Raw genomic sequence first — 72,089 nt, forward strand, 5'->3', positions numbered from 1 at the left:
TCCAGTGGCCAAGTGAACAAGGGACTCACGTCTGAGTATACCCTGCCACACTTAGGGCGAACAAAGCGATACAAAAGGGGATGATGGACGGAGCGCTTGAACAAATCAAACACTCACCCCCAGTCAACTGATCTGGGTTTAATCCATCACCATTCTTTAGTTCACTCAGCCACCCCAGTTCAGACATGGCTATATGCAAATCAGTCTGACCCTGTGCCTTATGGGAACAGTCCAGCCCGAACTGCCAAGCCATAAGTTGCACCAGGCACACATTTGGCTTTATAGATCTTAATTAACTCCACTGGAGGTCTGGTGCCTAGTTTCTTTGAGAAATTCTTGAGGGCAGCACTGCCTGCGACCAAGAATCACTCGGAGTGAACAATATACCCAGGTACGAAAATTGCTTAGTGGATTCAAGCTTCTGGCCTACTATAAAAATGGCCTTCTTGGGTTTATGGTACCTGCCGCAATGCATGGTAAAAGTTTTAGATGTATTGACTCTTAAACCCAACTCCTTCATGTAGAGGAAAAAACTGAGTCCCACTTGAGTACGTGACATCAGCACAGCATCGTCAGCGTACAAATGCGCCGGGATTGGGCGGCCGGCAACATATGGGGGATCTAAGCTATTATTGCACAGATCTTTTTCCAGTCCATTAATGTACAAATTAAAAAGGAAGGGGGCCAGGACACAGCCCTGTCTGACACTGCTCCTGATTGGAATTTTATCAGTGCGTTCACCCTTCAGGCCATAGCGAACCCGGGCTGATGCGTCGCTATAAAAACGTTTAAGATAATAAATAATATTTTCATCAACCCCAAGTTGTCCCATTCATATCCAGAATTTGGAATGAATTACAGAATCAAATGCGGCCGAGAGGTCCACAAAGGCCAGGAACAAGTTCCCTTTTTTGGCCCTTGTGTACTTCCCGATCAGCATTAGGAGATTTATGCCTTGTTCCACTGTATCCAAACCAGAACGGAAGCCTTCCTGTAGGTCAGATAAAATAAAGTTTTCTCTGGCCCAAACCAAAAGCCGATCCAGAATTATCCGACCCACTATTTTTGTAAAAGAATTTAAAAGGGAGATGGGTCTATAACTACCCGGGACATGTCTATTCCCCTTTTTGTAAATGGGCACTAATATCACTTTAGGCATTCACCCTCCTTGGCTACAAAGTCTCACACAGGATTGCTGGTCCCATCAAATTTGATTCAAACTTCTCAGATGGTCTCTCACCGAATCCTCACTTATGAAAGTATGGTCTTAAAGGAGTCGCTCAAGACATGCTCAACCAAGAAATATGTGAGACACAATGTGACGGTGGCAGAATGTATGGCACTCAATGACCTCAAGAATAACCTTTCAATTTTGATCAAATCCACCGATAAGGGCAGGGCGATTTTGGTCCAAGATATGGATTCCTACAAAAGAGAATTCTATTCCCAATTGAATGACGGGGTCAGCTATGCGAGATTGAATCACAACCCGACAAAGAAGATAAGCTCCCTGATCCTTTGTACCACTGAAAGGGGCAAGAAAGCTCGCTTTCTATCGTATTTAGAATTTCAATATTTGAACTAAAAACAGCCTTGGTTGTCTACTGTGTACACCTTACCTAAGGTTCATAAAAATTTGGAACAAACACTGGGCCGGCCCATTATATCCGACTGCTGCTACATACTTGAGCCTGTCTGCAAGTATGTGGAATTTTTTCTTAAACCATTAGTGGAAAAAAACGTTTTGTTCTGTAGTGGTGAGCCTCAGCAAGGCCTAACAGTGCAAGGTATTCGCCCTTCTCTGCCCAGAGTCCTCAGAGCAATAGGAAGAAGTTATATAGCACCCTTCGGTAATGTATGAAGTAGCACACTGAATGGAAGGAGCTTGGTCCTTTTATACCCACACAGGGGCTCAAATGAAGGTGTTACAACTACAGATTGCTGTCTCCTGCCACGACAGCCCATAGGGACGCCCGGGGTACCGACTGACAGAGCGGTGCCCCGTTTTACCTGCGCCGCAGCCAGGTGAGGTGGGACTTTTCTCTCCTGCCAAATTGTCAGGAGAAGGATGTTGTCACTATATCTCAGGTGATATTTTATCTTTTTCATAAATTTTTCACAAGCAGTAGCGTTAATGGTCCTGAGGAAGCAGCTAGATACCAGCTGGATCTAATTAGTCTGCAGAAACATGTCGACCTTTCATCTTTATTAGTGGTTATTTGTTTAGACCAATACGCACTTTTTTACTTTGGGATTGAAGAGAAGCCCATTAAAATCCTTTTCTCTTCTCGACCTAATTTTATCGTTATTCACATTCACATAACTTCACTTTGCATTTCATGTTTAGAGCACTGCTTGCAGTCACCCTATGATATACTACTTGATTTCCATTCACTGGGTACCACATGTAGGACTAGGCTTTAACAACTGCCAGTCCGCAGTGGGTCTCACAATCTACCTTCAATGGTGAAGGATCCAAGATGATGAAGGGCGGATCCGAGTGGTGACTGATGGGAATCTTTTCACATAGAAGAGCGACCCTATGCGTGACTTCTACAACACATCATTAGTTTAACTTCATCTTCCTGTGATCACCACATTATAATTAATCTTGGTATGCTGTGAATTATGCAATGCTGCCTGTTCCTTCTCGGTTTGTTTCTTTGCTGAGGCATGCTAGACACATGACATGTTGCTTCCATGAAGAAAAAACCCAATATGTACCCTCTTCATCTTCAAAGTCAACGTTTGTCTGGCGCAGCCCACTAGTCTCAGCTGTTGTGCTGCCCTGCTGTCAGTCTCTACATACTCATGTATATTTTGCTCTTAAGTGTCCTCTGCCAATGCACATTTTCCTTAAATGCATTATCCCCAATTGAAAGCTAGAGATGTCTCATTGTGTTTTATCCCAGAGAATGAGCATCACCCATATTCCCATGCCCAGGTATGCATGAAATCCTGCTCACCCACACCTGTAGCCCTTCCCACCCTTCTAATTCAGAGACTCAGCATGAACACTGTCCTGTGTTTTTCCTTTCCTCACCACCGTTGTAGGAAAGGCTCCTTTCTGCATGGCTGCCCCCCACTTTTTGCCTAAATGTTGATGTATTTTGACCAAGTGTGCCATGGGTTCCTGCCAACCAGGTACCCAAGGCCCATGTTCTTTGCCTAAACTAAGATGTTGCAAAACCCAATTGGCCACTCTGTGGCCACATGTAAGTCCTTTGTAAAAGGTACCATGGTTACCAAGGGCGCTGTGACCAGGAAAGGTCCCTTAAGGACAGGAGCACTATTTGTGCCACCCTTAAAGGTCCTGCACCTTTACACACACACTGCCATTGCAGGCTGCATATGTTGGTGCAGAACAAAGTGAAGAGTCAACATGACACAAATCTGTGTGTGCCAGGCCTACAAATCACTGCTCTGGCTTAGGTAAGCCACCTCTCTATCTGGGTGCACTATGCCAGTGGTGAGGGACCAGGTGCATGAGCCCTGGACTCTTACACTGACTTAGTCAATTCTTATACATTGTAAGTGCAGTACTGCCATAAGAGTATACGTTATAGGAGTTACGAACTCCACAGCACCATAATGGCTTTACTGAAAACTGGGGAGTTTGGTACCAAACCTCTCAGCACATTAAACCCACACTAATGCCAGTGCAGGATTTAACAAAAAATGTACTCGGAGGGTCTTCTTAGGGAGCTCCCCTCAAAACGACTTACCTCTAGTGTCCTAGCTGAGTGGCTGCTCACCAGCTGACACAGCCAAACATGTTTCAGGACCCCTGCATTGAGAGCCTGCCACTCTCAGGGTCCTAAAACAAAGCAAATCCTGGGATGAGGTGCTAAGTCTCCTCCCCAGGATGGGCAGGGACCCCAAAGGGGAAGCTTCAAAGGCTTGCTGCCTATGTGACTTACCCTCAGCCCTTTACTGCTTGCAGCAATTGCTCCCCGCCAGTTCTGATTCCTAGTTTGGGCAGAAAAATCGATGGAAAACCAAGTTAAGGGGCAGAGTTATGCCTACCTTTTCCAATCCCACCCCTCAGGTGGGGGAGGCGAGGTGAAGAACACTTTTCAGTCCCTGCTGTCTTGAAAATGGGTGGACCAAGCCAACCACAGTGAGCCTTATGCCCCATCCCACTGACGGTGGCATAATAAGGGGTGTACACACTCCAAGGTAGGGACCTTTGGTCCTGACTGCTACCTACCTGCAACGCCCCCAAATGTAGTATTTAGGGGCACCCCCGAACCTTGCCTCCTCAGCCCAGCATCAAAAGGAAGAAAGAAGAAGGACTGAACAGCTGCAATGAAAGAGGAAGAGGAAGACACCAACTAACTTGACCCCAGCTCTACTGGCCTGTCCCGACCTCTGACTTCTCCAGCAGAACCTCTGGAATCCTGCAGCCAGCAGCCCTCAAAAACCAAGAGAACCTGCACTGCCTTTGCAAACTCAAATAATTTTTCTCTGGTGAGCAAAACCAACCAACTCTGACTCTGGCTGACTCTGTGAGTCCCCACCACTCAGCTCCCGGTTCCCTGAGCCTGAGTGGTCCAAGAACCTAAGGAGGTCTCCACGTCCATCCTAGCCTGGATTCCAGTGACCCCTGAACATCCACAAGCTTCTAACTCAAGCCTGCAGCCATTATCTGGGAGGTCCTTTTCAACCCCGAAGATGACACCTCAACCAACTCTCTAACCAAAGTGGTCCAAAAAGATCAATCGGACCTACTCCGACTGAGAATGTTTAGGGTCACCAGATGCCAACTCCCAAAGACCCCACTCTCCTAGTCAGCTGTTGACTGACTCCCAGGAATCCTCAACTGAAAATGCAGCATAGACGAAGACCGACGGTCTTCACTGAGAAACCTTGGGAACCCCGACAACTGCATCCTACACCTGGCAGCCTCTGTGCCACTGGTGATGTAGTTCCTGCGTTGGCCATTGGGCCTGACAGTGCTGACCTCGACCCCAGTAGCATTGTGTTCAACTAACCTGGTGGCCTGCTTGTCTGCAGTCCCAAACCCATGACCTTAATTAGCCCGTTGGGGAATGTACGGTTCCTTCACTCCGCACCCGGTCACTTTCGTGCCGCTGCTGGTGCGATTCGAGTGCCCATCTGACCGAGCCTCACTCCCGGACACGTAACCTCATTTCTGTTTGTGAGTAATACTGCAAACTGTAATATTACTGCAAAACTGTAATTATACTGCAAAACGTATTACCTTCTGTTCCTTTCTCTTAGGAAATGTACCAACTTGGATATACTTCGCTGTTTAAGAAATGTAACAATAAAGTCAATTTGACTATTTGCCAAAGTTTACAAACCCGTAACAAAACCAAGTTAATGACAAATGTGTATTGCCTTGGAAAGTACGATTCTGCCTATGATTTGGTTCTAGTAATAAAATAGAAAGAAAATAATAGTTTTTATACAAGCAAATCGGTCTGAGTTCAGTCTTCGAGTGTGTTACATCATTTCTTGCCTGAGTGCGTACAGTAAATGTTTAGCACTATCCTCTCATAAAGCCTTACTGCTCACCCAGACTACCACAAATAGAGAGTAAGGTATTTACTTTTACCTCTACCTGCCTTTAGGATTCGACTGGACTCTGCTCACACTATACCTGCTTTGGTATCGTATATCGGGAGCCAGCTTCTGACAGCCGTGGTCTGGTGAAATATTTGACTTAGGTAGTTATTTTAAGCTTGATTACTCAACCTGGCATGCACAGACACTGCAGGGGGTGCAATAGGGAATTGTCAAGGACATCATGATAGTGTACCAAAGGGGGTGCATTTGGCCTCTGATACGAGACAAAATATCATAAGCGTAAAGGCAAATACATTTAAAATGCTAAAAAGTTAATACGTGCAGGGACACATGTATCTTGTGGACATTATGAAACCCGGGTATGTAATTGTATATTTGTAGGGCAGATAACATCATCATGGCACAGTGCTTGTCAAGTTTATCCCTGGTCCTTGAAGTGGCAGACACCTATTAGCATTATCAAAAAGAAGACTACAAGTGTTCTATACAAACCAGGACACTGGTTAGTCAGTCTGTTACGTAAAAGGTGACACTCAAGCCTTTAGGAAAGCTTAGTCCGGTAGACAAAGTCTAGCATAAAGGTAATGTGAACAGTAAGACTTGGAACAGCATAACGCAGTCATCAAAGTTACAACAAGGATATGATATTCAGCCATATTTTTTATTTTTTTTGTTAAAAAATGACAATTTAATATTTAATATAAACAACTATGTGACCAGTAAAACATAGCTTCCAAACATGGATTAAAAATTTCAATAAGCAACAATCCACCACAAATGACATGCAGGCAGCAACCTTTGGCATCCACATGGCGTTCACTATATACTTCTCATGGACACTAATCCTTCTGTAAGGTTGAAAGAACTGTACTATGGTAATAATGTTCTCTTTCACCCTAGCACGGTCGTAATAAATATGTGAATGTAGGTTTATTAGTGCTCTTGCTTTCAATAAGGCCTTTTATTAGGATACAGTTGTCTTCACTGACATGGGAGTCGTGAAAAGTTATTATAGTTAAGTTGCACAAAATTTGGCAATTACTTGATGGGTATAGCTTATTTTCCTCATATGGAATATTTTGTAGGTCGGTGAAAGGAAGCGATGTTGTATAGGGATGATCTAAAAATATCATTTTCGATTTTACGTCACAAAATAATTTTATTCTCCAACATTTGCAGGAACACGGCTTTGTACTTAACGTATGCCCTTTGTTAGTGTGGGTCTATAAAATGTGCAGTAAAAAAATGCTGGGTGAGCTTTGAAGGTTAATTCCTTTGCATCTTAAATATTTGAGTTTGGTAATAGTTTGAGAACAACGATTGAAGAATCAATTTTAAATTGGAAAGCAGTTATGATGGGCTGTGCAATCTGTTCTTCCTGTCAGATTTGCAGTTCTCTAATGGGTTCAGAATAGTTTGAGCATCACTGCAATCTGATTAGCTTTCACAAACTGAACATTTTCTCTGTTCATTATCTCAAGATGAAAGCTCGTTGTAAACTGACCGTGACATTAAAAAAATTCATAGAGAGGCGAATGACTAAAAGGGGGGCACGCCTCTCAACGTCGGGGTATCAGCGACATCCCTTTTTGGAACAATAGGATATGTTTGTTAATCTTGAACCAGATGTAAAGCTAGCAGTGACAACGCGTAACACATCAAATGATAACTGAATTCCATGGGTTAGTGTTTCTGTTTTATGGCCTGAGGCTGATCTCTGACCTTGGACTTCCGCACGTCAAAGGCTTTGCACAGCAGACTTTGGGGATAGGAGAACCTTTCAGAGGGTGGGGGCAAAGGTCTTGTCATGCAGGCTTCGCCTTGAAGCCAGTGACGCTACACATGACAAACGTTGTGTGTTGTGCTACCCTGGTGAGTGGGGTTGAGTTTATGGGCATAGTTAAAGTCTTCAATTAAAAATATGCTCACAACTGAAATCCATGTGAAATAGGTTTTATGAGCACAGGAACTAAACACATAACAATGACAAAGGCCATGTCATTCATCCAAACCCCTTTAAATGACCTACATTCATGCACAGCTAGCTATACATCCACGAGGTGTTTATTCTGTTCGGGGCTGCAGGCCTTGCAGTACATTAAATGTCTGCCACATATCGGGAAAGGCCACATAGAGTATGCTTTAGTTATATGGGGACGGGACACAGTTCTTGGCCAAAAGCAACATCCTAGGCTATTGTGCTTGACCAAACGTTATGCTCAGTGGGCTGTGGGCCCAAGGGAGTAGCTGCATGGTGTGGCCAGGGCCATACCATGTAACAACACTCTCCTATGCATAACTGAGTTGTGTATGCAATTGATTGCAAGTGTTTCAAGTGTGCCCACAAAGACCAATGAACTTTCACCTTTTCCTAAAGGCCCGTTAACCCACATTGCATAATGTAACCGGAGAGCATTGCTTCTCAAGCCTTACATGGTAAGGTTTAGTTGTTACCATATTCTGCTTCTTAATGCAGTTTATATACTGATATCATTTCTTTTTAATATGTATGAGATAAAAAACATATTGCCCTCTCACACTACTCGTGTATACATGCTCCTACACATCATGAAAAGCAATTCCTTGTTCCACAATTTGTTCACCCAGTGTGACCTATTTTAAAATAATTTGGTATTCTGTTAATGAGCAAAAAAAATCTTTTCATCAAATGTAGCCAATCTGAAGGACATTTTATCTGTGTCCCTGTGCCATCCTGTGCATGTTCAAAGGCTGTGAACAGCCAGGTCCGGGATAGTGCGACTAGACACATATTCAGTCTGAAGGCAATGCCGTGGCTTTTAAAGACAATCAAAGGGAGTGAACAGCTGCTCTGCAGCCCATGAAAAAAGAGGGCATGGCCACAGCCAGGCACTATGACTAAAGCTAATTTCAAATGGTCTAAGGAAACAAATAGGGTCTCATTACGATATCGGCGAGAAAGCAATCCAACCGACTCCTTGTCGTAATCAGTTCCGACCTACTCGCGTTTAGCGAGTCTGACCGACCGATTACGATGGTTCTGAACACATTTCGGGAAGTTTTCCACTGACTTCAATGGGAGCATGTTTTCTGACCGACAACATAGGCTCCCATTGAAAAAAAAGGGTGCTTGCGGAAAACCTTGCACACTGTCGCAGGCACCCCATGGCACCTGCCACACTGTGCATGGTTTCAATGGGAGACCCTTGGATATCTCCATGGGCCACAACCAGAGGCCTCAGGGTGAAGGGGGGCCTGCAATTGGCCCCCAAAGTCAGTTTCCTACAGCCATTACGTGTCGACAGAAAGATTCTGAAAGGCTTTTCGAATCCGACAATGTAATACGTCGGTCAGAAATGCAGTTCGTAGAGCTGCACGATTTGGCTTCGACTGACTCGGAGTCTCTGAATGCCAGTCTGAACTGATTCGGAATGACTGAACGGTTACCTTTCCTTCATTATTGGTCGGTTGGAAATGTTTCAGAGTAGGTCTGAAACATAGGTTCTGATATGGTTTAGGAGAATCTGACTGCCGTTCAGAGCTTTTCCTACTGACATCGTAATGGGGCCCAAAGTATGCTTCACTCTAATTAGCACAAACCTCGTCACATGGACTCTGAAGTGAGCCACTGCAGTCTTTTCCATGCAGAGGCTCTGCTGACAGGTCAAAGGCTGGTCCAACCACTCCTGAGTGACCGTTCACACAGACTCCTTTCAAACTCATATGCCTGTGGACCCCACTACTGCACCAAAGAAGGGAATTCTGGCAGTCTGAAAGCTGTCCAAGGCATAGCAATGACCAGAAAGCAAATGTAAGCCTATATGAAAAGGTGTGATTGTTCGAGGGGGGTGGAAGCCCCACTCAGGCAACAATCACAAACCTTGTCCGGGTGAACCTTGAAACTCATTAAATTAACCTGTGCTTAAGAGTCTGCTAGCTTGGCACGAAAGCGTTCAGGCTCAACTTACAAGCAATGTGTAATGTATTTCTGCATCATCCAAACAGTATTAAAGTGAAAACAAAACACAAGAAAAAATGTACAATAATTCAGAAAAATAGAGAAAAGTGTGATCAATAAAAATGACACTGGAACCACAAAAATCCAATCGGTAGAGCCAGAGATATACAGTTTTAAAATTGTAGGCAAGTATAGCATCTAAAAGCACAAAGAACCCCTCATTGTCATCTGCTTGCGCTAGATCAGGGGAAAGTTACAAGGTGAGGCCGACTACAATGGAGAGCAAGCTGGATACAGGGGCCAGTTTAGTCCTGCTAAAAAAGTTATCTTCACAAAGTCCAGTGTGAAGAGTTTAAAACTTCTGGTCTTCTTCTTTTCTTGAAGAGGAGTGCACTCTATTACCATCCAAGTGTCCATAACCTGAGGAGGCATTTCTTAGGAACGAGGGACTCACTCTAGCAGAGCCCAGCAGGGCTCAAGCTGGTCCAGTCGCAGATCCAGGCAGGTCCAATGTAGCAGGCCAGCTGTGAAGTTGCAGGGAGGCCTCTGGAGCTTGTTGTCTCCCTGATGCTCCGAAGAGATCAGCCAATAGAAACGTGGAGTCAGTCAGGTAACATGGGATGAAGGGTGTGGGTCCAGTCTTCCTTCACAGAGATCAGGGCAAGCCTCAAGCAACAGCAAAGTCCTCTGGGGAGCAAGGCGGGTCGCAAGCAGCAGGATAGTCCTCAACGGAACAAGGCAGTCATTCCTCTTATAATGTTTACAGGTCTAGGTGTGTCCTGTAGAGGAGTTTCAGGAGGTCCAATATTTATACCCACTGCCAGCCTTTGAAGTGGGGTGATATGCTGGCTACTACTACATCTTATTCTGAGACGTTTTTCTCTTCCCCTGCTAAGGCTCCAACTAGTCTGGGATAACAAAAGACAAGTGTCAGGTTAATTCTGTGTCTATGCTTGAGGCAGCCCTTTGAAAGGTAAGTGGGGCATGCAACATCTCCGTCCTATTCATTCCAGCAGGATGGTCCATCCTGCCAACACCTTATCCCCCTTTCGTCTCACTGTCTGGGACAAATACACAAAGTCCATCAGATAATCTATTAACAATAATGTGGCCAAGGACACAGGCAACAGGCACCAAATAATAAGGACAAGAAAATGTCAACTACCATTTTAGAAGATTTTAAATTACAAATAATTTGAAATCAAACTTGACATTCCTATCAGCTATAAACTAGTTCAATGTTCTCCAATGGGACAAATAGACCTTACAGGAGTGAAAAATAAATGTAGGGGTTTTCACTACCAGGACCTAAAAAACTCAAAACACATGCCCTACTTTTACAATTCAATGCAACCTACCCTGTGGGCTTTTTAGGGCCTACCTTAGGAGTGACTTGTATGTTTTAAAAAGGAAGGTTAAGGCCTGACAAAAGCTTGAATTTACTGGCCAAATTGCCAGTTTAACACTACACTACAGGCTGCAGTGAGACTCCAGAGACATGTATCAAAGGGCTACGTGGGTTGTACGAGTGCTGCAGGCCCACTAGTATCATTGATTTTACAAGCCCCTGGACATGCACTACCCTAAACTAGGGAGTCATAATTAAATTACATATGCCAATCAGGTGTAAGCCAACTGTACCATGTTTTTAAGAGAGATCACTATCATTTTAGCACTGGTGAGCAGTGGAAATGTGCACAGAGTCATAATGCCAACAAAAACGAAATTCATAAAACAGGACAGGTGAAGGCAAAATGTTTGGGATAGGACCACACCAACGATCACGGATCAAACGATGCCCCACACATTGAATCAATAATGTGTGGTGGCTACTGAAGGGCTCAGCATGGGAATGAGTCTGCCACCAGTCCTGACATAGTTAAACACAAACAGACATATCTGCTGGTACAATATAAAACAAGGAAAAAAATGCACAAAATATCACAATAAATTACTTAAATCCAATAAATTATTAACAAATAACTTAGGCAAAGACCACGATGGGGCTTGTAACCGCATTTTAATTGAATTAGATGCAACTTGGAATTACGAAGTGAGTGCAAATCATGTGTGTTTTTCCCTTTATTTTGTACCAGGTGGAACCTACTGTAAAATACAAATGTAAATAGCTCACCAGCACTGTTTGTTGACCACAAATAGTGAAATTACAAGTGGTATTGGCATGGTATTCCTCATTTGAAGATATGCACCTTTTGCATCACTTTTGAGCCCGCTCTGCTCTAATGCAAATCATTGGAGGAACAACGTGTGCACCTGCATTTTGCGGCACCATACTGACCACTACTTCTGTCAAGGATAAGCAGGGACTATCTACCAGTGAATGAGTTATACTGGTTCTGCTGTCCGTAGATTACTGTTTGTTGCAGTTTTATGTTGCTGTTGTAATAAATATTTAAGTAAGGGAGAATGCTAATATAATCCTCCAGGCTTTCCATGAAACTGGGTTGAGCTGGAATAATTGCATCAGAAAGATAAATTTTTCACTGTGATTTTAAAACTATGACAAAGTTCAACAACACCAAGGCTTGTGTACAATATCCCTGTCTAGTGCAGCTATATGATCTGATGCGTCAAAAACCTGCATACATAAGCATATTGCATTTATATGCCTGCTTATGTTTCCAATAAGTAATAGAAAAAGATTTACACACTAGTCCATCAATAATGCACACCCTGAGTTCTTTTCTGTTCCCTTTTCACAGGATTTAGGATTAACCGGCCTTAAATCATGCTTTTAAAATCTAGGAAACTTACAAAGCTGCAAAGCTTTAAGCCATCCGACAAAAGTCCACTTGACTGCCAAACAAAATGCATATATGATTTAGAGAACATGTGAGCTTATTGAAGATGAGAAAGTACTTTTACTGCGTATATACCTGATAGGCTGAAGTTGTACATAGAGGGGCAATAAGTACATAAAGTAGTACTCCTGTATGTCTAATTTACAAACTTTTAAATGCCTCCTGCGAATTGATCCCAAAATATCTAAAATGTGAATGAAATAAGAACATTCAGGGGATATTCATATACAATTAGTACACATAAAAAGGAACACAGATTCGTCTACCTATGATTCCTTTGTGGATGAGCCCTAAAATGTCTAATGCCTTCTTAGTCTTAATAGTCCAAGTGCAAAAACGGAACAGCCCTCGCATTGGAATACCACTGCCCCAGCACTGAAAGCTCCGCCCTGGATTTCTGTACGCTGTAGAGTTTATTGAAATGCCTTATTTGTTGCATTTCTCTTCCCTACATGGTTTTAGATCTACTTCTATTGAATAAGACTCATTTTCCTTAACCTAGAACTCCCCATCAATTTAGAGGCTCATTATTTCTGTGCAACCTTTGCAAATAAGGGCTCTCATCTGCCATTTTCATTATCAAGGTGCCTTCTGCAGGGCCTAGTATGTGATTGATTCTACATCAATAAATTTCATTGTTGGAAGGTGGTCTATTTGTAGGTGCAGTTAGGTACCTACAGCTAGTAATAAACACCACAATTACACAAATAATCCAGGCAAATCTCATTAAATTAGTTTTTGCTCAACCCTTTCTAGCTTGGCTGATGAGCAGTCAGGCTTAACTTAGGAGAAAGGTGCTTAAAGCATTTAATGACACCAAAACAGTAAATAAGTAATGAACACAACACAATAAAAACCAACACTGATTTATAAAAATAGAGAATATTTGTATAGCTGAAAATGGCACCCAGGTGCCAAAAACACAATGTTGGGGGCCAGCGATATGATTTGTAAAGATTGAATGCAAAAATGTGCTTTCTAGTGCCTAGGAGTGAAAAGGGACTACCATGGCTATCTGGTCGGGCTGGACCAGGACCACATCAAAGTTTAAGGCTGATGGTGAGGGCCTGCTGCATCACAATGCCTCTGTAAATCCTAGAGTTATGTTTACAAAGTGTAGTCCAAAAGTTCCCACACTTTCAGAATTTCTTCTGAAAGGTCCTTTGAGAGTTTTGAAGGGCCCACAACACCAGCCGAGAGTCCAGAAACTCAGATTTGCATCGTGGTGTTTAGGGACTACAATTCCCATAATGAACCTGGTCAATCCAAGTAAAGTCCATGTGAAGCTGGTCGGCAGGGCCTGTTCCTTGGTAGTTGATGCAGGGACTTTTTCCAGCACTTTCCTCCTTTTGGATTTCAGGAAGTCTACTTCTTGACCTTTAAAGACAGGCATCCTCTTTTGCGAAGCCTTGACAGTGCAGGAGGTGCTGTCCTTCTAGGTGCAGCCCTTCTAAGTGCAGTCCTTGTATGATGCTGAGTGGCCATTGCAAACCCTGCAACCTGTGCTCTTGCCCTCATGCCCTGGACCTTACTGCTGGTCTGATAGCCATTTATGATTGGGACCTCTATCTCAGGCCTTACTGACTGCCGGTGACCTTCTTGGATTTTGGAGGCCCAATACTTTACAGCCTGAACCATTTTACAGCCTCAGCCTGTTTACTCTGGGTGGACATCTTGGATTGGGAGACGCCTCATGTTCCAATGTACTACTTGGTCTGGATGCTGTTCAATACCCACTATTCCTGACACTGCAATGCTCCTGGCTGTTCCACCTCTTGATATGTCACCGACTGGTGCCCACTACTTCTGGTGTGGCATGCATACTCCTTGTCTTCTCTCCTACACTATGAGTGCACAGTCTACTGTGTGTTATCATGTCCGCTGACAGGTGACCTGCATCCGATGCTGCTGCATTCTGAAGCCACTGCCCCATCTGATATGGCTAAAAAGCACAAGATAGGGGCATGTTGGACTGACTGGATTCAGAAATTTGAAGACTCCATCGAGGCTTTCGATGAGTCTGATAACACCAAGGTAATTCACTATCTCAATACCCTTACAGGGGATGGCATCAAAGAGGCCCCAAAGAACAAGCTGAGACCTATCACATGCTCAAAGACAAACTCACCAAAATGTTTGATCCTACCACCATTGTGGACTATGCACAGCACATGTTTGTCAAGGCTAAACAACAGCCAACAGAGGCGATGAATTACTTTGTCAAGCAACTGAAAACCCTCATTAAACGCTGCCATTCTCTAATGAACAGGCCATGTACCTTAGCTGGCTACTGTCAAAACCGAAGCCTTCCAAAGGTGAAACCCTTGTGATGCGTCTCATTGAACAAAACAAGTGAAGCATAGCAAGGTTTAGAATCATCCTTCAGGCAAGACCAGTGCATTCTTAGTCAGAGATGAACTAGCAGTCACTTGTAAAGGACCGGTCTCTAAAAAGGGCATTGAAACTGATCCCCTAAGACACTCCGCAAATAAGTTGGTGACCTTGTCCATGAAGGACACCGAGGGATAGTTGTCATCAAGAGGGCACTGCAAAGTAGACTGTGGTTCCCTGGACTAGACATCATGGTGGAAACGTAACTTTGGAAATCCCACCAATGCATCTGCCTAGTGCCAGTCACACATCCCCTCCCACACACCGAAAGGTGTGTGGGAGAGTGTAGCAGTCAACTTCTTTGGCCCGCTGGAATATGGTAAATACCTCCTAGTAGTGATTGACGAATGCTCCATTTTTCCACTGGTCAAGATGGTCTCCACCACCAGTGTAGTCAAGGTCCTCAAAGTTCTGAATGACATCATTGAAACCTGGGGTTCTCCCATGGTTTTAAAGTCTAACAATGGGCTGCCATTCACCAGCGGTGAATTCAAAAGTTCCCTAAAATGCCTTGATATTAAACACCAACGTTCTTTTGCCCATACCCAATGCAATTGTGTAACGGTTCATTGGAACCCTCAAACGACCTGTGCAAAGAGGCACAAAAGAGGGACATGAGCTGGAAGATGCTCTCTGGAAGGTTCTGCAGGCATTCCAGCCAGCCCATCTCTCAACAAAGGGAAAACATATAGCCATACTCATGCTTGGGCATTCTATGCCACAGTGGAAATTAGAGTGATATGTGAGCTCGAATGTGAACAGGGCCACGGATCATGAGGAGAAGAAGAAAATGAAAGTTCATGCTGACAGAGAGGCCCTCTTTGAACCAGGTTACTGGGTGGTAGCCTAGTAAAAGCAACAGAAGAAAGCAGACACCCCTTTCAACACCCCATTCTGCACACACAATGATTAAAGGATTCATGGTCCCAGCTTCTTGCCCTGGAAAGTTCGTAACCTGAAATTCATCACATCTCTGGTCCACCTAGCACAGACAAAACCCTGATGACCTCTCAACTACGGCATGGAGACCCGATGTGCCAACTCCCATTCCAAGTGATCAGACGCCTTCAGTGTGACCACCTCATCTGTCAGAGGGTGTTTAGACATCGCACACTTATTGAAGACATCTGCTTTTTATTTATTTTTATTTTATTGCCTCATTAGCCTTTTCTCCACCCATTTCTAACCAAACGATACCGCCCATGGGCTTTTATCTCATATGCCAGCTTTTAAGGCAACGAAACATGCAATGCCACTCCGAACTCAACTTTTATACGTACCGGCCCTTGTGTATAAGTTTGTAAATAGGCACCACTGCCCCGTCGCTTCAGCCTCCTAACCGTAAAGGAAGAGGAAACCACCAGCGAGATAGGCCAAGACCTTAATCATTGGATTATTATTTAATAAATCGCCTTATCCTACCCGAGACTCCCTCCCTCACCCAAAATGTGTCAGAAATAGTGTCCAAAATGTACGTTTCTTTTTTGTCTGATCCATTGTATTCATTTTAGCAGTATATCTCATAGCTCGTAACCAGTCCAAAATCACTGGTGATAAGGGGGACACCCAAAGTTTACAAAGCTCCCTCCGAGCCAAAAGAATCCCATAAAACAACAGTTTAGTTCTATCATCAATAACTTTACTCTGCAAATTATACCTTCCAGTTATAATTAGTTCAGGGCTTACCTTAATACTTTGATCAACAGCCTGTGATAGACAGCTACTGATGGCCTCCCAGAACTCCCTGATATTCGGACACTCCACAAACATATGCATGTCATCCTCGTTAGGGCTCCTACATTTAGGGCACTCCACCAGCCCATCGGGCTTAAACTTCTAAAGTCTGTGAGGAGATCAATATGCCCTGTGGAGTGTAAAGAGATGGTTTCACCTTAAATTTGCAGATTTGACTATTTTATATAGCATAGCCATAGTTACTTGCCATTGAGTATCTGTTGCGACGTCCGGCAAGCAATCACCCCACAGAGCCCCTGGAAGTAGAAACCGGCCATCTTCCATGAAGTTGAAGTTGAAGTTGAAATTATGTGTAAAGCGCACTGTGGCCAAGCGGCTTCCTGGCGCTGGAAGATTGACAGTAACAGATGGAAGGAGCACCAGGGAATTACTGAGTTGAAAAGGCTTGGGCAAACAGGTGGGTTTTGAGCACCTTACGGAAGTGCAGATAAACGGTGATGGACCTGATGGTAAGTGGGAGACTATTCCAGAAGCGGGGGGCAAGAGTAGAGAACCTGGTGCCACCTGCTCTGGACTTGCGGAAACGGGGAACACTGAGGAGTGCCTGGCTAGAGGAGCGGAGATTGCGGCAGGGGAGATAATGGGGGATCATAGAATTAATGAAAATAGGAGCAGTACGGGCGCGGGCCATAAAGACTATACATCCCATCTTGAAGAGAGTTCTCTGCAGGATGGGAAGCCAATGGAGGGACTTGAGAAGGGGGGGGATGTGGTGAAACTTAGGAAGACGATGGATAAGGCGAGCGGCCTGATTCTGGATGGTCTGAAGGCGCCGCAGCTCGTAGGCAGGAAGGCCCACGTACAAGCAGTTCCCGTAGTCCAACCGTGAAAGAATCATAGCCAAAACAATTATTTTAAGGGCGTCAAGGGAAAAAAACTACAAATCTTGCGAATAATCCTAAGGGACAAAAAGCAGGATGAAACAACAGAGCTAACCTGGGGACGCATGGAGAGGTCCTGCTGATTTTGATACCCAGGGTTCTAACTGACACGGAGGGAACCGGAGGGAGGCCAAAGGTGGAAGGCCAAAAGGCAGGAGTCCAAGGGCTGGTGGCACCGCCAGTCAGGACTAACTCCGTTTTGTCCGGGTTAAGCTTGAGGTGGTTTTGATTCATCCAATCAGAAATAAAAATAAGTGTGGTTTGAAATTTAAGAAGAGAATCAGGAGCGGGAGAGAGATTGAAAATAAGCTGAAGGTCGTCAGCGTAATTGTACACGGAGACCTCCATATTAAGCAGAGAAATAATAAGGGGATAGATATAGAGATTGAAAAGAAGAGGTGAAAGGGAGGAACCTTGGGGAACCCCGCAAGACACCGAACGGGCAGGGGCAGAGAAGCCGGAGAGACGGACGGCCTGCATCCTGCCTTGGAGGAATGAGGAGAGCCAGGAAAGAGCGGTGCCCTGGATGCCCGCTGCCCTGACACGGTCGAGAAGGATGGAATGGTCGACCGTGTCAAAAGCAGCGGACAAGTCAAGGAGCACCAAGGCTTGAGGAGAATTGGAACCCGCCTTGCTCTTCAGCTCATCTAGGACGGAGAGGACCACAGAATCGGTCGAGTGGACCGGGCGAAAGCCCGCTTGATGAGAGGCCAAAAGATGGTTGTCCTCAATATAGGCCGACAGGCATGAATTAATGTGGCTTTCCAGGATCTTGCTTAGGTAAGGGAGCAGGGAGATGGGCCTAAAATTAGGAGGGAGAGTAGGGTCAGAGCCAGGTTTTTTTAAAAATAGGAATGACTATGGCCGATTTAAAGAGGGAAGGAACTATGCCCTGAGAGATGGATGCATTAAGAAGGGATAGGGGGGGATCGGGGCAACCAGAAAATAGCTCCCTTAAAATGCGAGCCGGTCCATAGTCAACAGGGGAGCCTGACTTGAGCTTTTTGAGCAGGGGAATGAAGGATTCCTTCGAGATGGGAGAAAAATGGTTGTGGGCGGAGGACAGAGGGGGGAGGGAAAGTGAGGGAAGGATAGAGGATGGCGGGGGAATGTTCCGTTTGATATTAGCAATATTCTCGAGGAAGAAATCGTTCAAAGAAAGGCAAATGGCTTGGGGGGGGACAGGGTTAGGACCAATACCATAAAGCTACTTCCTTTTTGTAGACTTGGGTTGAGTACATATTTTCTTCTAATTCATTCTGCAGTCCAACAATGTTTTCCACTTTACAGGCCCAGCTGTGGATTTGCAAATATTTTAATTTTGAAAAGCCCCAACCCCAAATAGCCTCACCTTGACTCCACCCAATCAACTTTCCATCTAGAAAGAGGTCACCCCATAACTCTAGACCCGGTGATCTCAAACGGGTAGCCAATACATCCTTAGTCCATAGGGGTGCCCCCGGGCTATCCCATATCGGGGCCCTATGCCGATAATAGGGAATTTTTAGTACTCTCCTTATCCTGTACCAAAGTTCCGCTACATCATGTAATACCTTAAGCCTCACTTTTTTAAAATACATTGGATCAGAAAATTTAAACAAGAAGCCACTTTCATTATATTTACAAGACTTCAGCATTGCCGCAAACAATAACCCTATAGTTGTAGTCGTCGGAAAGTTCAACAAAGTTCTAAAGTTTTTTAACTGAAAAGCCCAAAAATACAACTGAAAATCCGGGGCCGCCAATCCCCCTTTAAGCAGTTTTCGCCTTATCTTGTTCCAGGAAAGACGGGATCCTTTCGAGGTCCATATAAATGAGCAGAACTCAATCTGCAGCCTTTTAAACCATTCTTTTTTAAATACTAGAGGGATAGTTTCAAACAAAAAAGTCAGATTTGGCAGAACCACCATCTTCACCAAATTTGTGCGGCCATACAAATTAAGCGGTAAATGTCCCCAGCCCCGCATCATAACTCCTATTTCTCTTTTTATCCTTAAAAGGTTTGTTTCCGCTAGGTCAACAAGATTCTGTGTAAAATCCTCACCCCCAGATACCTCATTTCAGGTTTGCAATTTAAAGGACATGCATCAAGATTCCATACCATGATCTCAATTTTGTCTTCATTGATCTCATATCCTTAGACAAGGCCAAACTCTTTAGATATCTCTAACAGACCTTGCATTGTTTGTTGCAGATTAGGTGTATAAATAATTATGTCGTCCGCATATAATCCGATTTTTTTGGACCACCCTTCTAACACAAAAGGAGGAATATTTTCAGTGTTCCTGATCCTACAGACCAGGGGCTCTATATAAAGATCGAACAATAAAAGGGATAATGGGCATCCCTGCCGTGTACCCCGCATCACTTTAATGGACTGAGTTAAGATCCCATTAAACAATACCCTAGAAGTAGGGGAGTTGTACAATGCTAGCAATGAATTAGTGAAGTGCGGGCCTAACTCTAAATGGCTCAAAAGGGCCTTTAAAAAAAAACAATTTACCTGATCAAAAGCCTTGGCGGAATCAAGCGCTATAGCCGCCAAGGGAAGTTTGTAGTCCGTGGCCATGTCTATTGCACCTATCAAAGAAAAAGTAAGTTCCTTTAGGAACCTACCCTTGATAAAACCCCTTTGATCTTCATGAACTAGTTTAGGAATAACCAGACTCAACCTATCAGCCATTATTTTTGCAAAAGGTTTATAGTCGCAATTTAGTAGCGAGATAGGTCTATAGGAATTTAGGTATCTTGGCGATTTCCCTGGTTTTGGAATCAAAACGATGGTCGCCTCATTCCATGAGTCCGGCAAAGCCGCATCACCCCGAAAAATGCTGTTAAATAGTTGTAGAATTATGGGCGCAATCTTTCCACTCAAAACTTTATAAACCTCAACCGGTGCCTTCCCTCTCTTTCCTGACTTAATGGCCTTTTCCACTTCAGTTAAAGATATTTCCCCATTTAAGACCTGTTTAAACTCAGTTGGAAGTTGATCTACCAGCTATAACCATCCCCTTATTGCTGAAATTTCTGGGTTTAAATCTTCCTTATAAACTTTTGAGAAATAGCCAAAAAAAGCGTCTGCTATTCCTTTACTCTCTGTAATAACAATGTTAGGCTCTGCTAGCTTCACTTCCTTAATGAAGTTACGGGCCTGATCTTTCTTTGCCTTCCATGCTAGAAGTTTCCCGCAACCCTCCTCATAGCAAAAGTGTGCCAACTGACTAGCTTCCCATTTTTCTCTAATTCTGTGGGTAAGGACTGCCATTAATTCCGATTTCAACTCCTCCAAATCATACAAGACCTGGGGGCATATTATCAAGGGATTTATCTCCGCTTTTTTGGCTTTAAAAGCCAAGAAAGCGGAGATAAAATTATCTCCCTATTACCTAGCTGTCGCTAACACCAGTTAGCGACAGCTAGTAGGAGATAGCGACCATCTTGGGCCCCGCTTTGCATGTCAGAGAAATTTATCACTAATGACATGCAAAGTGGGCGTGCCAAGATGTTAGCGACTGGAAACAGTCGCTAACATCGCTATCTCCTATTACCAACTTTTGGAGATATTCACGCTAAGCGCGAATATCTCCAAAAGCTAACACCTGCCCTGAGCAGTTCTTAGTCATGTTATCCAAACGGAGGTGGATAACATGGCTAAGAGCATTTGCTCGGTAATGCATGAATATCGCTGACTTTTCAGCAATATTCATGCATTTCGGCCGATTTTTATCGCTTAGGAGATAAACCTTGATAATATCAAGGCTCCTAAGCGATAAAAATCATCACTACATGGCGATAAAATTATAGCCGCTAAGCCAACATAGCGTTAGTTATCGCTAGTTGTTGGTAATATGCCCCCTGGTCTTCTATTGTGGATTCACCAGAATTAATATTAGCCTCCAACAATCAAATCTTTCCTTCCAATTCAGTAACTTTGTTATGATAGGATCTTCGCTTTTTCGCCCCCTGAGCTCCCAATCAAAAAAGCTTTACAGGTCTCCCAAACTATCTCGATCCTTGCCGTGCCAATATTTTTGTCCAAGAAAACCTCTAGCGCTTCACGAATTACTTGTAATCATTCTTGATCTGAAAGGACTGTGTGGTCTAGCCTCCAAATTGAGTCTGCTTTGCTCGATTTTACCTTCATATTTAGTGAAATGGCCGAATGATCTGAAATGTGAACACCCACATGCCCTACCGTCATCAGAAAATCCTTTAATCTAGAATCCACCAAAACATAATCAATTCGGGATCTATGCTTATATTTCTTATTATAATATGTGTATCCTAATTGTTGACCTTGCTTAATCCTCCAAATATCACACAACCCAAACTGAGTCATCAATAGCCTTACTCTATTGGACATTTTGGGGTTCATAAGTCCTCGCGAATTTACTGAACGATCTAGAATTTATAGTCCAATCCTGCGTTAAAATCCCCGGCCATAATTTTTTTCCCGGTAAGTCCTAACAGTTCCCTAGCCAGAATATCCAAAGGTCCTTCATCATCCAAATTTGGACCATAATACTCAACTATAATTAGTAGCTCACCTGCCACTTTTGCATTCAAGATCACTCATCTACCTTTTGGGTCTGCCATCGTGAATTCCACACATAAATGTACCCCCTGCCTAACCAAAACAGCAACCCCTTTTGTAACCAAAGTTTGCGGGGTGTAAAACGAATGGGCGAACCACCTTTGGCCCAACAAAATCTCCTTGCACTCAATTGCGGTTAAATGTGTTTCTTGTAAAATAATAATGTGAGCCCTCTAAGTACTTTAATATTGCCCGTCTCCTGGATCTTACACGCAACCCGTTGACATTCCATGACAGTAATTTCAATTCGCTTATATTAGCCCCACTCATACAAATCTCTACAAAACTTAACACAAATCTTGGTGGAAACTAAACTTCTGAGGAATTTTTTTAACTAATATTTCCCCCACCCAAGCCCTCCCCCCCTGCCTTCCCCCTACCCCCCTTCTACTGCTACAGCCCCCTCCCGTGGAAAACCCATCCAGCCTCCCTATGGCCTCAGCCCTGTGAGTGCCTATCATGGTGGTGCAGCTAAGTAAATACATTTCACTAGTTAACATACTATATACAGGCATCATACTAGTGGAAAAAAAAAAAAAATGAGTGCTATTTTTCCCCTTTTTTTTCTTTTTTTTCTTTGCTTTTTCCTTTTTATATGTATTCTCCCTTCTAACCCATAAGTCTCTTCTTACTATTTCTTACACACCTGCCTGACGTCCCATCTCCTGACATTGTTCAATAAATATGTCTACTTCCTCAATCACTCGAAAATGATGCATCTTGTTTCGCCACATTACTTTCAAAAACGCTGGAAATTTGAGCTGAACCGTGGCCCCCAAAGCTCTGAGATGCTCTATACGTTTTCCTAACTCCCATTGTCTGTTAGCTGTAACAGGTGACAAGTCCGACCTTACTTCAATTTTTACCCCGTCAACTAAGATACTCTTCTTCTTCAGAGCGATTGATAGAATTTTCACCTTCAAATTAAATGTCAAAAAGTTTACTGGAATCTTTCTTGGCTTGGTGCGATTCGAATTCAACCTAAAGGGATCCCGGTGCGCCCTCTGAATGTTTGCTAGGATCACCTCCTCGTCCTCATCTAACTCCAATTCACTCTTTAGGAGATGGACCACATATTTTCTAATATCTGACCCTTCCTTCCCTTCTGGCAGTTTCAGAATTTTTAGATTATTCCCTCTTTGCATATTCTCAAGTCTCTCCATTCTGTCTTCCTGCGCCCTCTCTCTGAATTTGATTTCCTCAATCTCTCTAAAATTGTCCGCAACAGGCTCTCGGAGCTCCTTTGCCTCGGCCTCTAATACTTCAGTGCGAGAACTTAATTAATTAAATTTGGCCTCCAAAATGCTACATGAAGCACGGATACTCTCTTGATTTAATTTGGATACTTCAAACCCCTTATGCATGTCCAGATCCAGCTTTTTTAATAATGCTAATATTGGCATATCTGGATTTCCTAAATCTTCCTTAATGAACTCCAAGGGATTTCCCTCGGCACCCCCAGCCCCAGCACCCACATCCACCTCCTCTGACCCACCTATCGCCCCTCCTACTGCCTTGGGGTAAACCAGATTAATTGCACCCTGGTCTGACGATACAGGCTCATTCTCCGGCTCAACTGGGTCCATTTCTAATGCAAGGGCTTGATACCGATTAGGACTCAAGTGACAGGGCCAATCCGATGTACTCTCAGCTGTCAGAGCCACCCCACTTCCCTCGCCCTCCGAGATTTTACTCTCGCTGGATTTCACAAAATTGGGCTTTAATATCAAAGTCTTAGGGATGGTCTTAAAAAATGAATTAAGGGACGGAGTGGTTTTAAGTTTACGCTCCAAAATGCAAGGCTTTTTACTGTTCTGGTTAGGGCAGTTCTTGTTTTTGGTGCTTTTTTCAAATTTATCTCCTGCTAATTTTTATTTTTATTTTTAAACTTAGAGGGAGGGGAGACTTCCTCTGGCACCCTGTCAGTCACCACTGCTACCCTTCCAGTGCTCCTCAGAGTGTAGCCAGAAGCCCCCGAACTAGCAACTTCACTCGATGGTTTTGGTTCCGCTGAGCCCACACAAACAACAGTACCTTCGCTACTTTTAGCCTCCAGCAGATTCCCTCTCCCGGGGGCTACGTCTACTTCTCTTCCGAGCCCCCCAGTACCTTTGTAACCGAGTCTTGCTGCTGCTCGGCATCCTCTCCCTAACTCGTGCGCCGCTCTCCCCCAACAGCCTGAATTCCTTTTGCCTACCGCTACTGCAGCCTTTGCTCCTACCGCCGCGAGCTCCACCCCCGGCTCCAATTCCACTACTGCCTCGCTCCGAGGTCTATCCGAGATTTCAGCCGCCATGCGGTACCGGAGCACACAGCCGCAGAATCCGTGCTTCCACACTGCCTCAAATCTTCTGTATCGTTGTTATATGCCGTAGAAAACAGAACCTGCTCCAGCCGCGATATTCAATACTGGAGCCTCGTACAACCGGAGGGGGGAAAAAACACCAATTAGCACTGCCTGCACGCTACTGACACCACCACTTCCACCAGCACCCGCAGCCCGCTACTAGCCGGCCCCCATGTTTTCCCCTCCGAAGACATCTGCTTTTGTAAGAATGTTGTGCCATGTTTAACTAGGGGGAGGTGTAGAGTCAGGCTCTCTAGGATCCTGACTGTACCTTCTGCCAGCTGTGTCATAATCGCCTTAGCCAGAGGCGGGAGATATAAAAGGGACAGACATCAAATGGAAAGTAGTACATGCAGCAGAGAGATCAGTGGAGGTGTAGCATGTGGCTAGCTTGCACTAAAAGGCTATAATAATAATAAAGAAGGTTTGCCACACTCCTCGTGTTGTCCATTTCTTTTCCCTCAGATGGCAGTATTTCTGGTCACCATGAAGGATTTAGATTTTTTGGAATGAATCTATGTGTTCACAGTCTTGAGCATCGGCTTCCCCAGTAGCTTTATAAAGTAGGTGAAGCTACTGTACAGAAAGTCCACTGCTAAGATTCAGATGAACAGTTAATTTCTAAAATGACACTCATTAGAGCTTCTCATTCTTCACACTTATATATGCGCTGGCGGCATTACCCAAAGCATAAACAATCAGACAGCTGCACACCGATAGAGACCTGCATTTTATCTATCTATCAACCAGAGTCTGTAAAGAGAGGCTACACACCTGTGATGGTCTGAAGGTGCTGGGAGGGGGCGGCTGCTGATCTATCTGCACTGAGGTGCCTGGTTTTGAGGCCCTTCCTGAATTGGATCTGCGACTGGGCTTATCTAAGGTGGGTTGGAAGGGTGTTCCAGGTCTTGGCAGGGAGGCAGGAGAAGGATCTTCCTCTGGTCCTTGACTTGTAGATCCAGGGGACGGTGGACATAGCCATCTGGGCAGAGCGAAGGTGTTTGGTGTGGACAAGGAATGAGAGGCACTGGTTCCGGTATTCTGGTCCTGCGTCGTGGATGGCTTTGTAGGTGTGTGTCGAGAGATTGAAGGTTATCCTTTTGTTGAGTGGAAACCAGTGGAGTTCTCTGAGGTGTTCCAAGCTGTGGCAGCAGCAAGGGATGTCGAGAAACAGTTTGGCTGTGGCATTTTGAACACACTGAAGTTTTCTGAGGAGTTTCTGGGTAATGCTGGCATAGAGTGCATTTCCGTAGTCGAGTCTGTTGCTGATGCGTGTGTGAGTGACTGTTTTTCTGGATTCTCTGCGGATCAATCTGAATGTCTTTGGAAGCAAGCAGAGCATGGGGAAGCATGATGAGGTGAAGGCATTGATTTCATGGTTCATTGTGATAGAGGAGTCCAATATGATGCCAAGGTATCATGCGTGGTTGTTCTGTGACAGTGGCAGGGGTCTCAGAGTGGAGGACCACCAGGAATCTTTCCATGCTGACGGTGAGGGTCCTAGGATGAGGACTTTGGTCTTGTCTGAATTCAATTTGAGACAGCTGCTCTTCATCCAGATGGCGATCGCCTTACATTCCTCTATGAAAGTTGTTTCTAGTGGTTCTTAGTTCATTGGTGACAGAGAGGATCAGTTGGGTGTCATCAGCATAGGTGACGATGTTGAGTCTGTAGTTTCTGATGACGGTTTGCAAAGGGAGTCATGCAGATGTTGACAAGGGTGCTTAGAAAGGAACCCTGGAAAACTGTGCAGCTGATCTCTGGTGGTTCCTAGAGGAACGGAGGTAGTCTTACTCACTGTGTTCATCTGGAAAGGAAGGAGTGGATCCAGTCAAGGGCCTTGCCGCAGATGCAGGCATCATGGAGTCTCTTGATTAGGGTGCGTGGGAGGCGGTGTGGAAGGTGGATGAGAGGTCCAGGAGGATGAGGGCTACGGTTTCGCCTCAGTTGAGGAGGGAGCGTATGTCATCACTGATGGTGAGGATTGCACTCTAGGTGCTGTGGTTGTTCCTGAAGCCGGATTGGGAGGTTTGCATGAAGTAGTTTGCTTTAATGAACTCTGAGAGTTGGTAATTGATGGCCTTCTCGATGATCTTGGCTGGAGAGGGGAGCAGGGAGATGGGTCTGAAGTTCTTAAGGTCTGTCGGGCGGCAGATGATTTCTTTAGTAGAGGGTTGATCTCAGCATGGATCCAGTCATAGGGAATGGTGGCGTTCTCGATGGAGAAGTTGATAGAGCAGCAGAGCTTGGGGCAATGGTGGTGGCTGCTCTGTGGAAGATGCGGACATGGGTATGAGTAGGGTCCACAATGGGTGCTCTTCATGGTCTTGAGAGTGTCCTCAGAGGTGAGCAGGATCCAGTTGTGCTGGATCTGTTGCAGTGCTGTGTGGTTGATTGTGGTGGTGTTGGGCTTGGTAGGAGGGTCTTGGATGTTAAAGCTGTCATCGATAAGCTCGATCTTGGATGGAAGAAGGGGCCTTTGTGTTGCAGAGGTCTTGGGAGGGTGGGACTTGGGTGGTCTCGCAGTTGGGCTTGGCGAACACATTGATTATGGCAATAGTTCTTTACTGTTGTGTGTGTTACTGTTTATTCCGTCTTGGAGGGCCGTCTTCTTAGTGGTTTTGATCAAATGCCACTGGCTCTGCTCTGGTTTTCCAACCCGGGTTTTCCAGGTCACAGTTGTTCCTGCCAACAGAAGCCCACTCACCCCAGGGCCTACTTAATGCAGGGTGCACGTAGCACGACCGCGCTAGCAGTAGGGGGTGAGTGGAATCTGCATAATTTTACTGTGTGGAATTCTGTGGAGTTACATTTAAACTCTGTGAGATTCCAAGGAGTTCCGCCCACCTCTGCTTAAGTTACATACCAGAGCAACACCTCTGGGGTTCATTTACAGCCCTGACAAAGAGCTATGTACCCCTTTCATTTTCCCACCCTCGGAATAGAAAGAGCATGTGACCCAACAGACGTAGTGAGAGGAGGAGGGCACACTGCAGAACACTATGTGCTTCTGGCAGCTTCCAGTCTACAGTACATCGCATGCCATTTGCTTTAGTGGAAAATATGCTGCATCATTGTTGTTGCAGCAAAAGGATCTGACATTTTACTGTTTCCTACAAGTCTCCATCATGCCCCTGGAAGGTGCTATTTTGAATTTTATATCCTAAAATAAAAAACATGTGTGTGCATGTTTTTGCTTAATCTCCCATGTTAATATTACTATCCAAATCTTGGTACGAAAAGGAGATCCCCAAAATCTGGTACGGATGTCTCTGGTTCTCCGGACCTCTGTAGAACAATCCAAATCTAATGTATTTCATTAGAGAGCTGGAATATGTTCATTGCTAGTGCCAGAAAGGTAATCACCTTCTTTGTTTGAATTTGTTAAAAAAAAAATCTTTGAAGTCGACAGTATGTAGCATGTTCCATCATAGCCCAATACGCACAAAAGCCACCTGCCTATATATGAGGATTACAGAAGGCCCAAGGAAATGGTCACAATATTATACAACAGCAGCTCAGGCTGACAACTGCATATATTAATAATGTTTTTATCATTATTTCAACTATTGTTATCAAACTTCACATAGTAAATAAATAAATACATGAAGTATAATCAATAAATATATACAGGTCCCACACGTAACATTCATAACCATCAGACATGCTTACATTCACTCATAATCATATACACATTCATTCAGCAATAACATTCCTAGAACATCAAAAAATCAATCCAGGTGGTGAGGCTGCCACATGATGTCAGGGTGGGAAGCTCTCGTGTGTCCTCCTGATGGTTGATAACAATAGTTGAAATAATGATACAAAAAGAAAAATACATTTGCTAAAGCAATTTAATCTTTGAATTCTTTGAATATATGCGGTTGTCAGCCCGAGCTGTTGTTGTATAATTTTGTGACCCTTTCCTTGGGCCTTCTGTAATCCTCATATATATGCAGGTGGCTTTTGTGAGTATTGGTCTTCGTAACTTTCCCCTGCTCCACCTGCCAATCATTTGCCTCAGGGGTCCACCTATGTATTGGATGTTCCATCATAGCACCTGATGACCCTACCCGTTGAGTTACACGCTATATTAATGATGGTACTTTAGGCAGACAGTTTTGGTTCCTTTTTTGAATGCAGAACCAACAAACCTGACATTTCGGCTTCTTCCATCGGCCAAAATGTGTTATTCTGCCCTAATCAATACGTTTTCATTTGCCTTGGTTCTGAAAATGAATAGCAGGGCTTATTTGCAGATTAAACTGAAGTATTCAGTGCTATTTGACATCAGGAAATATACATAGTTTATCATAATTTTCAACCTTGTCATATTTTGAGGCACATCTTCAAATAATGGTGTACTTGTTCTCACCTATTTATTATTTGTATCTCATTTTCAAGTTACCCTGGCATCAGGAAAGCTGTACAATATGTAGAAAGTGTTTCTTTAAAGACAAATAATGTGTTCTGCTGTGCATAAGGATTCATGCTATATCAATTAAATTAAATTCAATATATTTATTAAAGATTTGGAACTCCTAGGAGGTCCGTATAAAAGGCATTCATAGAATTACAAATAAAACAGAAACACATAACAAGCATAATCACAAACCATCATAAAATTATCAAGAGCCTGCCTTCGATTAGCTAAATTTCAATAAGTAGAAACAAACAATATTATCAGAAAGCCTTGATCATACAGTACTTGAGATTTTGCACATTACAACTCCTAGGATGATATAATGGACGTTATATAAGCTGACAGTTCATTTAATAAAAACTCAAAAGTTCCATTTCAACTAGAGAATAAATTTAAAATTAGAGACAAAGTAAAACATGGGCATAATCAGACCTGTGCAAAAGGCAATTCTGTAACAACCTGTTCACAACCTCCTGAATCCCACTGCATATACGTTTTTAGAATTAACAACAGAACATTGTGGGAAGCAAAAAGCAACCTAACCCTAATTATGAGAAAATAGCAGTTAATAGCTGCCTATCAATGTGCAAAATACAAATTAATAAAACTAAAGACTACTACAGATGGAGAGCTAGCTAAAAGGCTGGCTAAGAGGATAGCCACCCGTTTGAAAAGTGTACTAAAAAAGGCAAAATAAATAAAAAAGTTTTAGTCCCACTGCTTCGTTTTTTGTCGAAAATTGATAATCTCGGGTTCGTGCTATATTTTATACACAATCTTATAAAAACATCATTACAGCGTTAAAATATATACATGAATTCCTTAAAATAATTAAATAATTTTTCGCACACTGCTTCGTTTTTAGGACAAAAGAGATAATCTCGAGCTGATGCTTCGTTTACGGAGTTTTGTAAAAACATCGGACGGAGCCAACGATAACGGCTCAATACCAGTACTGGACATACAAACAAAACATGGTCCAGAGTCTGGGTGCTCAGCATACACAAATTAAAAATGCTCCCATTATTCAGATTCTGAGACCAGTTTGCTGTAAGGTCATTTAAGGGCAGAAGATTGATGCGCCCTAAAATAAGTAAGCGACAAATGCTGTGTTCTAAATTCCAAAATAAATATTTTTGTGCAATTCTCGGAGAGTTTGTCCTAATTATTAGTTTTTATCTTTCTTTAGAGTTACAGGATTGAATGTCTCTATCGAAACTAATTCTGCCACTCAGAGTTTTTAGGAGAGACTTAAATCCTAATGATGGAAGGGTAAGCACTGATTCTTCTTGTATACTAAAGACTTTTAGAGCCAAAGATAAATCACGGTGAAAGGAGTAGTTACCTGCCTTAACGTCAAAGATTTCATGGCCTTAGACACCTCTTAGTGAATCAGGGTCGCTATGTTTTAGCTGATAACCCCAATGTAGAACCCTGGATAAGCCTTGAGTATAGGAGCTTATCAAACCAAATTCCAATCTGATTGCTGCAGTTGGAACTAAGGTAATAAAATTACATATTTTTGTAGTATCAGGCCTTCAAACTTGTCCAAAAAACTCCAGTTCTTAACAGGAATTGATTCTATCGCATAAAGCAGGGTTGGGGGGATTTTTGCCTTAAAAACCGTCAATAAATGTACGAAATGTCACTTACCCATATCGCTGTAAAAAATGCGCAAGCCGTTGGCATGTGAAGTAGCTTTACTAGAGCAGTGTGAAATGTGAGGATTATTTTTCAAGCTGCTTGTTAAAAGTTTCCCTAAATAGAGGTATGATTCTACTACCTCCAGTCTTTCGGGACCGATTTGCCAATTAAAATTATATGATTTTCTACTTTTAGAACTTTTCAAAATAAAATTTTTACTTTTGGATACGTTTATTTTCAAAAAGTGGTCTACAGTATATTTTTGTAAGGAAGCCAACTTTCTATTCAACCCAATAGGGGTTAAGTCCATTACTACTATATCGTCTGCGTATAGTAGACATGCAAAAGGACGGGTACTGATCTTTGGGGCATTTCCATCATCTTGAGCAAAGCAATCGGGTAAGTCTGCTATATAGAAGGAGAATAGCAGCAGTGCTAACAAGCAACCCTGTTTGAGACCGTTTTCACTAGGGATTACATTTGATAATCCTTGATTTCCACCCATTAATATCTTGCACCAGGTTTGCGAGTGTAGTGCTATGATCAAGGATAGCAGAGGGGGAGGCAAATCCATTTTTTGCAGTTTTCTCCATAGTAAAGGTCGAGCTACCTTATCGAAGGCTGTAGAAAAATCAATGAAAGCCATAAACACATTTGAATTACGATAGATTGTGTATTATTCCTCTATTAATTTCAACATAAAAATATTATCTAGCGTAGAATGGTTTTTCCTAAAGCCTGCTTGCTCAATGGGGAGTACTTTCTTCTCTACCACCCATTCTGTAAGGTGATCGAGAATTCTACGTGCAAATATTTTCCCCGTTGCATCCAGTAAGCTATTTATCGGTAATTACCTGGATGCGATCTAAGGCCCTTTTTGTATAGTGGAATTAAAATACTTCCTGACCATGAAGATTGAATTTTTCCATTAGAATAGCAAAAATTAAATAATCGAGCTAAATAGGTAGCCCACAAAAGAGGCTCCTTTTTTATTAGCGTCATGGGAATTTCATCAGGGCCCATTGCTCCTAAGGATCTTATTTTTTAAATAGCCCGACCACTTCATCGATAGAATGGACATAGTTGGGTACTGAAATTAACGGCTGATCCAGAGCCCCAATATCAGATCTGCAAGAATCGAGATTCCCAGAATACAATTCCAGCAGATAACGTTTCCAATCTTCTTCTTTTATGGGTATGGGAAGAGATTTCACCCTAGTGCCGCAGCAATCGGTGATTATTTCCCAGTACCTTTTTGAGTTGTTTTTTGAAGCTGCCTCTTTTAACTGTGTCCATACACCATCTTCCTTCATTTGCCTTAGGGAGCGTTTTTTCCTCTGTCTTTTTCTCTTTAGCAGGTTTATTAAATTGCTTCGCTCATGCGAAAAGTACTGGAACTGAGCCCTCACTAGTTTGTTTATTTCCCTATTTAAAGTGAGCAATGGGTTAAAGTATGGTCTCCGTTGAGCAGGAACATGAGTAGGTTTGCCAGATTTGGCCAAAAGGCCAATATTAAGGGAAAAACCTTCAAGAAAATCAGGTCGAATATGATCACACTCAACTGATTCTAAGAACTGCTGATCTCTTAATAATAATGATAGGTGCGCTTTTAATTTAGTGGTCGCTTGGGTGTTCCAGTGGCTTCTACCATTTGTTACATTAAACCCTACTGAAGTACCTTTAAAATTCCAGGAGCCTACCTCATTTTAAAGCAAATCAACATGTGATCACTAAAAACATTTCCCAATACTTCCATATTTGTAAGTTTGTGAAAACAATCTGCAGAGACGATTACATAATCAGGAATTGAGGAGCCTTATGGGTATAGTTCGCTGGAATATCTTTCCCCAACCTCCCATTAGCCCTCCCATTAGCAATTACAAGATCTAAGCTTCTAAGACCTTCTAGAAGTACGACTCCTCTTTTGTCTATCCTGCTATTATTCGGGAATTGAGCGGAGGGAATATTTAGGGCTTAAATTTTTTCGATGTTAGATAATACCCTTAGACTATGCGTAGAGTCTTTGGAATTCAGATCTCCCACTAATATTGTGGACCTATAGTCTTCAGATTCCAAGATAGAGGAGATAAAGGAAAAAAAATCTTTTCATAAATGTGAAGAGGATGTGTCAGGAGGTAAGTATACATTTATTATCAACAACGAATCCAACAGAACCTGGCCGACCTTATAATCTGTATAAAGAAGGTCAAAGAACCCTGCCCAACTAGTTTAGATACGGTCCTTCCAGAGGATCCTAGAATTCAAAAACTCGGGTGATCCTTGACAGTATCAAAGCCAAACGCGCATAGTTTTTTATTCAATTTATTTTATTATATTTCATTTTAGAACAAATACATTTTTAACATGATATATACATAAAAAAGGTGTGTCCTTTTTGTGTTCGACATGATTCATTTTGGACACTAAACACATCTAAAAAAGGGGTAAAAACAACACAGTAGGTGTTTGTAGTAGTCCCACACACTCAACGTACATCAATCTCTCTAACCATTCATACTGACTCCACTCATCTAAAAACTCGTTCATTCAAACATGTATACATTATTACATCAAAGGTACGTCAATGCCTTGGGGCGAAATACAGTTAGAAAATAATTGCGTCACTTTAAATGAAGGAAGCTGGGCAGGCTAGAGATAGGTGTAATCATCAAATTCAAGGTGTTATACTGCCACACGCTAGAAATACGCCTTATACGACCTTATAATCTAACTTAACCACCTGAATTAAGTTAGAAGCATGAGGGAATGTATTATAGGACCAACTGAGGCTTGTACTTAACAAGATTGCAATACCTCCTTTAGCATGACCTCTATTTACATGGAGTGCCGGCCGGTTCAGCACTATATAGTCTTCAGTGGACCAATTCTCGGTTATCCAAGTCTCTTGGAGACAGATTATATCGGGTTTCTGCTCTTTCAAGAATATAAGTTTCTTTTTATTTGTGCTAAGGCCGGCTGTGTTCCAGGATATCACATTAATATCCTTGCTAGGAAGAATTCCCGCATTTTAGGCCTAAGGGTCTATTTGAATTAAGAGCACCTGCAACTCAGCTCCATTTCTTATCCTCCTCATCTGAGGGGAGCACTTGTTGAATATTTTTTTCGGTATGGAGCGAAACCCTCCTGCCATCTTTACCAAGAAAGACCTGCAAAGTACTTTCTTTTTCCGGAAATGGTGTTCCTCATCCGGAGGATTCTACGGCAATATAAGGCAGCTTAATCTCGGAAATATTTTTGAAGATAGCTCCACATTAGGAATTATAACGTCAATGCCACAACAGCGCAATTTATCGCTATGTGCCAAAATCAGGTGGGAAATTGTTTTGGATGAGAATGTAACTCTTGCACCCCTCAGATTATTATATTTTTGTACCTCCACCAGGGCAAGTCATTACTCTCAATCATCCGCAGGCCCACTATTTCAGCAAAGCAACCCAACAAAAATGACCTATTCATAAATAATTCAGAGTCAAAGATAAACGAAAAATCCAGGCTATATGGGGCAGGCTGGAAGTTATTATCAGAGCTGGGTGCCTCAGAGATGATGTTATTGAAGCTATAAATAACATTCGTACCCAGAGAGGAAGCAAACTGAGAAGCATTAGGGTTCAATGTACCACATCTTTGGTCGATTTGATAGATTTATTAGGAACACATAAGTTCAGAGAAGGAGAGAAAGAACCCAATAAATTGCGCTCTTCTGATCCATCTTCTGTCTTCGGGACATTTTAATCCAGCTTTGGAGATGTAATATGGGTAAGTTGGGGATCGAAGCGTAAATGTTTGGATCTTTTTTTGTTTATCCTTCATTGTTTTTCCCTTTTTCCCTTCTTTTTTGTCTTATGAACAATGCTACTTTTGTTCTTAGAAACTTTTTCCTTACTCGGAATGCATCCAACCTTAGAGTCTGCCTCTATAAGCTGCTTTGTGGAATTAAAACCAGATTTGAGAAAAATAGGGAAGACCTATTGGGTTATATTTGTATTTGTATTTTCCGTCGTAGTTTGCTAGCAAAACGAAGATGCAGCAACTGTAGCTAAAGGTTCGGAGTTGAAAAGCTGCCGTAAGGAAGAAGAGAGTGATTTAATCGAAAATATCACCGTTTTCTTTCATCTTAATTTTGGTGTTTCTACCAGAGAAAGGTTCACCAGTCTGAGTGCCAAAGTCCCGAACTTTAACATGTGGAAAAGAGTCTGTTTGGGTAGAATAAGACTTGTCAGAGTCGACCTTCAAACGAAGGGGAATGGAAGATCCTTTCTCTAGGTTAGGTACACCAAGGGGAAATGCACAAGCTTTTCCTGACAATAGATTATGTTCAGAGGCAATATGCTTTGTCAGGGCTAAAACAGAGTCCAAAATAACATCAGAATTATTTACTGATTTCTCCATTAGGGCTAAAATAGAAACCAACACTCTTTCTAAACAAAGCAGTGATTCCGACATCGGCCTTTGTGATTCTAGATTATGTATTGAAGGGAGAAAATCCCGGGAGAGATCAGGAGTAATTGAACCCCTTGAGTCTAATAAGCTTGTTCTGCAAGGTGTACTACTGAACAGTTGTAGTTTCACAGGCTGATCCTTAGAGGACGGTAGAGTGGTGGGAGTAAAAACCTTAGATGATTCTTGGTTATGAACGTGGAACCTTTTTAATGGCTGATCTAAATTTATATCAGGTAAAGTGAAATCTTCCATTATATATTCTCCCACTTTTAATCCTGGTTGCGAAACTCCTTCCAGTTCAGAGACCCCGTTCACAAAAGGGTGAATAGTTAGATTTGCCAGTAGAGTGTCAGCCACGCCAGATACTGAACATTGAAGATCGGGATGCCATGATCCCCTGATTGTGAGGATACTACTGGGAATGGATTTCCAGAACTTACATTTATCTCTACTTGAACATCATATTCTTTTTGGGGAAACTCCGGCATTCCTGCAGATTTAAAACGTATTTCTTTTTTAGGAAAAAAGGAAGGGATGGTATTAAAGCACTTCAGAGAGTGTATTTGAAGTGAGTTGTTCCTTAAGGGGTTAGCTCTGGTTTTTGTGCAAGCTCTTGTATATACTAATCTACCAGAGCGTAATTTTTTAACAGTCATAGCTTTATTCTGGAATAACTCCCAAAGCTTGATGCGCCAGAGCGCCGATGTACTGGTGCCCCGCCTATGCTACACCGTGCACCAGGCACTATTTTAGCTCTACTTAATTAGCGACCCCCAACTGGGTGGCCAGAATAAACAAAGTCTAGAGAGCCTTTAGAAAATATTTGAAGTGTTTGCGATTCAACAGTACAAGCACAAGGAACAACAGGCCAGATGCCTACACACACGGTGGGGCCCTGTATCCTCTACTGCTCTAGAGACATGCTGCGCTTAAACCAAACATGTGTACCCAACATACAAGAAGGGACACAGCAGAAAATAGGTTTAGGCTTTCTCCTACAGATCCAGGAATCCAGGAAGCATCCCTCCGCTTAATTCTGCTCTGCAGCGCTCAGATTACATGACTGCTGCCTGAGCAGGCTCCTTCTCTGTTCTGGTGGGGAAACTCACTTGACAAGGCTGGAGGGGAATCCGATGTACCTTGGTGGTAAAATACACAACTACAAGTCCCAGATTGCACCAGGTACAAAAATCAGGATAGTGCAAGGAAAGGAGCTGCAACGTCCGTGGGGGCCACAGGTTGCAAGTCTCTGGCCGCTCCACACAATGCTCCACACAATGCCTCCAGAGCCCCAATGCCTCGACTATTATCCAGCACCCTGCTCTGTCTGTTCGTCTGAGCCCACAGTCCCCAACACTCCACTCAACTGTTCTTCTGATTTTCCACTTGCTGCTCTCTGGAATTGTCTTAGCTACACAGGGGGCAGAGACTCAACACACTCAGCCCCACTTGGTTACCTGGCTGCCCGCTGCACGCAATCCACAGCTTGATCCCAACCTACCCCAAGAAGAATGGGAGAAGGAAAGACAGCCAGTATCAGCTGGGGAGCCGCGGCTCGGAGTCTTCCCGCCTGCTCTGCTCACTCAGCCCCACTCAGCTCCACGTTGTTGCCTGCCACCGCCACGCAGAAAAGAGGCAGCCGTAGTCACCGGTGTCAGCAAGGATCAGCGTGGGAGCCGTGGTTTGATGGACTCGACGGAGCCGCGGTACAGCGTCTTCCCGTCCTCCCGCTTGCTCCGCTCCAGCTCCAACCACCGCTCACTCGGCATTCCGTAATCTCCAAACAGCGGCACTAGAATCACTATTACAAATTTTTTGAGCTGCTGTCAATATTTTACTGTTTTTCTCTCTGTTCAGACTCGCAATGCCACTGCTCCCCACGCAGCTGTTTGAATCCCGCAATGCCAGATTCATGCTATAGATAGAGTTGGGAGTCACACTATGTTTTTGCTGTATCTGTTTTGTCGCTCTCCAGCTCTCTTTCAACAGGTGCTTCTAAAGGCTGCTTTTGGTCAGATGAGACATTGACTTCGCAAAGGTAAAATATCTATAGCAAAGTGACCATGATAGGTGTGGGGCCTGATTAAGCCTATCAAAGGCCCTGGCACATGCTGTTCATGTAGTGCCGGCAGGTCAGACTCACACCTGCTGGCATTCTAAAAGTCAGCAGTAGATTAAGCCCTAGGTGAAAAACTCTGCTCAGCTCGAGAAGTTTGCAGAGTTTTGGCGATTCTGTTTTCCGCGTAGAACCAAATTCACCGAAATACTCCACAATCTGCAAAGCAGCAGAGGTTTTTTTGTGTTAGCGCACATGAAATGCATTTTCAAATGCACGAGTACAACTTACCCGGTGCCCCCGATCGCCAATGAGATTTCTGAGAATCTTGCGAGCACCACGAGATTTGCTAGGGGATTGCATTATCCCACAAGAGTTTGCGGTCACCAACAAGTTATTTGTGCGCACCCGCGAAATTCAGGCGGGGCTTTTGTGACAAATGCGATCCTGAACACACAGCATCTACCACAACTGCAATCTGGAGAAGGTTCTCACCCAAGCAGCATCCAAACCTTTTAGAAATGATGATTTGAAGTAAGAAAACTCCTCGAATTGACATTTGGCCATAGTTCTTTTGTGCAAGAAGTCCTTTTTCTTTTTTCACTTTTTCTTCAAGAGGAAGGAAGTGCCCTAGAGTCTCCAACTTCCTGTTCCTGTCCAGCAGGCTCCTCCCAGTGCTTTGCCCATCTTCTGGTCACTTTTCATTTGGATTTGGAGCTGCATAATATGTCATTGGATTTGCGGGCTTCCAATTTGATATTTCACAGTTGGAAACTAGTGTCTTTGTTTAATTGGAACTATGCACCTAGATTTATTTGCAGTGTTCATCAATTTTTACAATGTATTGTGGTAGGTGGCCTGCAGTTTCAGTAGAGACCTAGTTGTTTCTTTGTAAGTAAGTTTTCTTCTTTAATAAAGGAAACATGTAAAGTGCACTACATTTTCTCCATGTTTTGAAATCAATTTGCAATATTGATTTAATTCACTATGTCGTCCAGTAATCTCCAAACAGGCCTTTCAGCCATTAGGCCCAGAGTTACTCATAGGTGCATAAAACAACTGTTTCTGTAGTGTCTGTTGAATTTAAAACATAATTTAGGCCATGGTTGGTATTGGATGAAATACAAAATGTGGTTTTTGTGGTATTTCACTTTTATTAATGTGTGTTAATGCATTTGTTGTATGTGTGTGGTTGTAACTTGCAACCCTTTTTAGGACTTGTGGATTATCATTTTTGGCATTATTGCTTCACGGATGTGATGTTTAGCATGCCTCTTTTGTCTGGCCAGTGTGTGAGTGTGTTTGCATTGCGATAGTAGGCCAGCAAAGCATTTGCCTTGGTTACACAAGTGATGGGGGCCATTTTGTAAAGTCTGTGTCCTTAGGCTTGTTTGTGTTCATTGTTTTCTAGGTCTCCTGCTTGTTGTTGCTGTGACCATGTGGCTGGTGGCCATTTTGTGAAGGAAGTCAGTGTGCTTTTGCCATAGGCCTGCATGTCTTCACTTCGTTCCCCTTGGCCTGTTGTTTCTTGTTTTGGCCTGGCCATGTGGCAGGTGGTCTCTTTTTCTTGAATGCCTTCTTCATGATTATTGTTGTTACCATGTTGCACTGGCTGGCAGCCTTGTTGTGCATTCAGTGAGTGTGTCCCTTTGCCATATGTTTGCATGGATGGTTGATCAATTAAATAATAGCCTAATAAATTAATAATTAGATTACTAAGGGTATTTTGTATTTTTTTAATTATTTATAATTATTTCTCTTTTTTTAAATCAAATTGTTTTTGTTTATTTTAATTTCTCTTTTTCTTTTTCTATTTCCAATATTTTCTTTTTTATATTTAACATTTTAAAAATATTTTGGTTAACATTTTTCAAAGTTTTGTTTTCTTTTTCAAACTTTTTTTTTAGTTTCATAAGTAACATGATTTGGCATCATTGAACCATTAACCTCATGTCTGCTACATGACGTGCACAACAGTACAGGGATTGTTCCATTGCCATTTGTCAGCTGCAGCTGCCAGAGTGCTGCATCCCACGTGATACATTGCACATGCACATTAAGCAAACCGTTACATTTGTATTTTGTTGTTCGTCTTTGTTCTTTCCACTCCTTTCCGAGTGTACTATACAGTACACAATGAACGCTTTGTTGTTGTCAAAGTGTTACAAAGGGGTACAGAGTATTGTTAATTTTTTTAATAACTGAGTTAACATGTGTGAAAGAAGCCTATTATGATTGCGGTTTTTCCGCATCCTCCGGGCCGGCGGAAGCCACCGCCGGCCCAGAGGATGCGGAATAACCGCAGCAGACCCACCAAAGACCCACCGCCACATTAGGATGGCTGGTGGGTCCTGGTTTCCGTCCGCAGCTTTTCCGCCGCGGTTGGCTTACAACCGCGGCGGAAAAGCTCTATATGGTGGCGGTGTCTCTCAGACACCGTCCGCCATATTAGGAAGGGCTTTAAAAAATGCTTTTCCGCGGCCGGTTTTCCGCCGTGGAAAAGCATGTGTAACTTCACTGCGGGGGCCCGTTGCGGGCCCCCTAGGTGAAGGGGGGTGGGGGGTGCACATGGGGGGTACCTATGGTACCACCCTGCATTTGTATGCAGAAATCGACAGGCACCGCAGGGTAAAAATAGAGGATGTGACCGCCAGGGTGGCGGTCACATCCTAATTGCACAGGAGGGAACTTCGCAGGCAATGCGGAGGTTCCCTCCTGCTCTATGGTGGCGGACGGACTCAGGTCCGTCCGCCATCATAATCGGCCCCTAAGTGATATTATATTTTGTGTACTAGTATTTGAAGTACAACAATGCCACGTTTCACTGATGTTCTTCTTGCTTCTTTGCTTTTAGGTGCACAAGTGAAGTAGCAGACAACATCACCCATAGCACAGCCAGACAGAAGGCCTGCGCCCAATGTGACGTGTGTCCAAAGACATCTCTTAAACTTGTGAAGCTAAGTGCCTCTGCTAACTGACAGCTTCAAGATGGCCCCAAAGAAGAAAGGTACCAGAAGCAAGATGTTTGCCAGTAAGAACAAGGAACTTACCACCACCAGTATGTCACCCAAAATCTTCTTTGAGAATCCAAAAATTACTCTTGCAGCAGGAGTTTCCGGGAGCAAGCTGAGAGCAGCACCCCAACATCAGCAGATCAATCCCACCAATGTAGGCCCAAGCCCAAGTCTGTCTCAGAGGCAGCCTGTCTAATCACGGCAACGCCAAAGAGCAGTGATATTGAAATTGACTTATCGTTATCGCCAAGTAGTACACAATAAATGCAGGAAACTCAGATAGGTGGACAACAACAGCCACAACCACCAATAGTAGTTTCTCCTGAAGTAGGGTCAGTTTAGGAAATTGAGCTTGCTGCTGAGAAAGAAATGCAAGCCACTCTTTCCGAAGATCCAGTGTGTTCCTGATCCCAAGCAAGAAAATGGATGGTTAGTCCTTCAACTTCTTCTCCAAGCCCCCCTTCTGATGATCCAGACACCACTTGGATCCTGCCTTAGTCGAGAGTGAGACCCACCGCGAGACAAGGCTAGGGAAAAGGTAGGTTCCTGAAAGCCTTAGAGTTATGAAGGTAGATGTAAAAGAGGAGGATGATGATGAGCCAGTCATCATGGATGTTAGCCCCACCCCAGTGGAGATCGACATTATACCATCCAAAATTGCGGTGAGGGATGTGGCACCACAGATACCACCAATACAGATACCACCAATACTACCTCCATCTGCCATATTTACAAAGTCCTGCAGCAACCTATATTCACCGCAACCACTTCAGTAGAAGTAAGGTAATGCAGAGAGTCAAATGTCACGCCCACCTACGAGTTCATCCGACATTGTAAGTGGCACCAGCAGCTTCAGAAAGCTGACCTCCCCAGCTTGGAACATCTTTTCGGTTAGCAAAAAGAAGGTGTACATTGCTATATGCTCCATTTGTGGAACAAGTGTTAGACGAGGTAAGCTTGGTACAAACTTTGGTATCAGAGGCCAAACATCCCATCTGAAAAAACACCACTTGATCCATTGGGAGGCGCACCTGAACACGCAAAAAACTTCAAGTATTGTTGGTGGAAGGGGTGAAAGGCTGAGCAGGAAATCAGATCCGAGTACGTGAAATGGGAAGAAAAAAAAGATATTTTTTCCAGTACACAAAGCAGCCCTGTCCCCAACAGTGCAGTTGTAACACCCACATTTGTCAGGTTAAGATAGCAAGGCAGGAGAGAACAGTGACTGCCGCACCAAAAAATGCATTAAGCCTACCGATGTCTGCTCTCAAGAAGTCACCTGCATCAGTGGCAAAAGAAAAGAAAACAATCCAGGCTACCATTCGCGGCATGTTTAGGTCAATACGAACGCAACCACCCAATGTCACGTTTGTACAACGCGAAACTGGCTAAAATGTTAGCGCTGGACCTCCTCCCTTTTTTTTGTGGAAGGGGTAGGTTTTCTAGAATTTGATGCAGCTATCCTTCCTATTTTGACAGAGTTGCTGTTCCAGCGCTATATCACGATGTGCTGGAATTGCTTGAACCAGCTCTGCAGCTGAGTTCTGTTCCCACTATCCACCTGACGACAGACATGTCGACAAGTTGCCAAGCCACTGATTACATGTGCATCACTGCACACTGGATCTCTTTTGTAGGGGTAATAGAAAATATATCTGCAGGTGTGCACACTGCTGAGATGTTTAATTCCGCTAGCAAGCATGTGACAGTAGCCATGTTCGCCATGGAGAAATCCCATACTGCTGCAAAGATTTTGGAAGACTATAACAGTAAGGTCTTTGAATGACTGCAACCAAGAGGGCTTAACATGGGATTTGTTGCCACGGACAATGGCAGTAATACAGTTAAGGCCATGGTCGATGGTGGCTATTTTAGGGTCCTGTGCTTGGCGCATGGCATTCAAATTATTGTTTAAGACTTTCTCAAAAAAGAAGACAGAATCTGCAACTTACTGTCCACCTGCAGAAGAATCTGCACAAATTTCAACCAATCTTTTAAAACCCAGAAGCAGCTGAGGATCATTCAACATGATAATAGAATGTCAGTTAAAGCACAATGTCTGTTTGAGCAGTACAGACCGATCAAAGAATATGCCATGTAAAGAGGGGATGCAACTGTGAAAAGTATGATCATTGAGATGGACCAATGGGGCCTAGTTAAATCCCTGCCAGAGATGCTGCTTCCCTTTGAGGTGTTCACACATGATGTCAGCAAGGAAGACAGTACGATGGGCCAAGCCATCCCATTGTTACAAATTCTACAGGAACAGCTAAAGGAGGTGTCTGCCATGTACGCAGGTGTAGAGGAAAAAAAGAAGCATATGAGTTGGTGGAGTGCTTAATCCTTCGCTTATCTGCAAATACAAGGGTGTAAAGAGACATTGTGTCATCCAACAACTACACGTGTTCCACAATTCTTGATCCATGGTACAAAACTTTACTGGCTACTTTCCATTCCTTTTCCAGACGGGGATGTTGCCAACTGCAAAACTTAGATAGCTGTGCAAGCCAGTCAGCAAGAAAAAGAATGGCTGGGAATTAGAGGCCTGCTCCTCTAGGCTATAGTACTGTTTTATGGCGTTTTAGATTCCGAGTGGATTTTCCCCATTCATGCCCTTATAAAGGTACAATTCACGTTGCCCTAAAATAAGCATATACATCAAGCCCTTATTTAGGAATAGCCCATGCTACCCAAATACAGGTGTGGCTACTTCCATCCATTCACCAAACATCACAACGATTTATTTGAAAACCAGCTTAAGCCGTTAGGGACTTCCCCTTGCTTGAATATTGGTTTCTCCAAGAACTCAGTTAGTTTTACAATGAAAAACTATTCCTCAGGGGTTCATTCATGATGTTCATATGCCCGACTTTACGTCAAACATGGCATTCCTAAATATCTTCAAGGTATAAATATACCTTCACTTGCTATAGCAAAGCACGGTGGTTTGGAGCAGTTAGACTGCCTGCTTGCCCGATGCAGCTCGCTACAGCAAGTGCCGAAGGAAGCCGACTCTCCAGCTGACGCACAGATCAGGAAGCTGCCCTCCTCTGCTGAGAAATCCAGCTCCAGTATTTCTGACTCCCTTGCGGGGTGTTGGGAAATCGAGTCCCGAGACAGAGATAACAGACCTCTTTCATTTTAAGATATGGAGCTGATTAGAACCTAGTGAAACCTTTGGTAGATTCTTGGCAAAAACTAAACCTATTCTAAAGACAATACTTACTTCTTCCCTCGTACTAGACCTAGGTTAGGTACATTGGGGTAGGCGTATTTTAGAAGCACCAGTTAAGTATTTTAGCCTATGTTATTTATGTATGTATTTTTAAATGGCTTAGAAACCATACAATGCTATTACAGTATTATTTAATAATACTCTTCTTGCTGTACACAATATACTTTGCATTCTGTCTAACGATTGTAGCACTTTACCTCTCTTGCATGAGAAAGGAGACTATTCAATAAACCTTTTATTGAAAACGTCTCTCTATTTCTCTGCAGCTCTGTAGACACGAAGCATGCACGATTGACTGAGTAAAATACTTATCTATTGGTTCTAAGACTCTAAAGATAGTTATTCCAGTCCTAGGGAAACAAAGTTGTCATGTTTATGCGGTTGTCAGAAACTAATCCCTTCTTGTGTATTCGAGAAAGTTTCTAGTGACCTCTGAGCTATCTGGCACTCACAATTAGGTTTAGTATATCTGATAGAGACCTACTGACCTAAGTCCTACGTCATATCTATAGGATATATTATTCCAATGCGCAGAGCCTATTGGGAATATAGGAACTACACTACATCACTACATGGCGCCTAACGTTTGGTAAGGGACTAAGGTAACCCTAGATACTAAAGTAACTCAGTTGTGCTTTTCTCAGAGACCCCTTTTTCCGTAATTCTCCAATAGACGTCTGGAGTGGGTAAAAGGATAATATCCGCCATAGCTGAGTAGGACAAAAAAATCCAATGTATTAGTTTTTAGTTTGTTCAACGTTGAAGGATACAGTGTTCCAAAATATTGTGCACCTTATCTTTGTTTCCTAGGAAACTTGCTTTGAAAACTTTCAATCAACAAAATGACGGATAGCGACACCGAGAACGGTGGAGCTGCAGCTGATCTGGTAGCTTTTACCATAACAGGTTTCCAAGAAACCAACGAGAATGCTATAATCATTCCTACAAATTTAAGGAAAGCCATCACTATAAAACTTGGCCTATCAGCAAGAGGTTGTAGGGTAGTTTTTGTGATAGAGGCACATGAATACCACCAGACAGAGGTATTCTATTCATGGATAGTCTTTCTTGAAGCAAATCCAGTAACACAGATGTTTCACTTCTACAAAGAAGATGAACCACCAATGGAATACAATCCTTATGAGAATATTGTAATTCCACTAACATGTCAGGAGCATGCGCTCTGGTTTAACCCCTCCGCAGCGCTGAACGTTCCGCGCTGATGCGGAATGTTCTATTGCACGAGCGGGGCCGGAACATTCAGCGGATGTGCGCAGCACTACCGAGGTAGTGCACGTGATGTCCGCTGAACGTGGCCAGCACTGAAGGGGTTAAAGGCGCCCTAAAATATATAAATCACATTACTAGGCTCAGTCCACTAGGTAGACCAGTAGCAACATGGCCGGTCTTAGCCAGCTATACACCACATCCTGTTATTAATGAAATATCAGATGCAGAGTTACTAACTCCACTTAAAGAGTTAATAAAAATGTATAGACAATTGGTTCAATATGTCATGCGGACTCTAACAGTCCAACCTGCAATAATGATTCCACAACACTCCCCTCACCAGGGGAACACAAATAACATTACACCACAGACTCTACATTCGGTCGTTGGTAAACTACCTGCAAAACGGGAACAAATTCAATACGGGATAGCTCAAAAATTACTCAAATCGAGGCAGTATTTCCGAATACTACCCCTCATGAGAAACACAGAATTTTAGCAATCTGTTTACCAATAGGGATCGCACCACATCTGGAGGACTGCAACACTTGGGGTACAGTCTTTGCTGCTATTTACACCAAAACACATGGTGTTTCGTATATGGCGGTAATACCAGACGTCCTCAAACAAATTCAAAATGAATATGGGGCAGAGTCTGCTTTAAATCTAAGTATGAAATTACTGAAATATTTCAAACAGGTGTCAACAATAATATTAGGTAATATTAAAGGTGAAGAAGCATCCGTGTCGATTCGCCAAAAATTATGGGAATTTGATGTAAGTCAGCAACAACAAGAACTGGCCAGAATAATTGGGAAATCCTATGAAGAATTAGGCAGAGACAGTCTGGGTGGGAAACCAGTGAAACCCCAACTGTCTGAAAGTGCTGATAAGGTCTTTACTAAAAACACTCCTACTCCTTCTAAAAAGAAGTGGGAAAACACTAAAGAAACTTCTAAAGAGAAGCGTTCTCATTTCCGAGATAGGTCTCCTCAAAAGGAGCCCTCTGAAAGGAGGAACAACCTCTGGAATAGGGATAATTTGAGAAAACCTGATAAATATCAAGATACTGATACAGGTTCCTCTCGTACCTTTCATACTTCCGAAAGAAGAGGACGGTCAGAACATCAGGAAGAACGCGTGAAGTCCAAAGACGATCAACACGTTCAGAAAAACAAGAAGCCTCAATTTATCAAAAAGAAGGTAGCAAGTCTAAAAATCAGACATGCCGAGGATCTTGAAGACACAACTCAAGAACGGGGAATGGGCTCAGACAATGTTAGAAGTCACCATAGCTCGCAATAACTTGGAGGATCATCTAAAGACAGTGGAAGTTGAAACTGCAGATACTAGGGTTAGTTGTCCACATAAGTTATATGAAATAACACTCCGGATGGAGGGGGACATACCAAGAAAAGTGAGAGCACTCTTTTGGCAGTGACTTTCAAAGGGTTTTGACATTCTTCTAGCTGAACAAGACTGGCCACCACAATTGGTCAGGGAGTGCCCACATGGCAAAGACATCATTATGCCAGCCTTTTCCAACCACATTCCAATTCATTTAAAATATACCTATGCCAGGAAATGGGCAGTAGCCCAGGCTCCTGCATTATACAAAAATCATGTAGGATGGGATGAGGATTCTCTTCACCATAACATCCAGTTGAAAAATCAACCAACTGCACAAAGGCAGTACCCAGTTAAGCAAGAAGCTAAAAAACTGGTCAGGGAGCTATTAGATCAACTTGAATACCAAGGGGTGATTGAAATATGCACCTCGTCAATGAACAATCCATTGTTTCCTGTCTCCAAATCAGACAATACGTATCGTCTAGTATTGGATTACAGACATCTAAACTCTTGTTGCAAAATTTTTGCAGTACAAAATGCACACAGTGCATCATTAATAATAACATTGTGCGTAAAAAGTATAAAACCACATTAGATATTTCTAACGTTTTTTTTCTGTCAAAACATTGCACCAGAAAGTAAGTATTTGTTCGCTTTCTCAATTATGGGGACACATCGTCACATCTGTGGTCTCCCTCAGAGCTTCAAGAATAGTCTGTGGTTATTTTCAGTGAGAGAAACAGAGTTACTACAAATGTATGAAGATGAAGCCTTGTCATATGTGGATGACATCCATCTGACAGACGATGACTTGGATAGGCACTTGAACAGGGTGAATACACTGATATTGGGATTCGCCTCTAAAGGGTACAAAGTCATTTAAAAACAATCTAGAATTGCCCATTTAAACGTCTTCTTTCTAGGATATGAACTTTCAAGTGAAGGCAAAAACCTGGCAACAAACTGTCTAGAGAAATGTGCGCTGCTCCAACCTCCAAAAACACTGAAAAACTTACAGTTGAATCTAGGATGCTTAAATTTCGGTAGAACTTAGATTCTAAATTACGGAGAAAGGGTTAAACCTCTCTACAAATTATTCAAACCTGATTTCAAAACAGTTAATTGGACACAAAAGCACACACAAATGTTGCGTTCACTCCAAACAGATATGTTAGCAACAAAACATTTTCAAACATGCAAAAACGTACGCAACTTAGTGATCCGAATCATTCCAGGACAAAGCGGATTCACTTACCTAACTTTTAATGAAGGTGAAAAAGTACCAATAGCTTACAAATCACACTTGTACACACAAGCAGAAATAAAATTCACTTCGACAGAAACAATTCTGACAGCGGTTCAAACTAAGCATGAGCGGATTTTGCGTATTGGCAATCCGCGGATCTGCGAATTTGCGTATTTGCGGATTGCGACAATACGCAAAATCCGCGGATCCTAGCGTATTTTTTTTTTTGCGTGTTCGCACGGGTTTCTGCAAGTTCGCGAGGGTTTTATTGTACAAAACGCTCGCGAACGTGCAGAAACCCGTGCGAACACAATGTGCCTACTCATGGCCAAACGGACGGGGCTTCCATGCGAGTGCACATGCCTCTTGTGTGTATGAAAGGTCAGAGGCCGATCAGAGCAGCAGATGAAGATACAGAGACTCCTGGTCACAGGAACAGCACAGGGATTGTGCTCGTGAAAGTCAAGGATGCAAAGGCCTCTATCCAGCATCACAGCTGACTTTCGACGGTAGATGTGGGGCTGATGAATGAGTCACTGCATTTGAGCTTCAACTAGTTCCAGCGACCATGTGTGTGTTTACAATGGCGCCAGCAAGCTGCCAGCGCCGTTGTAAAATAGTTACAAAGTTAGCTTGCACCAGAAGCACTTAGATAAAATAAAGCAGCACCTGCTTCGTTTTATCTAAGTGCTTCCTGTGCAAGCTAACTTTGTAACTATTTTACAACGGCGCTGGCAGCTTGCTGGCGCCATTACATGAGTGGGTGGGGGTTCAACTTTTGAACCCGTTACATCCCCTGATTTTTTCGGATTTTTGGGAAAATACGTAAAATACACGGATTGCGTATTCACCAAAAATCCGAAAAATCCGCGGATGTAACGGATTTGCCGCCCATGCTTAGTTCAAACTGCAGTAGCAAAAGAGAGAGCCCTCACACCGGTTAAGCGCATTATGGTCGTTACCTGTACCTGCCTTAGAGGCAGTGACAAAAGGGAGCATTCCAAATGCTAAAGCTTTACATCCAAGATGGATACAATGGGTTAATTCTCTTGCTGTAATAGACGTTAATACGTTTTTGATCCATATTTGAAAACATAAGCATTTCTACAGTACGAACACCCTGTCCTCTGCCTACTGAAATCCTGCCTCTAGATCAGTATGAATGTATAATTTACACTGACGGATCAGCTCAACCCGCTACGGGGGTAAACAAGCCTATTGAGCGGCATGCGCGATCGTTAAAGGTCATTGGCGCGATGGCAAATTCCGACCAATGGTCACTAAAACACAATCTCTAGGAGATTGTACAGCTCAGCGAGCTAAACTACAAGCATTCAAGATCGCGCTTGAGAATACGGACCGCGAATTCCCCACACTCATAGTGTGCGATTCGTATTATTGTGTTCAATCTTACAATAAATACTTGCAAAACTGGATTCAAAACGGTTACAAAGATGCAAATGCTGACACAATCAATAATAAATTGTTTTGGGAACAAGTAGTTCAGTTACGACAAGGACTACAAAACACTCATGTGATACATACGCTGAGTTATCAACGTGATGGCGTTTACGTTGAAGGGAATTCATTGGCTGATAAAGCCGCAAAGGCATCTGTGCAAACAGCTTCCGTAGCTGCAATCACTCGTTCAAAAACAAAAATAGACAGCGAAATAATGCTAGCTGTCAATGCTTCATGCAAAGACAGTCATAAAACATCACCGAAAGGTTATCCACTCAAATACTCGTATATAACTGATGTGAACAATGTTCCATTTGCTCAAATCCCTGGAGTGGGGGATAGGGTATTTCCAAACATGGAACATAGATTAGGACTAATCTTAGCAGCACATGAAGGGCTTGCCTCTGCAAATGCAGGTGTTTCTGCCACAGTATGATTATTAAAACAGAGATATTGGGGGCTGTGCATGAGGAAACAGACCAGAAACTATGTTTTCGTATGTGAAATCTGCCAAAAAATGAAAGTCTCTACAGTGAAACGTCCTGCGCAGACACCCCTGTTAATTTCAGATAAACCATTAGCTTGCGTTTACCTGGACTACTGCGGTCCCTTACTGAGGGATAGTAACTATAAATATATCATGGTCACAGTGGATTTGTGTTCAAAATTCATTTGGATATGGCCTCAGCACTCGGCTGACGCTCAAACTGTTATAAAAGGTTTGCGAGTCTTTATCGGCACATACACAGTCGGCTTGCTATATTCTGACCAGGGTCCTGCGTTTAGCACTCGATCTTACAAGGAGGCCATGGCCAAATTGGGCGTTGCATTGCGGTACTCTACTCCATTCAATCCTGAGGAAAATTCGGTAGTGGAGAGAAAAAAACGGGACATAAAGCAATCTATAACAGCTAGGGTATTAGGCTCGGGTGACGGGAGGCTCAAACATCTAATAAGTGTCCAATGTATTCTTAACAATCTACCAAGAAGTTCTCTAGGGGGTGTCACTCCATAAGAAGTCCTTTTTGGGACCAGAATGTTAGTATCGGACCACAATTGTCAGACTTCAGTGGTAGACCAAAAACCCTTTGATATCAAAGACTGTTTGGCTGTTTTACAGGACTCGAATGAAATAAGAATCAAACAAACTAACGTGTTCCTGAAGCCAACCACCACTGAAGAGAAACCGACCATCCCAGCAAGGCCTGTCTGGATTCCTAAGCTTGGGGATCTAGTCAAGTAGAAGATGGCGGACAAGAAGGAATTTGGGCCTTCTTACAGACAACCAGTACCTCTCCTAGCAATCCATGGATCAAGAGCAGCATTACTGCCTCCCCTTGCTGGTAAAAAGGAGATCAGATTCGGGTCCATCGACCTGGTCAAACAACATCATGTGGCCGATCATAGGTAGTAGCCAATGTGGACTCCGCCAATGTAGCACATGCCCAGCTCTGACTACTATCCAAGAGATTTAAACTGAGAGACTCATCACCTTTGAAGAATCTGCAGTGCGAAAAGAAGGACTAAGCAACAAATCTATGGAACTTATACCTCTCGAGACCCAAATAACATTTTGTCAAGAAACACCTGTCTACAACGAAGTAGCATCAGACTACACAAATGTATCAAGTGATCAAGTGGTTCCAGTGATTTCAATGAATCCTGATGCAATCCCAACAATTGACAGAACTGCCTCTGGCTATTTCATTATCTTTGATACGTTTTCCGAGGATCACAGCGAACCTGAAACAACGCCAGTAAAAAGAACTTTGAAAGAATAAGCAACAGACCTTTTTCATCACTTGGAAAAGACTTATCTGGTTTCACCATGGATTGAACTTTGGATTGTGTTCAGTGTACCTTTTCTTCTACTTTGGCTGACTCTGTTAATAACTTTGGGAACACTGATAAATGGAGGATATGTTAAAAAGGACACAGCAAGTAAGAACATCAAATTACTACTCAAGCCACACAAATCATCTCATCGTGAACAAAGAGACTTGTCATCAGTGAACTTCACAGCCGTTCCTATACCTGGTGGTATAGCTTGGGACAGAACTGATTATGACATTTTTGGCCTGTCGTAGCTGTTGAAGAGTCCACACCTGTTCAAGATTTCCTTGAATGACCTTGATTCATCTAGTACCTTTTCTGATGATTGGGACTTCAAGACTGTTAATAATATGATGTCAGACTTAGAAATGGCTGCTGTATTTACAAATCATGAATACTTAGAAGGTTCATCAGTTTATGAACAAATGTATTGTTATAATCACTATGGTCCTCATTTCTTGCACAAATCTGCAAACCCTAGAAATGTATTCATGTATAAACAAAAGGAACATTGCCACCAAAGGGTAGCTCAAAAACATTTTTGGGAAAATGTCCATACTTTTCAGGGTTCAATGCATCCAATGCTGAATCATGTTACTTTAAAAATGTTAATAAGACAGGAATGAAAAGAATGTTGACAAATACCAAGCACATTTATTTTGCAGCCTTTTATTCTCAGCTGTCTTGACTAGGTTTTGACTTTTGGAAAGACCATATTGAGACAAAAACTGTCTGGGGCACAAAAGATTGGCAAGTGCTGGTGATAGAAGCTTTATTTAAAGCCTGCATTATCCCAGAGCAAATTATGTTTTTGAATGACACTGTCCAACAGACATGGGTTAGCCAAGAGAAAATACCTAAGCAATCTGTCCATACCTACACCTACACCTGCTAGTGATAACAGTTCAGATGGGGAAGTCGATGTACATACTATTTTGCATCACAACAGAACAGATCCAGATTGGAAAAAATGGTTAATCTGGCCTACAGACACAAACAACTGTCAAGATAGATTCCTGAATAAAACACGGGGTTCACATTCACTAGGCCAGATCCAAGATATGTTCAGAGACAGCATCCAGGAATAGTAACAACATACAGTGTAGGGAAAATGTGCCTTGAATGGGTACATAGATCTACATTCAAGGATGTAGAACAACACTTAGCTTTACTTAAAGATGGAGCTGATCTTAGGGAATTCTTGCTAGGACCAAGAAAATAGCATCATAAACGATTTATATATGCCGGTATCTATGCTGCTTATAATGAATCATGGAAGATTACGCAAGCAGAGACTGCAGAAAGAATAGGAGAAATTGATCGTATTAACTTAGAGAAAACTCTCTCTGTAGTTGACAATGGGTTAACAACTCCATCGTCCAGGATATATTCTTTGGACAGCATAGTATCCTCTGCCATAGACATCATGGAACAGGACTTGGTCATGTTGCAACATGGTCAGTCGCAATTACGTTCTATCATGCTATTAGGCTGGACGTCTCAAAACCTACGTTCAGGCTATGTGCCTTGGCGTTTTATCAATACTACAACACTGTTTTAGGATTCCAATCTCACTGATAAACAGATCAAACTGGCACAGAGGGGAGCAGACTATACGGTGCTTAGCATTGAAAAATTGGAAAGATTGCCATTTACAGTTGCTGAAAAGCCAGCTACTGAATGGATTATACATGGAACAATCCATGACTGTTACAATTTTCCATTTTCAGTATTGCTTAAAACACATGCCAACAGGCACATATGAAAGGTTGGGTAAAGTATACATCAAGACATCCTGGGAATTACCGTACACACACAGATGTTGGAGTGGGGGTCGTGAAGTGTTTCTTAGCAGGAAAATCTGTGAAAACGCACTCCTTTGTCAGGATATAAGCCTACACGGGGCCTGCGATGGTTCCTCTCACAACTTATCCTGCCACCTGCAAGGTTCTCCGTCTGCGGTGATTGATCCACTTTTTGGACAACTTTTAAACGGAAGTTACATTATGTTGAAGGATCACAGCTGCTGTGGCATGTTGCCAGGTTTATCCTATCTAGTAACTGTGTCAGCCAGGGTCACTTGCTGAATGCAAATATTGTTTACATAAACCAAGACAGAACGGGAGTCACCGTTATGACCTTCACTGAACATCTTTCCTATACGAATTGATACTTTAAGCAGAATGAAAGAAATTATTTTTTTAAAAACGGTGCCACTGACCTAGGCCAAAGAAACCTATGTTCTGCAAGCCACAAGGACTTCTGCAGAGATACATGTTCAATTAACTACAAATTGCCCTATACATTTCTAGGAAATGTTAAATTGTATCCTAAACATGTCTGATACGAGTGGTATTGTACATGTATTTAAGACAGTATTTTCTGGACTGTCAGCACCTTTTGGAGCAGTCCTAGGAATATTTCCAAACTTCGTGCACTCTGTGTTTGGCGGATTGCCTCTCATTTTGTGACTCGCTGCAGGGATACTATTTTTGCTCCTACTGCTACGATATGGCAAGTCAAATCACCAACGACACCCAGTTCTCCATGGAGACAACTCTACTGGCAATGAAGTGTCGTGAGTGCATTAACCAAATTTTAGGACTACCTCGTCTGAGAGAATTGAATAACACATGGTTTCTATCATTCAGACCAATTTGGCAAGATTGCATCTTACCTGTTCTACGCTGCCTGCTATGCGGAGAAGAATGTGTGCTAGACACATGTCTCACATTCTCATCAGTCATGCCAAACGGATGTTGATACTTTGCTTGAACCAGTAACGGCCCATGCACTGTGTTGTCCCCAGCGGCTACCAATTCTGATGACGGCATTCTTTGAGATCTCACAGACGCAAAATGCTAATGGTGAGGTACGAGAGGAAACAGGCACACAGGTATCATCCGCTACGAACATTGCTAATGCGACCAATGCTGACGGCGAAGCTTCACATCTATATGCGGTTGATCTTCTTAACGAGGTAATCCAACTTTCACCTACAATGGTAGACAAATTCTTTATAGACTTAGAAGATTGGATGTTTTCTCCAAACAATAACACTGACTTTTGATTTGGCACACAGTGTTCAGAGAGAGTCTGAATTCGACCTTCATTTTTTCAAAACAAAGTTCTAGCTTTGGGACTCTTTTTTCTATGATTATTAATTTTTCCAAATTTGTATTTTTCATTTTTTGGGCACAAAGTAATCTGCTTAAAGTAGAACTAGTCATAGAGAACTAGAATTCTTTGAGAAACTTCCAGAGCCAATATCTAACCTTGTCCTCATACCAACAGTTATATGTAATATGACATGAAATGGTGTTGGCACCTTTTTCTTCTGTATTTACGAACCATTTCATAAATGTATTTTCATGATTCATTCAGATAGCATCTACAAATGTCAACTTTATGCTTAGAATGAAACATTGCTTTGAATGCATGCAGCACCAATGCGCTTTTGTGTACAACCAGTACCATTGCATTTTTATGTGTTTTGGGTGGGTTTTAACACATCATGTTTAGATATGTTTAACGTGTTTAAAACTTAGTAATATCGTACATAAGAAAGTGGAGTGGGTGTTGTATGGCGTTTTAGATTCTGAATGGATTTTCCCGATAAATGACCTTATATAGGTACAATTCATGTTGCCCTTATATAAGCATAGAAATTAAGCCCTTATTTAGGCATAGCCCATGCTACTCAAATACAGGCATGGCTACTTCCATCCGTTCACCAAACGTCACAAAGATTTCTTGGAAAACCAGCTTAAGCCGTTAAGGACTTCCCCTTGCTTGAATATTGATTTCTCCAAGAACTCAGTTAGTTTTACAATGAATAACTATTCCTCAGGGGTTCATTCATGAAATTCATATGCCCGACTTTACGTCAAACATGGCATTCCTAAACACCTTCAAGGTATAAATATACCTTCACTTGCTATAGCAAAGCACGGTGGTTCGGAGCAGTTCAATGACCTACTTGTCCGACGCAGCTCGCTACAGCAAGTGCCGAAGGAAGCCGACTCTCCACCTGATGTACTGATCAGGAAGCTGCCCTCCTTTGTTGAGAAATCCAGCTCCAGTGTTTCTGACTCCCCTTGCAGGGTGTTGGGAAATCGAGTCCCGAGACAGAGATACCAGACCTCCTTCAGTCTAAGGTATGGAGCTGATTAGAACCTAGAGAAACCTTTGGTAGATTCTTGGCAAAAACTAAACCTATGCTAAAGACCATACTTACTTCTTCCCTCGTACTAGACCTAGGTTAGGTACATTGGGGTAGGTGTATTTTAGAAGCACCAGTTGAGTAATTTAGCCTATGTTATTTATGTATGTATTTTTATATTGCTTAGAAACCATACAATGCTATTACAGTATTATTTTATAATACTCTTCTCGCTGTACGCATTTTACTTTGCATTTTGTCTAACGATTGTAGCAGTTCACCTCTCTTGCATGAGAAAGAAGACTGTTCAATAAACCTTTTAATGAAAATGCCTGTCTCTCTATTTCTCTGCAACTCTGTAGAAACGAAGCATGCAGGATTGATTGAGTAAAATACGTATCTATTGCTTCTACGACTCTGAAGATAGTTATTCCAGTCCTAGGGAAACAAAGTTGTCATGTTTATGCGGTTGTCAGAAACTAATCCCTTCTTGTGTATTCGTGAAAGTTTCTAGTGACCTCTGAGCTAGGTGGCACTCACAATTAAGATTAGTATTGAATGAATGAATGAATGAATGAATACTTTATTGTATGATTACCTAAAATCATTTACAAAAGCAAGACATATTACGACCATAGCAAAAACAAAAAAACAAAGAAAAAAAATTGGATTAATAAAAAATTGCATTTAAAGTGCAAAAAGATTTTTTTTTAAAAAGAAGGAGTTAAAAAAAAACATGTACATATACATCGGGTTGGACAATCAGTTCCCTAATGTCAGATCATCTTAGCTTATCAAGCTTGGTACTGAGTCACCAATGGCCATGTAATACTTTGTTTATTAGACTGTTCAATTAGGGTGGCAATGTTCACGACCATAGGAATTAGTGAAGCATCACTATTGATACCATAGATGCTTGTTGATGTGACAATTGTAGTTAAGCTGTAGTTTTTCTGGACTTTGCGTTTGACATAAAATCTGACTAGCTGAGACAAAGAACTTCCCGGCACGTGCTAACTCCATTGTCACTGTTGTTGTGTAAATGTGCGTTAAGGCCTCCTTACATGTTCTTACTTTATTAAGATTGAATATTGCCCTTAAGTATTTGCGCCTCGGACTTTCCAACGCTGGGCAACAACAGATGGTATGCTCTGCCGATTCTCTGTAGTATTGACACAGTCGACATCCTCTGTCTCCAGTTGGTATGGTTGACCAGTGAGCCCTGTAGTCCTTTATTGGTAGGGTTAGCAGCCTGGTCTTCAAGACATATTGAAGGGCAAATATCCCCATGCCGGCATTCAGGTATGGTTAGTAGCTTCTTGGGATTTTGCGAGGTCCTCAGCGCCACAAATTGTTCTGATCGTATCTATATCCCGGAGCCTTGAGATGGTCTTTCCCTGTTTTTTTAACAGGTTTTTTAGGCTAACTGTTGGCAATTTTAATATTTGATCAGTTGTCAGGCATAGTGTTTTATTAGCTGAAACAAGGTACCTGGCCCAACGACTGATTTGATCTATGAAAAGTGTTTGAAGTGCTTCCATTAGGGTGCCCGGGCTAGCCTTGTACACACAGTGGTATAGCTTCTCTATGTCTTTTTTGCATTCTATGTCCATTGATGTCAAGTTAAACTCAAGTCTGATCAGTGTACGCCTTGTCGAAAATGGTAGCCTGAATATTTTCCTGAAAGCCATAATATGTAGATGCTCCAGTTTATCGGACAATAAGCCCGGGAAAGCCATGTGACCATAGCTGATTGTTGAAAATAGCTTGGCTTGTATTACTCTTCGAATGCCCTTGGTTGAGTGACTCACAAGGGTCTGGTGAATTTTACATAGGGCGTATGTGACCTTAGCGGATTTTGTCTCCAATGATTTGGCCTGAGATGTTGTTCTGCCGGTATCTAAGAATTGTACACCCAAGTAGGTATATTTATTTGCAGTAGCAATCCTGAGTGGTCCGATGTTCCAACCCAACAGAGATTTTTTTGGTTTATGTCCAAAGACCAATACCTTGGTTTTATTTGCATTAGTTTGGAGCTTGTTTTCTGAGTTATATAAATGAAGAGACTCCAATGCCCTTTTCATGCCTACTGGTTTGGTCCAAGATGTCAAGATCGTCCGCATATTGCATGATGGGTATTCTAAGGTAGCCCAGTTTAGGTGGAAAGATAATGGTTTTAGAGAGTGCCGCTCCCAGGTCCGCGGTGTATAGGTTAAACAGTGTTGGTGCAATCACACAGCCCTGTTTTAGCCCTTTATTCGTATAAATCTTGGCAGGTGCATGTGACTGTGTGAGTTTTGTGCGGACCCATATGCCAGTATGGAGGGAGATGATGGCTGCCAGAAGTTTCCCTGGAATCCCCCACTTTGCAAGCTTTACCCACAGTATATTGCGGTTGATGCCATCGAAGGCAGCACTGTAGTCAACAAAACAGGCGTTCAGGGGTGGGTTTATCCCCTCTGTGGCCTTAGTTACCAGGTATGATAGTGCTATGGCATTATCCATTGTTGAGGAGTTCGCCCGGAATCCAGTCTGGTATTATGGTATTATTTGGTTGTCGAATATCCATTCCTCTAATGCTTTCAGTAAGACTTTAGCGTATGCCTTCCCGTCCACGTCAAGTAGGGCGATTAGTCTGTAATTCTCAGGCTGTAAGATGTTACCTTTCTTATACATTGGTTGCAAAATGGAGCCCTTCCACGAGGCTGGTACTCCTGAGGTATTGAAGCAATGGTTGAATAGACAGTACATATGTGGTGCCCAAAAGGCACGATCTTCATTAAAAACACTGCCCGGTAGCCCATTCGGTCCTGGGGCCCCATCCTTCCTTATGCCTTTCAATGTGAGCAGGGTTTCTTTTTGCTGAGGGCCTTATTCTCGTTTCCCTCTAGACAATGGTTTGAAACTGCCACTGATTTTCGACTAGTTTTTTCCTGGTCAACATACAACTTAGTGGCATAGGGTACCAATTTCTCGGCAGGTAATGCATTGTGTATATTGCTTCTACCATTGAGATTATTAACGTAATTCCAGAATCCCCTGCTCTTGCTGGGGGCAAGCAATGCATAAATAAATTTCCATTTATCTTCAATGATTCTCTGTTTCAATTCCCAGACTATTTTTTTATGCACTCTCCTTGCTGCTTTCAAACGTAATTCGGACTTTGGACATTTTTTCCTCCGATACTGTTGCTCAGCAAAGCGACACTGCTTTTTGCTCTCTTTGAATTCTTTAAGGTCGGAAAGGATGACAGGCCCACTTCTACAGTGTTTTCCTTTGCATGCCAATTGTTTTCCTGTAGTCATAGCATTGGATATTGACAAAATGATTTCTGACCAGTTCGTATGTGGATTAATTACGCGTGTTGCCTTTTTCCAGGCATTATATTTCTTTTGGCTAATAGGACCCCATTTTATACGTCTTATCCGTGCAGTGTCCGTGTTCGTATTGATAATTTTGCCCGCCGTGAAGCGGATTTTTTTGCTTGGTCGCACTTGCCAAATAGATTACTATACAATTTTGCGGCGCGCAGCGTTCACTTACCGTCATTCAGCGTTTGAAGAGTTGTTTTTCTCCATGTTTGCCTGTGCTGCGCCATTTTGGATCTTGCTGCGGGATACCGCGGGAGTTTGTCGACCGCTATTACGTCATCGCGGCTTGCCACCTTGCACAGCAAGAGTTTGGCAATGCGAGTACGTCATAAAGGCCCATGATCACGCATCGCGGGAGTAAACACTTGCGAACACGTAGATGCGGCAGGCAGCGACAATCTCGCAATTGCGAGATTGCAAAATTTGCAATTTCGCTCAAGAAATCCACCAGCAGGCAGCATAAACCTTGAAAATGATGATTTTTATCAGAATAACGCCTCAGGTTGACATTTGCCTGCACTTTTTTTTGGGGGAGTGGGAGGAAGGTAGTGCCCCACAGTCTCCAACTTCCTGTTCCTGTCCAGCAGGCTCCTCCCAGTGCTTTCTTCATGTGCTGGTCACTTTGATTTGGATCTTGACCTGGAAGGATTACTTTTTGTGGATGCTGCTGGATATTTGGACTTGAGGCCTTTTTGACTTTCTTTGGATCACTTTTGGATTAGAAATTTCACAAGTAAGTTGATGTTGTTTGTTTGGGGCATTACAGTTGCTGCAACAACAATTTTGAAACTTTTTCAGAACATTAAATAAAATATATTGTGGGTAGCCACAGTATCCAGTAGGACCAGGGTTAGTTATGGGTGCATGATGCAACTGTTTTGTTGAATTTCAACATCATTTAGGGCATGGATGGCATTGGATTGTGGTGATTTTTGTGTGTTTTTCGACTTTTGGGGGTGTTGTTGGGGCCTTTTGCCCAGGGGTACTTACTCAGTGGTGCATGGGCCTAGTCTTTCTGCGTGGTCTCTTTAATGTAAACATCATGGAGGGCATGGATGGCATTGGATTGTGGTGAATTATGTGTGTTTTTTGATTTTTTTGGCTGTTGGGGCCTTTTGCCCAGGGGTACTCACTCAGTGGTGCATGGGCCTATTCTTTCTGTGTGGTTTCTTTAATGTAAGCATCATGGAGGGCATGGATGGCATTGGATTGTGGTGATTTTTGAGTGTTTTTCGAATTTTGGGGGTGTTGTTGGGGCCTTTTGCCCAGGGGTACTCACTCAGTGGTGCATGGGCCTAGTCTTTCTGTGGGGTGCCTTGAATGTAAACACCATGGAGGGCATGGATGGCATTGGATTGTGGTGATTTTCTGTGTGTTTTTTGAATTTTGGGGGAGTTGGGGCCTTTTGCCCAGGGGTACTCACTCAGTGGTGCTTGGGCCTAGTCTTTCTGTGGGGTGTCTTGAATGTAAACATCATGGAGGGCTTGGATGGCATTGGATTGTGGTGATTTTTGTGTGTTTTTCGATTTTTGGGGGTGTTGATGGGACATGTCCATGTGGGTGGGGGCCATTTTGAGGCCTGGTCCAGGGCCATGTGGTGGGGGTGAAGGGGCCATTTTGAATCCAGGCAGTGTGCTTTGTGCCATAGGCCTGCATCCAATGTGCCTTGCTTTCATCCATTATGCCCAGGGGTACTCACTCAGTGGTGCATGGGCCTAGTCTTTCTGTGGGGTGTCTTGAATGTAAACATCATTGAGGGCATGGATGGCATTGGATTGTGGTGATTTTTGTGTGTTTTTCGATTTTTGGGGGTGTTGGGGCCTTTTGCCCAGGGGTACTCACTCAGTGGTGCATGGGCCAAGTCTTTCTGTGGGGTGTCTTGAATGTAATCATCATGGAGGGCATTGATGGCATTGGATTGTGGTGATTTGTGTGTGTTTTTTGATTTTTGGGGGTGTTAATGGGGCATGGCCATGTGGGTGGGGGCCATTTTGAGGCCTGGTCCAGGGCCATGTGGTGGGGGTGAAGGGGCCATTTTGAATCCAGGCAGTGTGCTTTGTGCTATAGGCCTGCATCCAATGTGCCTTGCTTTCATCCATTATGCCCAGGGGTACTCACTCAGTGGTGCATGGGCCTAGTCTTTCTGTGTGGTTTCTTTAATGTAAGCATCATGGAGGGTATGGATGGCATTGGATTGTGGTGATTTTTGAGTGTTTTTCTATTTTTGGGGGTGTTGTTGGGGCCTTTTGCCCAGGGGTACTCACTCAGTGGTGCATGGGCCTAGTCTTTCTGTGGGGTGTCTTGAATGTAAACATCATGGAGGGCATGGATGGCATTGGATCGTGGTGATTTTTGTGTGTTTTTTGATTTTTGGGGGTGTTAGGGCCTTTTGCCCAGGGGTACTCACTCAGTGGTGCATGGGCCTAGTATTTCTGTGGGGTGTCTTGAATGTAAACATCATGGAGGGCATGGATGGCATTGGATTGTGGTGATTTTTGTGTGTTTTTCGATTTTTGGGGGTGTTGATGGGGCATGGCCATGTGGGTGGGGGCCATTTTGAGGCCTGGTCCAGGGCCATGTGGTGGGGGTGAAGGGGCCATTTTGAATCCAGGCAGTGTGCTTTGTGCCATAGGCCTGCATCCAATGTGCCTTGCTTTCATCCATTATGCCCAGGGGTACTCACTCAGTGGTGCATGGGCCTAGTCTTTCTGTGTTGTTTCTTTAATGTAAGGATCATAGAGGGCATGGATGGCATTGGATTGTGGTGATTTTTGAGTGTTTTTCGATTTTTGGGGGTGTTGTTGGGGCCTTTTGCCCAGGAGTACTCACTCAGTGGTGCATGGGCCTAGTCTTTCTGTGGGGTGTCTTGAATGTAAACATCATGGAGGGCATGGATGGCATTGGATTGTGGTGATTTTTGTGTGTTTTTTGATTTTTGGGGGTGTTGGGGCCTTTTGCCCAGGGGTACTCACTCAGTGGTGCATGGGCCTAGTCTTTCTGTGGGGTGTCTTGAATGTAAACATCATGGAGGGCATGGATGGCATTGGATTGTGGTGATTTTTGTGTGTTTTTCGATTTTTGGGGGTGTTGATGGGGCATGGCAAGAGGCTGGGGGCCATTTTGAGGCCTGGTCCAGGGCCATGTGGTGGGGGTGAAGGGGCCATTTTGAATCCAGGCAGTGTGCTTTGTGCCATAGGCCTGCATCCAATGTGCCTTGCTTTCATCCATTATGCCCAGGGGTACTTGCTCAGTGGTGCATGGGCCTAGTCTTTCTGTGTGGTTTCTTTAATGTAAGCATCATGGAGGGCATGGATGGCATTGGATTGTGGTGATTTTTGGGTGTTTTTCGATTTTTGGGGGTGTTGTTGGGGCCTTTTGCCCAGGGGTACTCACTCAGTGGTGCATGGGCCTAGTCTTTCTGTGGGGTGTCTTGAATGTAAACATCATGGAGGGCATGGATGGCATTGGATTGTGGTGATTTGTGTGTGTTTTTCGATTTTTGGGGGTGTTGGGGCCTTTTGCCCAGGGGTACTCACTCAGTGGTGCATGGGCCTAGTCTTTCTGTGGGGTGTCTTGAATGTAAAACATCATGGAGGGGATGGATGGCATTAGATTGTGGGATTTTTGTGTGTTTTTCGATTTTTGGGGGTGTTGATGGGGCATGGCCATGTGGGTGGGGGCCATTTTGAGGCCTGGTCCAGGCAGGACTTGGCCATGTGGGTGGGGGTCTAGGGGCAATTTTGAACCCAGGCAGTGTGCTTTGTTGTGTCATAGGCCTGCACCCAGTCTGCCATGTTTTCATCCATTATGCCTAGGGGTACTCTGTCAGTGGTGCATTTTATTGGTCTTTCCATTTTGGGGGGTGGGTATAATAAAAATGCTTACTTGCAAACTATTAATTGAAGCGCTACATATGCAACATTTATTTAACTGATGTTCCTCTGGCTTCGTTTGCTTTTAGGTGCGGAAAGACGAATCATCAGCCTCATCGTTCCTCATCAGTGCCCGGAAGAAGTCCTGCTGCGGTGTGTGCAGCACAACGTCACGTGTGGCCACAGACAACTCTGCAACTTGTGCAACTGCGGCCTGCTGTTCTGACATCTGAAGAAGATGGCCCCAAAAAAAGTTGCCCGTAGCTCCTCTAGCAAGAAAGTTGCCATTAAGGAGCAGAAGAAGCAACTGGCGCCACTTACCAAGGAGACTGGTGTGACGACCGCCACATTTTTTGGGGGAAAAAAAAGTACGCCTGCAGCAGCAGCGGGGTCTGCTGGGGACCAAGCTGGGAGCAGCACCTTCGCTCCATTGGGCTCAGTGTCACCACCACCACGCCAACTTAGGTCCAAGCCCTTGAGTGCTGCAGAGGCAGCCAGTATAGTTGTTCAATCACCATCGACCAGTGATGTTGGCTCATCGCAAGAAAGTAACAGCATCCCTCAATCAACACAGGTTGTTGTAACTCATCTGACAAGTGTTCAACAACAACCACAGCCGCAACAACAACCACATGTGCAAGTATAAGCCCAAGTACATGTGGAAGGAGAGGCGGCGCAAGGGTAGGAGCAAGCAGAGGTGCATGGAGCGGCACAAGTGCCCACAATAGTTGTTCCTCCCGAAGTAGGGGCACATCAGGAAATCGACATTCAAGCCGAGGTATCACATGAGGAAGCCACTCCTCCTGATGATTCATTGTCTTCCAGATCCCCAGCAAGGAAAAGATCAAGGATGGTGTCTACTTCTTCTTCAAGCCCCCTTCCTTCTGATGATATGGATGAAACTTGGGAACCACCACGGCCGTCTGAGAGTGAGGCACACCATGATCGGACATAGGTAGCTAAGCGTAAAAGGAAGGTCCCCGAAAGTCTCAGAGTTATGGAGTGTGATGATGACGCTGAACAAGAAGGGGCGTATACTCCTGCTGATGAAGACTCTCACAACGACGACGCAGTCATCATAAACGTCACTCCAGCCTCAGCGGGCATGCAGCAAACAGACATTTTTACCCTATCCCGAAATGCTGCTGAGCGTGATGTTGGCGACGTGGCAATGGGACCACCACCAATGCAGTTAACTAGTACACCAACACCACCAACTACAGCTTCCATATTTTCTCGCCAGAAGGAACCTCCATCCACCTCGACCTCCATTTCCTCAATTAGTGGTGCTGTAAGTGCACAACGTACTAAATTTCAGCAACACATCCTCCAGTTCATCTGGCATTAGCAGCATTCCCAGAATGGCCTCCTCCGCCCCCCACAGACATTTGAAGTCCGCAGTTTGAGACTTCTTTAGTGTTAGCCCAACAAGGGAAAACATAGCCATTTGTACCATTTGTAAGGTTCGAGTTATCCGTGGTAAGCTTGGTACCAACTATGGTACTGGAGGCCAGAGAGGTCATCTTGAGAGACAGCACACTGTCAAATGGCATGCGCACCTAAGGGAGATCAAGGATGCCCGAATTGCAAGTCAACAAATTGTATCCGTTGATGTTTCATCTGCTGATGACGAGGAGGAAGAAGAAGCGTCAAACATTTCTTCAGTTACACCCAGTACCCCTGTCAGCAGCACACCCCCTGCAAGATATATGAGCCACACTAAGAATGTGGGAGAGAGTGAGACACCGATGTGAAAAAGTTCCTCACGGAGCGTAACTGGGTCGCAGAAGTCATCATCATCCCGTAAAATGGTCCAGCCCACCATTAGAAGCATGTTGTTTTCAGAAGCGCCATATGAACGCAACCACCCAATGGCGCGTCTGTATAACACTAAGCTGGCTAAAATGCTAGCGCTGGACCTTCTCCTTTCTTCTTTTGTGGAAGGGGTGGGTTTTCTTGAAATAGTGGCAACGCTCTGCCCTAAATGGAAGGTTCCTAGCCGGTTCTATTTTGCCAGAGTTGCGGTTCCAGCACTACATGAAGATGTGCTGGAGGTGATTGGGGCAGCTTTGCAGAAGAGTGCTGTTCACACTATACATCTGACAACAGACATGTGTAGCGCCCAATTTTAAAGTGCTGATACACCCCTAATTTGGGTTTTTTGGATTGAGCAAATTGCTCTCCCAATTTTTAAGCACTTTTTTCACTTTTCCTTTTCACTTTCACGCCCCCAGGTTAGGGTGGACTATTAGAGTGTCCATACCGCCGGGGTTATAGTCCTGAAGAATGCCATGGTGAATATATACCACACTGAAGGCAGAAACATGTTGACTGATTAATTTTAATAAATTTGTGGTATTTAGCTGAATTTAAACAAAATCCTAATAACCTTGGCTTTTAAATTCAGACACATATACCACTCACACGTGTCTTAGGGATCACTCATTAAAGTTTTTTTGATACCCTGTTAGTCACTTTTAATTTGAGAATTTTCACAACACTTCCTCCCCACACAACCAGCTCCGCAGTCTTTCTGGCGTCGTAGCACACCGAAGAGACACTCGGTCTCTTCGGTGGGGCCCGATGATGAAGCATGACACTGACTAGGTCGGTGTGTGAGGGCTTTCATACTCAAATAGAGTGACTGTGATCCCACTCAACTAGAGTGACTGTGATCAATACTATCCACTTATCCTTTTGCTCCACATTTCTGGTAGTCGTGTACTTGACCAGATTAGACCTCTCTCTTTTTTTGTTGTTTAACAGACATGTGGACCAGTTGCGCAGCCACTGATTACATGTGCATCACTGCACACTGGGTCTCTTTTTCAGGGGTTAAAGCAAAGATAAAGGTTGGTGTTGACGAGGAAAAAGTTTATAAAGCTGCTCGGTAACATGCAACAGTAGCCATGTTTGCCATGGGGAAAAGTCATACAGGAGAAAACATTTTGCATGAGTTTAACACAAAGGTCTTTGAATGGCTGTCCCCAAGAAAACGCATGATTGGTTATGTTTCCACGGATAATGGCGCCAATGTAGTTAAGGCCATGGATATGGGTAACTATTTCAGAGTGCCGTGTCTGGCGCACTGTAAAAAGCTGGTTGTTAAAAAATTCTTGAGTGAAGAAAGTCCAGTCTCCGAGTTACTGACCACCTGCCGAAGAATGTGCACACATTTCAACCATTCTTTTAATGCCCGGAAGCAGCTGAGGTGCCTGCAACATGAACGTAAATTGCCAGTGAAAGAACTCATCCAGGAGGTGGCAACACGTTGGAACTCAACCTTCTACATGCTTGAGCGTCTGTATGAGCAGTATGCGGTAGTCGATCAGTATTTCTTCAAACAGGGTACACCTATGATGGACATGAGGATACAGGTGGAGCAATGGGACCTAGTTAAAAGCCTGACAGACATGCTTCGTCCTTTTGAGGTCTTCACGCGTGCAGTCAGCAGGGAGGACTGTAATTTGGGAAAAGCTATCCCATTGTTGAGCATGCTAGAGCACCGACTGAAGGCGGTGTGTTCTAAGTTTAAAAAAGATGGAAAGGAAGAAGCATTAGAGTTGGCGGAGAAGTTATTACACCGCCTACTTGGCGATGATCGTCTTGAAATGATCAACACAGAACAGCATTACATTTGTGCTACTATTCTGGATCCACGGTTCAAAAAGGCAGTACCAGGCAGAGTATTCTTTCCTTTTGATGACGCAGATGTTACAAAGTACAAACATTGGATAGCTGTGTCAGCCACTCGGTTTGAAAGAGAACGGCAGGAAATTGAAGGAAAAGGCATCAGCATCAGCAGGCCGTTCGCAGTCAAAAAAATCTACCTCTGCATTTGTGGCTATGCCAGAAGTGAGTGATTTTCCCTCTCAGCCGTTAACGACACCAGCAACCGTATCATCTGCACCAGACTCAACAGTAATATTGTGTGATGAAGAGGATTGGCTAACTCAGCTTGGGTTTGCTTCTGAAATGGTCCCAGAAAAAAGTAAGCGAAGTGGAGGAACCCTGGAGAACCTTGAGTCGATGGTGCAGGCCTATCTGAATGACTCAACAGAGGTCCATCTTTCTCATGACACATTGGCTTATTGGCATGGGAAAACAGTTGTGTGGCCAGAGATAACCAACCTGGCTATAAATTACTTGTCTTGCCCACTCGCAAGTGTGTCTTCTGAACGGGTTTTCAGTGCTGCTGGTGGCATTGTAACTTCCAAAAGGACCCGCCTCTCGCCCAAAAATGTGGAAAGGTTAACAATGATCAAGATGAATCAGCACCTCATACCACCAGATTACAAAATACGAGAATGCACGCAGGAAGAAGACGAGGAGGACACCAACTTAGATGAGGGAAGTTCTTCTCTGTTAAGTGACCTACTCCTGTCTGATTTCGCAGAGTTTGAGGACAAGCTCTTCTTTCCTGACACCGAGCCCTGAAAATGAGTGAATGAATCACTAACTTTCTTTTTCGTCCTTTTTCACTTTTATTCCTGTGTTTCTGTCTTTCTTTGTTTTGCAAAATCTATATAAAAAAACTTTAGTCACCTAATCACAAAAACAAGCCCATCCGCAGAACTGTCTTCACTTATTTGCTTATTGATTTGAAGGTGCCGCAGTCTGCATTCCTCAGGTTCACAAGTTCACAAGAACATGCTCCTCTATCCTCCACCTCCTCCAGACTCCTATTTCCCTCAAAGCAGATGGCTGGATTACGCCCAATGAAGAAAGACTCTGCAATTTTGGGGGTGTTCTACTTCTTTGCGGGTGAGTTGACGTGTCTGGGGCCATTGCTGGGAAGGTCTAATACCGGATAAAAGTGGTTTGGACAAAATCGGAGGTGAATTTTTTTTGCGTTTTTGCTGACTTGCTTGTCTTTGAGGTGCTGTTTGGGGGGGTTCCGGGTGTTTGTGGGTGGGTTTTGGGGGCTGGGAGCACTGCTGGCACAGTATAATGTTGATTGCATTTGTTTTTTAGGAAATCCATGGTGGAAAAGGGGTGTTAGGGCCAAGCTACAGAGCGCATTTGGACTGAATTCCAGGTAGGCCCATAGTTTTTTAAGTGTGGCTTTTCCCGGGTTTTTCCTTTTAGCTTGCTGGGGGGGTTAAACTTGTTTTTGCCCAGGTTGAGAGTTCTGGGGCCATTGCTGGAAAGGTCTAATACCCGAAAGAAAGTGTTTTGGAGACAATCCCTGGGGAAAAAGTTTTTGCATTTTCTGAGATTTCGCTCACTCTACCGTTTTCGGGAGGCTGTTTGTGGGGGTTCTTGGTGTTTGTGGGGGGTTTGCGAGTCTTGGAGCAATGCTGGGTATGGATAATTTTGCTTGCTTGCAAGTGGTTTCAATACAATCCATGGTGGGTAAGGGGGGATTTTTCCAATTACGTTTTGTCACCATGTTCTACTAGGCCTCGTTGTTGGAGATCTGATTGGGGGTCTTCTACATTTTTGCGACTGGGTTTAGTAAGGGTCTGGGAGCACTGCTGGGAAGATCTAATTTTGTTCTAAAACACAGTTTACAGTACACCTAGCTTGAGGGGAAGGATCCGCTAAATTAATTCGCCCAAACTTATTTATCCTTCAAAAGGAGACTCAGACAGAGTAGGCACTTTCAAAAATATTGTACTGTCTATTAGGAAACTCAAAGTGTGACTTTTTGCACTACACAGCGTACATACCTTATATTTATTTGTCAGTGGTGTTCTAATATCACTTCCTGTTTTTCCATCAATAATTACAGGCCGGGTTTCAGCCTGTGCAATGAGATAAAAAGGATGAAGTCAGGCTTCACATTAGCAAGCCGCAATTCAGCATGCGCCAGTCAGGCAGTGGACAGGGTGTCTTCTGGTCACCAACATTGATGGACGGAGCGTCAGATGGAATGGAGGAGTCCCGCTAATAAGAGGAATGGTTGGATGCATGCAACTTACCAAATTCAACAGGACAACTACAAAAACATACAAATACAGTATCCGTTCTTTTCTAATTATATTTTAAGTAATGTTATTGCTGTGAACTTCTATGAGTGTGACTCTGCATTTCTTTGATCTCTGCTTCTAAATTCATCCCTACTGCCATTCTATAGGTTTTACTTCTGCTATTTTTTAAACCTAATTTAATGTAAGCAGTGTTTCTCTGAGTGCAGGGATAGGCAAGTGAAAACGCATAATTATTGCTGCAGCCCTGTACTGTTGCATTCTTTCATTCACGGTTGTCGAAAGTACTACTTACTTTTCAGTAACCATGCATGCAGTAGTGCATGCACTTCCTTTATGTCACTTACAAGATTTATGGATAGCTTTGTACCCAAAGATTTGTTTATCTTCAATTATTGTTTGTCCATGCTGTGCTTTTTTTTCTTCTCTCAACAAAACTTTCCAAAAAAAACCCATTCCCATCGATTTTCCAAACCCTAACCCTCTTCCCCCTGGCTGTGTGGTTTTGATTGATGTGTGACTAAATGACAGCAATATTTCCACACACTTGCTGGGGAGGATAAGGTCATAGCAACAAGCTGGTGAAGGAATCAGAGGATATATTCTTACTCAGCTTGACACTGAGTCACTATTGGCAAATGAAGGCAGATTTTCATGTGCGCCATCAACTTGATTGGTCATCAAGAACATCCTCCTCCTAGACGTGGCAAATTAATATTACGCTGCTGTGTCCTTCACCTTCAGTACTATTTCTTGTAGTAGTAGCCAATGTCAAAGAAGTTCAACGCAAGTACTTTCAATACTTTACCATTTGTTCGGCTACATTGTGGCACTGTTCTAGTGTACTGTCACCTGCTATATTCTCTATCGTACCGTTCTAATGCTACGGTAAGGACAAACAAGGTTTCATTTTCTTTTTTTTCAGATGCTGCAACTGCCACTGTGTAACACCACAAGTACCACCGCAATGATGACATTTCATCCGCCCAGGATTACCAACCTTAATCGCCATTTCCCGTGCAGCCAGCCCTGTGCCTAGCCCTATATCCAAACACAAATTACAGGTAAGATAAGCGTTTGGGGGGAGGTAGTATAATGGAGTATTAGGAGAGACAATAGACTGAAGGTCCTAGGACTATTGAATTCACTTACTCTGTGACAAGCACTTAGTTTTAAAAACATTTGGGCAATTACTAGTACTTACACAACTTGCATCAAGATGCCACTTAAGTTTCAGGAAAACAAACTTACTGTTAAACCCCCACCCACCAGCCTCAAAAGCAGTAAAAAACACGTATGCTAAGATAAAGTTTAAAATATATTTATATATCCCTAACATAAATAATCTCCCGCAAGACCCAACCCACCCCCCTCCCAAACCCCAACGAATGTCTGTGAAAACTAAGTCCAAAAAAATAGAAAACCCCACTCCCAATTCCCACCCCCCAGAAGTCTTTAAAAAAGGGGCAAGGGACAGTCTCCTCCTACTGCTGGCTGCTGCTGTTGACTTTTCGGGCCAGGTCGGCATGCTCTTTGCGGAGGGTCTCGAGCAGGGTTTTGGTGTTGAGGAGCTCCTGCTCGAGGTAGGACACCCTCAGTGAAAGGCGGTTCATGCGTGCCTTGCACCTGCTGTTGGGGCAGCTGATTTCTTTGCTGCTCGGCGGTGGCGGGCGGCTGCGGTACCCCGGCTCCGTACTGCTGGAGACCTGCTGCGCTGATTGGCTGACCCAGGGAGCGCGGAGGAGGATGCACGTGTCGCCGTAGATGTTGTCGACATACTGTGCGTGTCCTCCTCCTCCTGGGCCACCAGCCGCCAATATTCGGCGACAGTGGCCTCCAGCCTCCGTTGCCGGGCCCCTTTAGCCAGCTCCTTCCGTGTTGGTTTGGAAGGAGCATCTATATGAAGAAAGAAAGACATAGTCTGTAACCAATGCTCTTTAAGATTAACACAAAATGATTCAGCAGAAAGTTGTGTCACAGTAGAACTAGCAACTTGCAAGCGCAGTACGTAACTATTGTGGCCAGTATCTATCTAACCTCCCACTTCTTCATCCTTGCTCTAACATTAGTGGGTGTTTAAGGAATCAATTCTACGAGCACTATGGACTCACTCCATTAGAGTCGACTATGACAGTACACCAGTCTTATTCTTCTTCATCTCTCTTGTTTAGCAAAATTGGTACGTTAACTTCTGCAAGCCGGCATAATGCCAGCGCAGACAACTTGCACCCGAGAAAAACCGACGCCCGCCATGATGAGTGAGACAGACTTGCGTTACTGTACCAGTCCAGTACATGCAGGTGGTGATGCTCTTACTTTTCTATTACGGGTGGCACTGAGAATACTCTGTTACAAGGCTACTGCTTAATTAATTTAACTTTCACCCTACAGTGCCAATGAATAGTAGAAAAGGAAAGTGAAGAAGATAAATAATCTGATTATCTATCACTGCACATGGTATGTATTTGCTTACATATGGGATGACTTTAGGTGCTTTGCTTTTTATTGAGTGAACAGTGTGATACATCCACACATGAATGACCGAGTTCTACTAAACTTATTAACAGAGGTAGTGAGTGGCCATCGTAATAGCCGGATATATGCTGTGCTTGCAATACAAACTACTGCTACTATTCATGGTAGTATTCGGACAAAATTACAACTTCTTTTCCTTGCCTTTCCTACACTGGGACGGACTTGCGGGTGCGGTGTTACATGCTCTTCAAAGTAACACTTAGTTCATCCAGTGACCGTCTACTCTCTCTAGATACACATATGCTATCTAAGAGTCAGATAGTGCCATGATCCAGGCATCCATCCATTCAAACTATTTGTCAATCATTCTTCTTCATGTCTCTCATCTGGAAAAACCTTACGTTTTCTCACGGGAAATCAACCTTTTCATTTTATTTGGGAAACCACAAGCCATACATCCGTGCTTGACTTGCATTTGAATTTCAACCAAAACATATATTGCGCACACATACAGTTTCTGTTTTACCCACCCAGGCTGTTCTCCTTCCACCCATCCTTGCTTCATCCTTCACCCAGCCATGCATCATATTCCTTCCCAGCCACCTCGGGCACCAATCAAACACGTATCATTCTTCTTTGTCAGTCATCATTACTTTTAACTTGCTCGTCCTTCCACACTTACTTACACCCTTCTTTCGCTTTTCGTTCATCCCATCCATCAAGTTCATCTCAGATCAGATTTGGATTCTCGAAAAAAAATTCACCGCTGAGTTGAAGTAAATTTAGAGGAGGCTACTACCTGGTTGATCAAAAACTTTGTTCTAAATTTGAAAGTCTGCTCTGCTTAACAGTATAGTAACTTAACTGTAGAATATATATACTACACCAGTGCAGAGAGCACACTATGCTGTCTGCAATCTCAATAAGTAAGGAATATAAGAGCTTACCACTGCCCGCCACTACCGTTGCAACCCGCACAGCAGTTTCGTCCGGCACTTGTACCGCCTCCACACCAGAACTGTCCTTCTCCACCTCCGCGCTGGGCCCAGCACCAGATGTTCCACCTACAAAGTACATTTAAGAATGTTAGATGTCATAGACATACACCACTCACTAGTATTTTGTCTAGGAATGAAGAAATGTGAATATAGAAACCAATTTAATAATTTGTGACTGTCTACTCTAAAGTAAAAATGTCCTTTTTTCCAGGGAAGGGTGTTGTCTTGCTGCACTTTTTGGCACAACTGATGAATGCTTGCTTTTTAACACGCACCATTTTTCTCATAACAGACAGAAGCTTCACTTCTAAGAACAAATCATCATCACTAGGATGGAGTGACCAACTATTCAGCACCAAAAAGAAAAATTAAAGTTCAAACCAGGTGAGGGCTCGGCTCGCCCACAATAAATGTGTGAAATAAATCACTAAGCACTTTCCCATTTTTAATCAACCGTTTATGTTTTATGACAAGCTTGATTTTAATAAATATTTTTACTTTGAATAAAGCTTTAAAACTTAAATAGACTCTGTGGTTTTTGGTCAAGAGTGACTGAGCAAAAGGTTTTGCAATTTCCAAGCATGAGTCCGTGCCTCTGACACTTCTGGACTCTGACTCCGTACTCTTGCCCTGCGTTGGATAATCATCATTGGGGATCAATCATCGATGAATTCGGGAGCTAAATGACTCTGCCACACTATCTAGTCAGTAAGGAGATTGGGGGTTCTTCAAAGTCTGATATCACTGAGGAAAGTCTACCTGCGCTTATTATAATTGATAAACAATGCACTATTTAGTGTCCATAGTTCTGTTTGTGCAGATTTATCCCTGCAACAGTAGTAGTATGGATTGTCCTCCTATCCAAACCAAAAGTAGAGTAGTATCTTATTCTTTCTTGGTGGTCATTCACCTTTTTATTGTTGGTAATTGTCAAAGCATAAACATTTAGAAGACTTGAAAAGACATTATGGACAATCCCAGAGGACTGCACTCAGTGCATAGAGCTATTGCTGACTAGAATGGGAGTTTCGTTTAACACCTTTTGCCA

Source organism: Lissotriton helveticus, chromosome 6, assembly GCF_964261635.1.
Source record: "Lissotriton helveticus chromosome 6, aLisHel1.1, whole genome shotgun sequence".
NCBI lineage: Eukaryota > Metazoa > Chordata > Amphibia > Caudata > Salamandridae > Lissotriton > Lissotriton helveticus.